Here is a 72,089-nt window from a genome sequence, read left to right on the forward strand (position 1 = left end):
TTTTGTTCCGCTTGTTGTAAATACCATTAGGTACCGGAAATCCATTTTAAGTTCTTCACTTCTACTTCATCAATAACACACAGTTATAATCGTAGTCGTGTCTGTAAACGCTGACGTTAATACCTGAAACTTAAAGTCTTTGCATTATACGTTGGAAATTGTTCATTTTCTAGTTCTCGTTCTAGGAGTAACATATCTGCGACGATGTGTACCGTTTTGCTGCGGTTGGGCGGAGCATCTTGCTGATCAGGGGCGGAGCTTAAGTAGGGTGGGCGGGGACTATGTGTCGGGATCTTCGCAGGTTTTAAGCTCATGTCAGAAACACCCAGCTCAGCGAAGGCTCTCACAAGAATCGCCTGCAGTTTTTTTTCACCTTTTCGGAAAGACGTGCCCTTAGCGCTAGGATTTCACCCGGAACAAGTCCCGCCCATTCACCCCCCCAACCCCTTCCACACCACTCCATAGTGTAAGGCCCTCCCCTAAACAGCCGCCAGTACCCAGTTCCGCAAACTGGAAGCTACAACAAAGTTGTTATTGTCACAGTCCAACACACGTTACACTGTGATGAAATTCAGTAATGATAAGAAATTTAAGTTGTTCTGGATGGTAATATAACATGAATTTGCATTATTAAAGAAATAAAAATATTTATAGAGAATTGATAGCATCGCCAGCAATAGAAAATAAAAAAAAAATAACGTGATGTTATTCAAGGGCAATAAGGACAAATTTTCATTAACTAATTGACTTATTAATAATACGTTTATTTGAGGGTAACAGCAGAGCAAACATACAATGCGAAAACAATGGTATTGAATCTGTTATGTAGATAGTAAAGCCACGGATGCAGTCGACTAACTCTGTTGTCTAAAATCAACGTTATATAGAAATAAGTGAAAGTCGTTTTGTTTATGTAGGCCCTCATAGTAACTCACGAAAATTAAAGAATGTAAGAATGCCATAAAGTAGAAATGCCTGATGAAGGCAGTACGATATTTCCTTATATGACATATTTCGTTGGTATTTGCATGGGTAATGGGTGAATTTTAACTTGTAACTTCTTCCAATGCCATACATGCGCATTATAAACGAGGTTACAAAGAATTTAGCTGTTTCTGTGTGATTAATGCACTATATGCTGTTGCAAACGTCTCAGGGAAATAATCTGTCGTTATTCTTTGTCTTGTCTATTTTTAACCAAAAGATTCATTAATTTTGTAAATTTCATTCAAACCATTTTTAAAAAATAATAATGATGATGTGTATGTTTGTCACACAACAGTTATGGAGGAAATAAATGCTGCAGTGTTTCACGGCTGTAAAACGTCCTTCATGCTGTGCTAGCTCTTCTTCCACCCCTAAAACTTTTCAGCAGAACTATTCAGTGAATAACACGCGAAAACAGCGTGGATCGATCTAGCAGGAACAAAGTAATTTTGATGCCCTCTGGAATTATAGTGAACACTGACGCCTGTTTCGCGTATACTGTCTGAGTTCTGAAACTCAGAGTGTCAAGTATACTGTGGTTCATATTTCTCCGAGAAAATTATTATTTGAGGGTAGGTTTATCCTGTTTTAGCTTTGGGTGCTTTTTCTCACATAGAAGTATGTTTCTTCATAGGCTATTCATCTAAATACTGAGTTCTCGTATTTAAAGAATTCAGTGCTAAATTGTTTTCTCTTATGTTTGCTGTGAAAGTACCTGACACAGCTACGGCCAACTGTGCACGTTTTTTGTAACGTGTCTTTTAACTATCTGGCGAAATTTAAGACCTGGCAAGATATTAATTTAACATTCACTCCGAGCGAGTGCAGCCGAACGCGGTAAACCACGTGGGTCAACTGAAACGATGCCCAGGCGCCGAACAAAGACCGGGAAGACCGGGGGTGAGTGGGCGGGACTTGTTCCGGGTGAAATCCTGGCGCTAACGATTCCTTTCGGAAAGTGTCCCCACTCGCCACACAGGCGCCCAGGAGTCAACAGTTAACAGTTCTTCCAACGCAGAATCTGCAGCACTTTATTGCCGCTGTTTCCAGGAGGCCTTACGATTTTCTAAGCCCTCCTGTTGGACGTTACTTTAAATTGTTCGAGAAGCTTGTACAACATTTTTGTAACAACTGCTCGGAGTTGGTCAGCAGCTTCATGTCTAAAAAGAGTGGGAGGAAATCAGGTTGGCTGAGTCGAGAGCTCAAATAAGTGCACCGAGGTTTGCTAATATTGAGGCAGAAGGTGTCAACGACTCTTTGGTGGGTATCCAGCCTCACCCATTACTGGAGAGTGTATTATTTGTTTGAGACATTGCTGGCAAAGCGTCCAGTAATCACTCACAAACATAGTCTGTGACAGAGCCCATTCTGCAACATGAAGCAGAAAGATTTTGTTTCTCTGCAAGCAGAGGGAGACATCTGTGCTTCTCTGTGGAGCTTTAGGCATTCCGAAGTGCTCACTTAAGACTGCTTTCTTGTGTCAAGCGTATGCTCTTAGCAAGTGTGTAAACAGATTATTTTAATTCGTGAACGGATTATGTACTTGAGTGAATTCGAATGTAGGAGTTTCCGGATGCAACCAGATGTCCTCTGTTTAGTTAAGTTCACACCTGCACATCACACATCGTTTCCACGACGACCACAGCCTTCTGCTCATCGATGTGGCTGACTTACGCTTTACTCGACTGCTAAGATGCTATATGTAACGCGGCTTGATAAATCAGGAACTCTAACTATAAATGTATTCAGTTCCATGAGATTGTTCTCTGAGCTCTCTCTCTTGTCAGCGTCAGTGAGGGTGGAGCATTTTACTAGCAAAGAGGCCATACAATATCAACCTTTTAGATAGACCGGTCGTTCAGTCGTCAAAATGTGGTGCGCAATTTCTGCATAGAAGATAGGTGTTGTGCCAGTCTTAGACTAAGGAGTGGCCTTAATTGAATGTTGTAATTGTGCAGATTCCATTTTGCAGTTTCCTTGAGTTTTTCGTAATAAATATGTTGATAGCGTCCCATTACTCGCATTTAAATATGGTTAGTCTTCACCTCACACACTGAGTTGGTTATTCAAAAACATTAATCAGTTAGTATCAGTTAAATATTTTTTGTGTAACATCGGTGGTGGGTCATCCATAACAGGATCAATCAGATCCCACCATTAAAATAACAAGATCACTAGTTACCCAGTGTTACAATGTCACCAGATTTAGCAATTTAATATACAGGGTTATTACAAATGATTGAAGCGATTTCACAGCTCTACAATAACTTTATTATTTGAGATATTTTCAAAATGCTTTGCACACACATACAAAAACTCAAAGTTTTTTTTAGGCATCCACAAATGTTCGATATGTGCCTCTTTAGTGATTCGGCAGACATCAAGCCGATAATCAAGTTCCTCCCACACTCGGCGCAGCATGTCCCCATCAATGAGTTCGAAAGCATCGTTGATGCGAGCTCGCAGTTCTGGAACGTTTCTTTGTAGAGGAGGTTTAAACACTGAATCTTTCAGATAACCCCACAGAAAGAAATCGCGTGGGGTTAAGTCGGGAGAGCGTGGAGGCCATGACATGAATTGCTAATCATGATCTCCACCACGACCGATCCATCGGTTTTCCAATCTCCTGTTTAAGAAATGCCGAACATCATGATGGAAGTGCGTTGGAGCACCATCCTGTTGAAAGATGAAGTCGGCGCTGTCGGTCTCCAGTTGTGGCATGAGCCAATTTTCCGCGGGCTACGCGTGAAACTTGCCCGCACGCGTTCAACCGTTTCTTCGCTCAGTGCAGGCCGACCCGTTGATTTCCCCTTACAGAGGCATTCAGAAGCTTTAAACTGCGCATACCATCGCCGAATGGAATTAGCAGTTGGTGGATCTTTGTTGAACTTCGTCCTGAAATATCGTTGCACTGTTATGACTGACTGATGTGAGTGCATTTCAAGCACGACACACGCTTTCTCGACTCCTGTCGCCATTTTGTCTCACTGCGCTCTCGAGCGCTCTGACGGCAGAAACCTGAAGTGCGGCTTCAGCCGAACAAAACTTTGAGTTTTTCTACGTATCTGTAGTGTGTCGTGACCATATGTCAATGAATGGAGCTACAGTGAATTTATGAAATCGCTTCAATCATTTGTAATAGCCCTGTAGAGAGGCTACACTGTTCGTGGTGAATGGAAGTGGGTTCTCTACTCTGAGAGACTACAGAGAAATTCGCACATTTACTTTCGTTCCAGCGGGCACCATTGGCATTAAGGACATCGTCATGATCTCTGGCAGCATAACGACACGTAATTGCTTCTGACCAAGAGGAGAGAGGGCCTCGCCCAGAGTTTGAGTTTTTATTCAAGTCTAGCGCTACAAGAATACCAAAAATATTTTAACTCGAGCTTGCTGAAAAGTGTTGCCTCCGAAATTTTTATTGTGTTGTCAATATCGGTTCAGATATTATATGTCACACATATTACTAGGTCGACTTCCCTTCTGCCGTTAGAAGGCTCCAAATTGTAACGTTTTAACATGGCGGTGCGTAACGTAACTACGTCGGTGTGTTAGAAACAACGTGCTGTAATCGAGTCTAGAATTTGAAGATTCTTCCGCACATGGAGCATCCTCTCCCTCAACGAGACAACGCCGGCCCACGCACGAGCGCTGAGAGATCTGCGACAATCCGACGCCTGGGGCTCATTGTCGACAATCACCCTCCATACATTCCGGACCTGGACCCAGTCGATTTTCATCTGTTTCCAAAACTTAAAGAACGCCGTGGAGGGCTTCACTTTGATGAAGCGGTATGAGTGTAGGTGAGGTTATGCTTCCGTCAACGAAGTCAAACATTCTACGGTTACTGTATCAACAAACTGGTCGCTCGTTGGGAGGAACGTATTCATCACAATGGTGACTATATTGAGAATTAATATGAAGAATAAGAACGCAGAGTTTTACTATGTTTGATTTCTAGACCTCTAGGAATTTTAAAATTAAAAATCGGGCTTTTTACGTTTCCTTACGTCTTCGTACTATGATCCTACAGCGGGAAACTTACTCCTTGCATTCCCGGAGACAATACTCAACACTAAGCCTCTGCACAGGACAAGAGATATGGCAGTCAGCAGTGCTTGTTGAAACTATTCCGGATAAAAAAAAAAACACGTGAGGCGCTTAGCAAGACAACATGAAGTCATTGCCAGGGCAGTCTCAAATTAGGAAAAGCAAACTTTTTATTTCGAACTATCTCGACCTCCTAGTCCAGTTACCGAAGCATGCTTGCGTAGTTATGCTCAGCTCAGCTGTACTCTGCTCGAAGAACGTTAAACAGAATGTTCTTCTCGCCATTACGTGGCTGGAAGGGTGAAGAAAAGTAACGGTGTAAATACCTTGACTGCTTTCAGTTAGTGTCCTAAATTAAAATCTGAGCTTACTCATTGCGTGCCATAATCTGGAAACGTATGAGACATGAGACATAAAGAAGGTCTATCGATAGAGTGGGGACGTTGGGTTCTGCAACCCCCTCCCGAGCCACTATTCGCAAGGAGTAGTCTGTGAACCAACATAAAATTCCATCCGTTACCTTATCATGCAGAACACAAACTCGACGCCAGACTGTGCTTGCGCACATGGCGGCCGCTAGAATTGTGCATCTGATGTCATGGAAACACAGACTCCGTGAATGGCCTCCAGTTGAATGTTTCCACAACACAGAAGTGAAATAAGTTCGTAGAGAAAAATTGTTGGCATCAAGCTAAGATAATTACCGAACATTCTCGCTGTACAGTCGTGGACAAAACGAGCGAGACCCATCGCCTTTTCGTTATGCTGATCCGCACGGCTGTAAAGTCTGCTACACAGCATAACAGGCAAGGCGACGAAGTGCTACCAACATACTATGCTCAGGCGTGAAATTGACAAACTATCTGAACTTTTTTAGGCTGTTTTCAATAATTTGTAAGACAATATTAACGCTGATTAGAGTGTTAAATACAACACCTAAATATAAGACAGAACTGAAAGAACAAACGCTAATTGGTATGAACTGTACCAATAAAAATGAATTTCAACTTATCGAGATAACATAACTGTTTTAGTAAGACAAAGAACCCCAGATCGTTACGAATTAGCAAAATATTATCCGCATTCGGCCGCGAAACGGTCTGTGTCAACGTTCAGACCAGTCATACTGGCTTACCGTTGCTGACCTACCATGAAAGTGTGCAAATTTAGAAATGCGTGAAGATTCATAAGGAAATTCAGTTAAAAATCATTCAGGGCCTCACTTAAGTCAATTCCATTATTGACAGAAGCGGAAAAAGTAGGCAGTAACATGTATGAAATTCTACAAGAGTGTCATATTGACATGCACAGGGCGCCAGTACAGAATAAAGGTAGCGATAAAACGTATTGGGGGCGCGAGAATTTCTTAAAATTGCTTTACTGATATTCTACCTGCCTCCATCAAGATTAGAACCGAAAACAAACCAGACCTTCCTTTCACTACGCTAGCAGACAACCCAGGCAAACAGCCCTCTATTATTACCCCAGACATAAATAAGCCGGCAATTTCGCAATGAAAATGGCAAAATGATCTGCATATTCTGTTGCATAGAGCTTTCTGGGCTGAAAAACATGAATGTTCTTTCTTTATGTCACCGCTTATGTGACAATCATTCGGGATGTTTATCGAAATAACAAAATACTGTTATTGGAGGGTAAATTTAGTAGGATAATTCTGCACCACCTCAGGAAATAAACGGCTTCATAACTGCCAAACATATTCTACACTGTTTCGAATTCTCCACTAGACACGCTACAGCCAGAAAACGTTCATTAGCCTAAGTGTTTCTTAAGCTAGCTAGCAATGGGAATGTTCGCACTTCTAAAACGCGGTGGCATTAATACTGGGATGTGAATTACCACGTGTATAGGCAAAGGGATTCTATTTGCATTCCTGTAAACATGATTTGGATCGAAAGCGTAGCTACGATTAATATGCTGATGTATCGACTACAACTAGAACATTTCGAATACAGAGTAGGAGGTGCTATTTTTGCGGCCCTCATCTTCAGTAGCTGTCGTAGCTGCTTTCGTTGTTAGGATTTCGTCACCTAAACCGGTAAAAACGGAACCCTACAAGTCTCACTTTCTTGACCGTCTATCGGTCTACCCAACCTTTAAAACCCGTTTACCTCCTGAACGGGTGGACATAATAAGCGGAAATGTATCGCACTTCTTGCGGTAACCGGTCCCTTGGTGGTGTAAAAAAGTGAGCTTCTATGTCAACGCAATGTAAAGATACGGATGTTTATGTGAAGAAAATTCACGCGAAAGGTCAAAAAATGGCTTCAAGAAATATGCGACCAAACTGCTTATGTCATCAGCCCCTAGACCTAGAACTACTTGAACCTAGCTAGCCTGAGGACATCGCAGACATCTATGCCCGAGGTAGGATTCCAGCCTGCGACTGAAGTAGCCGTGCGGTTCGTGACTGAAGCGCCTGGAACCGCTGGGCGATAGCACCCGGCGGAACCCTATTCACCTGATGTATAATGATAATATATACTGTCTAGTGAGTATAAACTGTATTCGCCAGCAACTCAGATCGTTTGATCACGGAACTTTTACGAAGCCACATTCAAACTTTGTTCGAAGTCGTCTGCATTATCCATTTATAAACACCCTAGGAACGTCGTATGCGTTATCCACTTCTGAAGACGCTGGCAGACCATAACAAGTAGGTAAGAATTTATTGTTATTGGTCCATGCATCACACTTTATTTCAATATCAATTTAACGCGCCTAGGTGTTCGTATATGGCTGAAACTAATGAACAAAAGTAAATAAACAGCAAACAACTTCGATGTTCAACTCAAATGTCGCAATTACAACATAATTTCGTTGTTACATCTACATGACTACATCAACAAGATTTCTTTGCAATCCAGACTTACGTGCTTGGCAGAAGGTTCGGACTATTTGTCTACCATCCCACTCATTAACAGTGTGCGGGAAAAAGGACCACTTAAATCTTTTCTTGCGAGCCTTGAACTACATTATTACTATGGTTTCTTCCTGTGTAAGTTCCCGAGGAAATAATGTTTTGGCATTCAGAACAGATGTTGGTGATTGAAATTTCGTGAAAAGATCTCGCAGCAACGAAAAACGCTTTTGTTTTCATGAATGTTACCCCAACTCGATTATCAAACCTGGGACCCTCTCTCCCCTATTTCGTGGCATTACAAATCGTGCTACCGTTCCTTGGACGTTTTTGCGTGCACAGTCAATCACGTCTGTCATGGATATTATAGCAGTGGATGGACAAACGTAGTGTAGGCAGTGTTTTCAGTTGGCCTGTTGCGTATTCTTAGTGTGCGGCCAATAAAACGCAGTCATTCGTTTGTCTTCCCCACAAAAGTATGTTTTCGATCGTTCCAGTTTGAGTTTTACTGGGTACTGAGATGAACTGACAGTGCTTCGAGTTGTGTTTTGTCATGTAACCGAAAGTTAATTATTGTTATTGGACGCAGCTTTCGTGTTTAATGTATTCCTCATTCAGCAGAGTACACTCCTTCTACACCACATATAACTGTTTCAAAGCATCAAATTGTTACTGATGTTACGAAGTTGCAGTGGTCACCTTAACTTGCCGTTTTGAAACAAAGGAAAATATTATAGCGAAATGTAGCAACTAAGAAGCGGAGTATGCAAATAAACAAACATTTCCGGTTTAAGTAGTTGCAGTAGGTCTACTACATAGTAACGTAAATTAGGAGCAAAGTCCATTAGTAGAGCGTTATCAGGAAAATCAACCCTCATAATGCAAAGTGCCACTACAAGAAAGAAAGTTTCCAAACATGTCAATGAGTAGTCGAGGAAAGTGGACGCATTCCGTCTACTGAATCCCAACGCCCGCTACTTACGACGGGACACGCCAAGTGTCATACCCCGATCTTGCTGAAACTTCGCTCAGTGAAAGAGGGGACAAAATAAGCGAACACGTGTCTCGGCTTATCTGCTTACACTCTACCGCTTCTGAGAAAACGACGGTCAAAGTTTTCAATGCGCTGTTCCTATAGTGTAGATACCTCTAAGCGGATAAGGATTCAAGTGAAGCGGTGGCTCTGCGGCTACCATAGCGACTTCGGAACTTTGCGCTGCGAGTTCGAAACCCGGCTCTTCCTCCCCCCGCCCCCCCCCTCACTCTCTGAATTATCGACGAATGTTTATTCCAATTTATGTTGAAACACTGTTGTCGTTATTCGTCAGTTAATTTACTGTGTAAAGAAATAAGTTAAAAAGGGTACACATAGTGCGTAGTGGGGCGATCACTCTGTTGTAGAAATAATTCAGAAGCCAAGATCGCTTAAATCCCGTTTTACTGGATAACCGGTTTCAACACACTAAAGGTGCCATCATCGGATCTGAATGTAGATTAACATTTATAAACCATTTGGATATAACGATACATGAGGCAGACCAGATGATTTTAGATCAGCTTGTCTCATTCGTTTATTATTTTTTAATTCATTAATTACACATAAAGTTAATTGGCGAATAATGACAACATTATTTCAACATAAATTAGAAAAAAAAACATTCGTAGATAATTCTGATAGAGAGGCAGGAAAAAAAAATAAAAAAACCCAATATGGTCTCGAACACGAGGATCAAAGTTAAGAAGGAACGACGGTAGCCACTGAGCCACCGCTTCAATTGCGTTCTCGGCTGCAGAAGGTATCTACACTATAGCAAGAGCGCGTTGATAACTTTGACCGTCGTTTTCTCGGAAACGGTCGAGTGTCTGCACATAAGTCCAAACACATGTTCGCTTATTTTGTCCTCTCCTTCACTGAGCAAAGTTTCCGGACAATCAGCCTATGACACCTGGCGACTTCGCCTCGTTAGTCGAGTCGCTTCTTACGCCTGGCGAGAATTATGTATGCCTCAGAGTAAACTGCGCCACTTGGAAACACGGCGAGCGAGGATAAACACTTTTCATTCTTATAAGGCAACCTTCTACAGCTAAAATTCACGAAGTGTTCTTAAGGTTGCCTCATATATTTCAGAAATGTTTCTTGCTTTAGGGCTGCCGCATATTCAAAACGTAAACATTTCATTTCATGTAATATTTATCAGGATAAGACATGGCAAGAGTGGACCAGTCCCTTTTGAGAAAAATTACAGACTCTAATTTGCTCCACTATGTAATGACAAGGGTACGGGCTTGCGACCTCTCGTTTATGCCATCGATTTCCGTGTTACACATACTTGGCCACTGCGTTGTGGCTGCCGTCGTGGAGGAGGCAGTCTGTTTCCTACTAGCGCTGTTTCCGCAGCAGATATTAACCGCGACGAATCATTCAGTCAATACTAAATGCCCCATCTGGCTGAGGAAGACAAGGGCGCTATAATAGCACTCCATGCAGAGGGATCTTCAAATGGCTATATAGCAAGAACTATGGGTCTTCCCAAGTCGACGGTAGCCAGGTGGATCAGACGAAAGGAAGAGAGTGGTAACCTGAATGGGAGGCCTCATGGCCGTCGCCGCAAAACAACAGCAGCTCAGGATCAGCAGATACGCCGTTTCAGTGAGAACCACCCATTTGTCAACGCACGACAAATTCAGCAGATTTTGGGTCTCAATGTTAGCAGTAAGACCGTCACTCGTCGTCTAAGGGAAGGTGGACTGAGAGCAAGAAGCGCTGCTGTGAAAGAGACATTGACTGTTTCCCACAGAGAAGCTCGCCTTGCTTTTGCTGCTGAAAATGTCGACAAACCTCTCCAGTTTTGGAGGCGAGTGATTTTCACGTACGAAGAAGTTTTCTCTACGACATCAACCGGAAAAGTACTTGTTTACCGGCCTAAAGGTGCTAGGTATAATCGAAAATATATTACAGTTGCCGAAGGAGTGGCAGGGAGTCGGTAAAGGCATGGGCATAGATATCGGCCGAAGGGTGTGGGCTCCTGTGGGAAGTGGAAGGAAGATTCGATGCGCGCAATTACATATCAATTCTGGAGAACGTTATGTTGCCTTTTGTGACAGCAAGATTTGGCGATGATCAGATCATGTTCCAACAAGATCGCTCGCCTATTCATATGGCACGTGTGGTTAAGAGGTGGTTCGACGACCATAGTAATATTACTGTAATGGAATGGCCACCTAAAGGAGCTGACATGAATCCCATTGAGAATATTTGCGCAGAAATGGTCAGAGTAATATGAAAAAAGGGGCAGTCACCGTCGACTCGCCGACAGCTTTCTGATGTGATTCATGACGCTTGGAATGAGTTACTTGAATCTCCTAGTTATGTGGTTCGAATTGTGGGCTCAATGCCCAACAGACTTCGAGCTGTTGTGGAAGCCGAAGGAGGCTATACGCGATACTAAGCAGCATCAGCAGAGGTGGTTTTTTTTTCAGCCCTTCACCAATCAGCTGCAACAGCTGTTTCAAGTTTTTTCTTTATTTACAGACGTATATTTTATATAATTTCAAGGAAACACAGTAAGTGGAATGGGGACAAACAAATTAATTCACAGCAAGATATGTAATATTTAATTTGACAAGAGAAGAAATACACACCTTATATATTCATGCAGTCTCTAAAAAATACATGACACACGTGTATATGCAAGAAGGGTACAAAACAATTCAGCACAAATGAAAAATATTGAGGAGAAGCTCGCCGATGAAGGCGTAAATGGAGACCAAACGTTGGGCTAGAAGGAGAGGTAAGGAGGCCCGAAAAAGCAGAGAAAAATCAAATACCCAATAGACTTCGAGTCGTTGTCGCAGCAGAGGGCGGTTGGTATATGCGATTCGGAGCAACAGCAGAAGAATAGTTTTATTTACTGATTTTTGAGGCTTTATTTTGTGACGGCTAAACAGTGCTGCATCATGAGACACACTATTTGTCCACATGTGGCTAAACATCAGAGGTGTAAAAAATTTTGAGAGATGCCGAAGTTCTCTGGAAGAGTAACGTGTTTTAGACAAGAAGATGATTTTTAGTTCATTTCATTTTAACCATTCACACTATGCTTTGACATTCTAATCTTTGATTTCATTTTATTATCATGTATCTTTTCTTCACTGAAAGTCAACGGTAGTAAGTTTCAAGATATGAAGAATAACTGTAAGTTTTTAATTTGTGGAATAGCGTATTTAACAGTAAATATTTTCAACAAATCTGTAGTTATAGGACATATTAAGAAACAAGTCAAAAATGGCATTGTGGAAAGATCAGGTTGGTCTGTAAAGGGTAACGACGGTAAAATAGCAAATACGAAACTATGGGTAACAACTATTGTTGATGGTGAGGAGCCATAATCGATATGCCACTATTCTGTAATTGTTTGTCTGAAGTTTATCGTCAATCCTAGGACTGAAACCGATACTCTGTTTTACGTAAAGAATATAACCTTCAAAATTTATTTAGCAGCGCAGAATATTAAATCATAGTTTGTAGATCAGGAACCTAATCCAACTGCCTTTAATTTTATTCTCACGGATGACATTGAGACAGTAAATAACAAGAGAAATAACAAAACTCTCAGAATCAATATAGAGAATTCAAGTGTTCAGTGGATTCAAAAGTTTGCTATAATAGCGAATAATTGCTTTTACTGACTCCTTCATGCCTACGTTTTCTGTCAGACAATGTTTGAAACTAGGACTAGCAAGGTAAACAATTTTTCCACAAATTGTCAAATTGGAAGTCGGAGAGCCAGTTACATAAATTACGATGACAACAAACGTTTTTCAAGTAAACTGATCACAGGAGGCATCCAACACATTTATTGTGTGTTACATGCACAGTATGTAAACTAGCAACGCCACCAACACACAATACCACTAACAAGGGAACATCCCCATCGCACCGCCCTCAGATTTAGTTATAAGTTGGCAAAGTGGATAGGCCTTGAAAAACTGAACACAGATCAATCGAGAAAACAGGAAGAAGTTGTGTGAAACTATGAAAAAAATAAGCACAATATACAAACTGAGTAGTCCATGCGCAAGATACGCAACAACAAGGACAGATGGAGCTCAGGAGCGCCGTGATCCCGTGGTTAGCGTGAGCAGCTGCGGAACGAGAGGTCCTTGGTTCAAGTCATCCCTCGAGTGAAAACTTGAATTTATTCTTTTCAGACAATTATTGTCTGTCCGTCCGTCCGTCCGATGCGAGGTAACTGCGCCGTAGTATGATGACGCTAAACCGAAACAAACATCGAAACACATGACGTCAGTCGACTACAGCGCACGGAAGAGAGAGTATTCCTGATAACGAGGCTCCATGGTTGGCAGTTGACTGTTCGCTACTTTGGAAGAAAGTGCATTAAATACGTGAGATGCATTCCGTGGGCAATATGAATCTAGCATATAGAGCTCGCGACTTCAATAACAATGTCAATGAATATTTTCCGAACTGTAAGGCATCGGAAAGTTCCTTAAGGAATCGAATGATTGTCGAACATTTGTATGATTATTTCCTACATTTGTTGATAAACAGTACGTGTGGTGATGATTGTCTGAAAATAAAAAATAAAACTACTCACTCGAGGGAAGACTTGAACCAGGGACCTTTCACTCCACAGCTGCTCACGCTGACCACGCGACCACGGTGCTCCCGAACTCACACTTTCCCTGCGCATGGACTACTCAGTTTGTATATTTTGCTTACTTTTTTCATAGTTCCACACAACTTCTTCCTGTTTTCTCGATTGATCTGTGTTCAGTTTTTCAAGGCCTATCCACTGCGCCAACTTATAAGTAAATCTGAGGAGGGTGCGATGGGGAGGTTCCCTTGTTAGCTATGAAACAACTGTAGCAAAACGGAGCATCCTCGTTATCCATGTGATGGATAAGACGACTAATTCGCAACATAAATGTCAATGTAAGCATCAATTTATGTTGGAACGTGCTTCCTGGACCAAATAACATACATTTCCTACGTCTTCAATACGAATCTTGAAGCAAATGTATTTTAAAGGACATAAAAATATCGAGTGATTTTACTAACATAATTATGAACCACCCACGAGCATAAATCGATGATCTCATAGTTCTCAAAAGTATTCTACGGTATTGCCATTGTCCATTAGACTAGCAACAGGAAGAAAACGTTCGCTCAGCTGTGCTGAGATATCTTGCACTGACGAAGCTCGCGCTTCGAAGACGCCACAGCATCGTCAGCCACCATTTCATGGGAAACGAAATATCTCAAGTGTACAGTCTTAGACATAAAAACGGACCGCCGGCCGTCCGCCACAGAGTCTATTCACTTAACGTAGCCAATAAAACTGACCGGCCGTCTGCACAATCTGGCAACACTGTAAGATGCAGAAGTGTTAGGAGGAAGCGTTGTCTACTTCCGAGATGTTCTCGGATTGTGTGAGCCCGTGATCTAGTGCTAGCCGGCACGGTAGCTCAGCGTGTTCGGTCAGAGAGCCGGTTGGCCTCTGTAATAAAAAAACTGAGTGGAAGGATCAACCACCGAACTTGAACAGGATGTCCTGCGACGTCCGCAACGACCAAACACAACGATCAATGATGAACACAAAAACAAAGTGGTAATCGTCATGCGTTCTAAGCTTGTGGTCGCCTGTTCGCGTCCAACTATTTTTTTTTACCACATTTCGGTCTAAAGTTATGAGCCTGATTGAGCATCGAAGATAATTCGCTTAATATTCTACCCACCAGCAATAACAAGTATTCCAGAAACAACTCCCCACGACAGCTCGTGGCTGCGCCGCGATCAGAACAGCTTACGCTCGAGCGTTTCCTCGCGCTGCAGCGGCTATCGGCCACCGGCCAGACGCCACCCGCCGCCTGAAATCCGGCGCCGCCCATGTGAACGCGGCGCCACGCTGTCAGTGTATGTATCAACTGTGTTTGGAGCGAGTGCTTTTGGTAAAAATACGCCAGAAAAAGACATTCGTGTTTCAACAAAGATCGTTCTTACATGAATGATTTTCCACATTACGGAAGTCTCGACTACTGATGTATGTGATAGATTACCATTTAACCATCATGCGACATTTGCATTCAACAGGCAAAGTTCAGACGTCTGGTGTAGGAGTAGTGCATGCTCTAATTCGAAACAACAAAAATCAACGGAGTGACTATTATTGAATGTCATCAGGTCACTCATCGAGCATTCCTATACAGTACTGTTACTGGTGACGTGTTATGATGCCTTTATCGTTAACTTCCTAAGAAGAAATGAAAGGCTGAGCCCCACCAAAAGCGTAAACTCGAGGAGAGAGTAGTGTGAACATAATATTTTACATCTGATAGATCCAAAAGTGTGTTTTGGGCTACGAATTCTGCCCCCCAGTGTGTGTGCAACACAGATGGAATTTGTTGCCAACAACTCAGACACCTTTCGGTCGCAGTGAAAGAAAATCGAGCAACAAAACTACATCACCTGTGCTACCGCATGATAACGCACTATGTTGATTTGAGAAACAAAACTATCCAGGAGATTGATAGGAAAGTCGTCTCTCAGGCACTTGTATTGATAGGGAAGTCCTCTCTCAAGCACTTGTCCCTCTCGTCATATATTTGTAAAATTTTACCTTTCCCGCTCTTGATCGAGCAACCGTCAAGGCAACTCATTTCTAGACGAAAATACTCTTTAAACTACTCTGGTTTAATGACATGGTTAGAACCAGTAGGTTTCTACAGGCGTAGAAATTGTAAACAACTTTAGCATTGTCAGATCGTTTTAGATATCGTGAAAGGAAGTTCTGCTGCTGATTAATTTCTCTTTGATAATTACTGTTGCGTTTAGTAAACTAATGGAAAATGCAATTAAAATATTCACTGTACTAATACAAATTAAATTCAGCTTACTACAGAAACATCACGACGGCAGTCTATCTTAATAAAGCATTAAGTGTCTGTGAGACGATTGAGCCTACTTTAACACGAATTAGTAGGATATTACCGACTTTTGAGTTCGAAAAGATCTGTATTTATTTCATTTCCTCTACCATTCGTAAGTATTATGAAAATGTGACATTTCATAGATAAAATTATGTATTCACAACAATATGTCGGCAGAGGACAAAAGTGGCATTATGAATTTGGCAGTACCGTAAGGTTTTCGCTCTGACACTAAGAGTTACTGAAAGTAGCGAGACGAATTTTGCTCGAGCGTTGTCTTACGATTCCCTTATTGAGTTTTTATCAGCCTGCTTGTAGCTGTGCTACAAAAGAATTAAAAAATCTGGCTTTCAGCGAGTCTCGAAAGGCGAACGAAAGCAGCTTGCGCCTGTTAGCTAAGCATGTTACCTGGGAACTGGTTTTTTCCTAAAGTGGGAAGACATCCTTTTGTGGTTGAATTGTTGGCAAATGTCAGTCAGACGTGCGCCGTTGGTCTAAGTGTTTCGGTGAGTTGAATTTGTAACAAAGATTTTTCTACAGGTTTTTTCTGCCCCAAATAGAGAGTTGAAGTCTCCCATTAGTATTTTCACGTCATCCTGGTGAATTTTGCTCATAGTATTTTCGAGTGTGTTCCAGAATTTTTCGACATTTTCGGTGTTTTTCTAATTTTCGATGTTGGTGGGGACACGTGCATTGATGAGTGTATATTTTTTACTGGGGCTCTGAATGAGCATAGTCATAAGTCGCTTGTTGATGGGCCGGCCGCGGTGGCCGACTTGTTCTAGGCGCTTCAGTTCGGAACCGCGCGACTGCTACGGTCGAAATTCGAATCTAGCCTCTGGCATGGATGTGTGTGATGTCCTTAGGTTAGTTACGTTTAAGTAGTTCTAAGTTCTAGTTGACTGATGACCTCCGCTGTTAAGTCCCATAGTGCTCGGAGCCATTTGAACCTTTTGATTGTTGATGGGTGTGATTTCTTTCAAAAAAATGGTTCAAATGGATCTGAGCACTATGGGACTTAACATCTATGGTCATCAGTCCCCTAGAACTTAGAACTACTTAAACCTATCTAACCTAAGGACAGCACACAACACCCAGCCATCACGAGGCAGAGAAAATCCCTGACACCGCCTGGAATCGAACCCGGGAACCCGGGCGTGGGAAGCGAAAACGCTACCGCACGACCACAATATGCGGGCGGTGTGATTTCTTTGACAGAGTTGATGATAGAGCTGTGTTCGAGAAATGCAGTGCCGAAGATTGGTACGCCTTTCGCTACCTTTTGTTGTATTTTGCTCATGACGATGCAATGGTTTCCCTAATGCAATGGTTTCATTGTTAGTCAGTCGTGGTTCTTGAGGAGCAAGGATGAGAATTTTTTGTCGGTGGATTTCTTTTGTGAGATTATTAAGTTTTCGTGTTTGGATCAATGTATCGATGTTTACTTTTAAATGCAAGTTTCTTGCTTGTAGAGAAATTTACCAGAGATCTTCGATATTCTCTGCCGTGCTAACCTGGACTCTCCACAATCCGAAAATCCAACTGCCGCCTGTCAACAGCCGGGTTGTGTACCACCTGGGGTAAAGTTGACTTTGCTTGCATAGGTCATGTTTGCTTGTGTTTCATTGGTTTGGCTTTGGTGATACCAGGACCGGACAGGACCAGAGGGTGCTGAAGCCTTTGAAAGCAAATATTTTCAGCCGAGCTCATTGAGCTAACAGACGGTGACCAGAGTATCGGTGATTTTCCGTCAGACGTGTCTGGATTTTGGGTTCAACGGATTTAGTAGCCGTTCGGGATTGTGTTAGTATTTGGTTCACACCTAGTATTTGATTTCCTTGGTACCACCCATATGGGGGAGGGTTTCCCCTATCCGCCACACGCGATTATTATTATTATTATTATTATTATTATTGTCATTATGTCATCAGCAAATCCGATATGGTGTATCTTCCCACCACTGATATACACTCCTGGAAATTGAAATAAGAACACCGTGAATTCATTGTCCCAGAAAGGGGAAACTTTATTGACACATTCCTGGGGTCAGATACATCACATGATCACACTGACAGAACCACAGGCACATAGACACAGGCAACAGAGCATGCACAATGTCGGCACTAGTACAGTGTATATCCACCTTTCGCAGCAATGCAGGCTGCTATTCTCCCATGGAGACGATCGTAGAGATGCTGGATGTAGTCCTGTGGAACGGCTTGCCATGCCATTTCCACCTTGCGCCTCAGTTGGACCAGCGTTCGTGCTGGACGTGCAGACCGCGTGAGACGACGCTTCATCCAGACCCAAACATGCTCAATGGGGGACAGATCCGGAGATCTTGCTGGCCAGGGTAGTTGACTTACACCTTCTAGAGCACGTTGGGTGGCACGGGATACATGCGGACGTGCATTGTCCTGTTGGAACAGCAAGTTCCCTTGCCGGTCTAGGAATGGTAGAACGATGGGTTCGATGACGGTTTGGATGTACCGTGCACTATTCAGTGTCCCCTTGACGATCACCAGTGGTGTACGGCCAGTGTAGGAGATCGCTCCCCACACCATGATGCCGGGTGTTGGCCCTGTGTGCCTCGGTCGTATGCAGTCCTGATTGTGGCTCTCACCTGCACGGCGCCAAACACGCATACGACCATCATTGGCACCAAGGCAGAAGCGACTCTCATCGCTGAAGACGACACGTCTCCATTCGTCCCTCCATTCACGCCTGTCGCGACACCACTGGAGGCGAGCTGCACGATGTTGGGGCATGAGCGGAAGACGGCCTAACGGTGTGCGGGACCGTAGCCCAGCTTCATGGAGACGGTTGCGAATGGTCCTCGCCGATACCCCAGGAGCAACAGTGTCCCTAATTTGCTGGGAAGTGGCGGTGCGGTCCCCTACGGCACTGCGTAGGATCCTACGGTCTTGGCGTGCATCCGTGCGTCGCTGCGGTCCGGTCCCAGGTCGACGGGCACGTGCACCTTCCGCCGACCACTGGCGACAACATCGATGTACTGTGGAGACCTCACGCCCCACGTGTTGCGCAATTCGGCGGTACGTCCACCCGGCCTCCCGCATGCCCACTATACGCCCTCGCTCAAAGTCCGTCAACTGCACATACGGTTCACGTCCACGCTGTCGCGGCATGCTACCAGTGTTAAAGACTGCGATGGAGCTCCGTATGCCACGGCAAACTGGCTGACACTGACGGCGGCGGTGCACAAATGCTGCGCAGCTAGCGCCATTCGACGGCCAACACCGCGGTTCCTGGTGTGTCCGCTGTGCCGTGCGTGTGATCATTGCTTTTGCAGCCCTCTCGCAGTGTCCGGAGCAAGTATGGTGGGTCTGACTCACCGGTGTCAATGTGTTTTTTTTCCATTTCCAGGAGTGTAGATGTGTATTGTTCGATTCAGTATTTCCATCACATAAATGTAGGTTATAATTACGTTACATTCCTGCTAGTAGACATATTTCTCACATTTTCGTAGACAGTTGCTACCTGTTACTCCATCATAGGAATTTATGTGCGCAGCATTGTTGCAATACAGACGTTCAAATTATCCGATTTCTGTAATTTCGTTTCGATACCAGATAGTTCTAATCGGATTCAGCCTGGCAGTCTTAATGTGGATATCCGACTACGACTCTCATCATGTAATAGACTGGGTAAATCACATTCTTAATAGGACTGTTAAATATAGATCACTTATCTATGACAGGGCCAGAATTCTTAAACACTGTGGAAAATAATAATCCAATGTGCTTATTAGAAATACGTAATTTAAATATAAATATATGAACTAACGAGTTAGCAGTTTATTTACAGGAGCAGAGCGCCATCCATCATAGCAGAGCAGTGCGAGATTGGTTTCAGGGCCAAGAGAGGATAAAGTTGTTGCCGTTTGTTCCACGATCACCAAACATCAACCAGATAGAGAATATGTGGGCAGAGGTAACAAGGCCATTGCCACGTGGATCTACAAAAGCAAGCGACCTTTGGACAAATATAGAAAACATATGTTGGGAAGTAAACCATCACGCTAAACTGTCGACGACTTAATGAAATCAATTCCCCTTCGCCTTCGAGAAATCTTACGTAATGATCGTCGATGGGTTGGTTACTAAAAGTAATGTTTGTTATTTATTTTTCCGTCACCCTGTTCACTGTTATAAGTTATGTTCCACAAGGAACGCACGCCATTGGAGGCGACAATCTGTAATTTATTTTACCTTAATTACTACTTCAGTTTTGTTCAACAATTTAAAGGAATATATGAGTGCAAACATGGAATACATGTGAATAATGCAGCTGCTCAGTGACAAGAATGGGGGAGGCATTGTGGCCAGGCCTCGGATTTTCGACCCCTGCCCTCTTTGCCTCCGCCTACCTAGTGCTGAAAGTCTTCTCAAACTTTTAAAAAAAAATAATAGTGCAGTGGTCAGCACGTCTGTCTTGTAAGCAGCGGGTCTAGGTTCGACGCTCAGTCGGTCACAAATTTTCATCTGCCGTCGTTGCTGTATTTCAACGCGCTGTGACAGTGTGGACGTCGGTCCTTCGATATTCAAGATGCAATTGTTTTTTGAGGCAATAGAGGTGATTTGCGAACATTTGTCTTGCCATCAAAATAACGGGACTCCAACGGCATCCAATCCTTAGTCATACCTTCGTGCCGGAGCTAACCCATGCCATATACATGCGAATTAGATTGTAGTTCATATTTAGGCAAATAACGAAAGGTCAGTATACAAGTATGCCGGCCAGGGTAGCCGAGCGTTTCTAGGCGCTACAGTCTGGAACCGCGCGAGAGCTACGGTCTCAGGTTCGTCTCCAGTCTCGGACATGGATGTGTCTGATGTCCTTAGGTTAGTTAGGTTTAAGTAGTTCAAAGTTCTAGCGGCCTGACCACCTCAGACGTTAAGTCGCATAGCGCTCAGAGCCATTTGAACGATTTTTGAAGTATACAAGTATTTACAAACAGTAGAAGCAGGATTGCAGCGAACTGATCACTTAACCAAGTGCAACATAGAGTACCTGTGTAATGAGTCATTACAGCTGCATAGCTGAGGGTAATATTTTTTAAGCAATTCATTGCAGAATTAATGTAATTCCCGCACGATGATCTCCGTAGTCATACTGTATCATTAGCAGCCCACGAAAGTAGTACTATGTTCGTTAAAAAGGATTACTCATGCTGAGGCAAAATGAAGACAAGCGACGACGCCACAACACTATCTTTACTCAAGTAGGTAGACAGCTAAATTATGTGTGCCACCATTAACGTTGCTGTAAGCAGTTTGACAGCATAACACCACCACAACTACTGACAACCTGAACCATTATCATCACGCAGTTGTAACTCGCGGAAAGCGCCTTTGAAGTTCCATTTCCATTACGCCTAGGATGGAGAGAATCCTAAATGTCAGTAATAGGTCACCTAGCGAAGAGAAGAGTCCACGTATTGTATCAAGTTCTTGGAGTTTGATGTTAATGCAGTTCCAGATGGTTTCGCACTAACGGGTTCTTTTGGCTATCGGAATACTCATATGGGAATTATAGAAGTGTAATTGCTAGAACGTTCAACTACCTTAATAACAAAAAATGGTTCAAATGGCTCTGAGCACTATGGGACTCAACATCTTAGGTCATAAGTCCCCTAGAACTTAGAACTACTTAAACCTAACTAACCTAAGGACATCACACACACCCATGCCCGAAGCAGGATTCGAACCTGCGACCGTAGCAGTCCCGCGGTTCCGGACTGCAGCGCCAGAACCGCACGGCCACCGCGGCCGGCCCTTAATAACACCTCATTCTGGACTGAATACGACTTTGACCTTTCCATCCACCTACTGACGTCTTACTGAATGAAGTCTGAAGTGCACGCACAGTTGTGTTGCCTGCCGCAAGGATTCTGTTAAGTGTTGTGGCAGCTTGCGGTCATTGCTGAATACAGACATGTGCTCCAGGGGAACTCGTCTTTGTTGCATTTTTTCCATGCCGTAATTAGCACAATAACATAAGCCTTGTTCTGCTGAAGAACTTGATGCCCACAATTCCTTAAATAAGAATCTCCTAGCGTGAGTAATGCATGAAAGGAAACAGACTTTTGGACAAAAGAATGGACAGATCCCTGCTTTTTGCGTTTCCAATAGCGCCTACGATAAGAATCTGGTGTCATATTATGTTTCAGAACCCTAAACTGTTTTTTTTTACCTCATACTAAAACAAAAGTTATGATATGAGAAGAGGAAATGACTTATATGCTTCTCAGGAACTTTAGTTTTTCGTGTTTATTCTCCCACATCATACTAAAAAAAGTACGTTAATATGAGAAGTGGAAATGAAATATACGCTTCCAAGACACAATATTTCCTTGTGTGCTACTACTGCATACATGAAAGCCCTGCAGTTAAATTTTGTATGTTGGATAAATTTTGATATCACCTCACATTCCTTTGTGAGAAGGTTCCTATTTTCTTGGAATTAAAATAGAGTGGACATTTCATCATTGGTTAATATTCTGATGACTAATGACATGATACCCGTTGCAATTGCTCCATGGCACCTGTGAGTAGAGTCTCACGTTGGTTACTGTAAGAACACGCAGGCAGTGATATCCGCTCACTTCGGTCAGAGTCAAGGTGATTTCTTTCTGTTTATGGCGAAGCGTCTGCTGCAGTGTCCACGCTCAGCCAACATAAACAAATCGCGGCGGCATTGGGCACTGCTGATCGCTGCGCTTGTCGCGAGCCTCGACAACAAGAGCGCACTGTCTCTGCTAACGATACGATGGAGTTAATCCATCTTACTTAACCTAATATGCAGGACGTGGGTTGGGTAAAAATTCAGTTTCTAACTTCCCATCGCATTAAAATACTTTACAGTCATATTTTATGATTTATTTATTGTTGGTTGTCTCTCTAATGTTAATAGTATTGATTCAGATTGTCCATGAAGACGAAAACACACACACACACACACACACACAGTCATTGATTCCAGTGAGGGTGAGAACTACTGTGTGTTGAACAACACATGCCCCGGTCAGTTCCGCAGTTGGCGTAGAGTGGATGAGTTTTTTCAATAACCTTGCATTGCAAGAATTGTAAGAAGGAGCCTGAAAGTAAATGGACTTGTATGCTAAAGAGCTGCGACAAAGCAAAGGTTGACCGATTATCAGATAATTGTCCACATGGGTCTTGTGGACGAGTATACTTTTAGTAGCCGCGCGGGATTAGCCGAGCGGTCTGGGGCGCTGCAGTCATGGGCTGCGTGGCTGATCCCGGTGGAGGTTCGAGTCCTCCCTCGGGCATGAGTGTATGTGTTCGTCCTAAGGATAATTTAGGTTAAGTAGTATGTAAGCTTAGGTACTGATGACATTAGCAGTTGAGTCCCATAAGATTTCACACACATTTGAACATTTTTTATACTTTTAGTAACCAACCCATCGACGATCATTACGTAAGATTTCTCGAAGGCGTAGGGGAATTGATTTCATTAAGTCGTCGACAGTTTAGCGTGATGGTTTACTTCCCAACATATGTTTTCTATATTTGTCCAAAGGTCGCTTGCTTTTGTAGATCCACGTGGCAATGGCCTTGTTACCTCTGCCCACATATTCTCTATCTGGTTGATGTTTGGTGATCGTGGAACAAACGGCAACAACTTTATCCTCTCTTGGCCCTGAAACCAATCTCGCACTGCTCTGCTATGATGGATGGCGCTCTGCTCCTGTAAATAAACTGCTAACTCGTTAGTTCATATATTTATATTTAAATTACGTATTTCTAATAAGCACATTGGATTATTATTTTCCACAGTGTTTAAGAATTCTGGCCCTGTCATAGATAAGTGATCTATATTTAACAGTCCTATTAAGAATGTGATTTACCTAGTCTATCACATGATGAAAGTCGTAGTCGGATATCCACATTAAGACTGCCAGGCTGAATCCGGTTAGAACTATCTGGTATCGAAACGAAATTACAGAAATCGGATAATTTGAACGTCTGTATTGCAACAATGCTGCGCACAAAAATTCCTATGATGGAGTAACAGGTAGCAACTGTCTACGAAAATGTGAGAAATATGTCTACTAGCAGCAATGTAACGTAATTATAACCCACATTTATGTGATGGAAATACTGAATCGAACAATACACATCTATATCAGTGGTGGGAAGATACACCATATCAGATTTGCTGATGACATAATGACAATAATAATAATAATAATAATAATCGCGTGTGGCGGATAGGGGAAACCCTCCCCAATATGCGTGGTACCGAGGAAATCAAATACTAGGGGTGAACCAAATACTAACACAATCCCGAACGGCTACTAAATCCGTTGAACCCAAAATCCAGACACGTCTGACGGAAAATCACCGATACTCTGGTCACCGTCTGTTAGCTCAATGAGCTCGGCTGAAAATATTTGCTTTCAAAGGCTTCAGCACCCTCTGGTCCTGTCCGGTCCTGGTATCACCCAAGCCAAACCAATGAAACACAAGCTGACATGACCTATGCAAGCAAAGTCAACTTTACCCCAGGTGGTACACAACCCGGCTGTTGACAGGCGGCAGTTGGATTTTCGGATTCTGGAGAGTCCAGGTTAGCACGGCAGAGAATATCAAAGATCTCTGGTAAATTTCTCTACAAGCAAGAAACTTGCATTTAAAAGTAAACATCGATACATTGATCCAAACACGAAAACTAAATCATCTCACAAAAGAAATCCACCGACAAAAATCTCTCATCCTTGCTCCTCAAGAACCACGACTAACTGACAATGAAACCTTTGCATTAGGGAAACCATTGCATCTTCAAGAGCAAAATACAACAAAAGGTAGCGAAAGGCGTACCAATCTTCGGCATTGCATTTCTCGAACACAGATCTATCATCAACTCTGTCAAAGAAATCACACCTCCCGCATCTTGTGGTCGTGCGGTAGCGTTCTCGCTTCTCACGCCCGGGTTCCCGGGTTCGATTCCAGGCGGGGTCAGGGGTTTTCTCTGCCTCGTGATGGCTGGGTGTTGTGTGCTGTCCTTAGGTTAGATAGGTTTAAGTAGTTCTAAGTTCTAGGGGACTGATGACCATAGATGTTAAGTCCCATTGTGCTCAGATCCATTTGAACCATTTTTTTGAAAGAAATCACACCCATCAACAATCAAAAGGTTCAAATGGCTCCGAGCACTATGGGACTTAACAGTGGAGGTCATCAGTCAACTAGAACTTAGAACTACTTAAACGTAACTAACCTAAGGACATCACACACATCCATGCCAGAGGCTGGATTCGAATTTCGACCGTAGCAGTCGCGCGGTTCCGAACTGAAGCGCCTAGAACAAGTCGGCCACCGCGGCCGGCCCATCAACAAGCGACTTATGACTATGCTCATTCAGAGCCCCAGTAAAAAATATACACTCATCAATGCACGTGTCCCCACCAACATCGAAAATTAGAAAAACACCGAAAATGTCGAAAAATTCTGGAACACACTCGAAAATACTATGAGCAAAATTCACCAGGATGACGTGAAAATACTAATGGGAGACTTCAATTCTCTATTTGGGGCAGAAAAAACCTGTAGAAAAATCTTTGTTACAAATTCAACTCACCGAAACGCTTAGACCAACGGCGCACGTCTGGCTGACATTTGCCAACAATTCAACCACAAAAGGATGTCTTCCCACTTTAGGAAAAAACCAGTTCCCAGGTAACATGCTTAGCTAACAGGCGCAAGCTGCTTTCGTTCGCCTTTCGAGACTCGCTGAAAGCCAGATTTTTTAATTCTTTTGTAGCACAGCTACAAGCAGGCTGATAAAAACTCAATAAGGGAATCGTAAGACAACGCTCGAGCAAAATTCGTCTCGCTACTTTCAGTAACTCTTAGTGTCAGAGCGAAAACCTTACGGTACTGCCAAATTCATAATGCCACTTTTGTCCTCTGCCGACATATTGTTGTGAATACATAATTTTATCTATGAAATGTCACATTTTCATAATACTTACGAATGGTAGAGGAAATGAAATAAATACAGATCTTTTCGAACTCAAAAGTCGGTAATATCCTACTAATTCGTGTTAAAGTAGGCTCAATCGTCTCACAGACACTTAATGCTTTATTAAGATAGACTGCCGTCGTGATGTTTCTGTAGTAAGCTGAATTTAATTTGTATTAGTACAGTGAATATTTTAATTGCATTTTCCATTAGTTTGCTAAACGCAACAGTAATTATCAAAGAGAAATTAATCAGCAGCAGAACCTCCTTTCACGATATCTAAAACGATCTGACAATGCTAAAGTTGTTTACAAATTCTACGCCTGTAGAAACCTACTGGTTCTAACCATGTCATTAAACCAGAGTAGTTTAAAGAGTATTTTCGTCTAGAAATGAGTTGCCTTGACGGTTGATCGATCAAGAGCGGGAAAGGTAAAATTTTACAAATATATGACGAGAGGGACAAGTGCTTGAGAGAGGACTTCCCTATCAATACAAGTGCCTGAGAGACGACTTTCCTATCAATCTCCTGGATAGTTTTGTTTCTCAAATCAACATAGTGCGTTATCATGCGGTAGCACAGGTGATGTAGTTTTGTTGCTCGATTTTCTTTCACTGCGACCGAAAGGTGTCTGAGTTGTTGGCAACAAATTCCATCTGTGTTGCACACACACTGGGGGGCAGAATTCGTAGCCCAAAACACACTTTTGGATCTATCAGATGTAAAATATTATGTTCACACTACTCTCTCCTCGAGTTTACGCTTTTGGTGGGGCTCAGCCTTTCATTTCTTCTTAGGAAGTTAACGATAAAGGCATCATAACACGTCACCAGTAACAGTACTGTATAGGAATGCTCGATGAGTGACCTGATGACATTCAATAATAGTCACTCCGTTGATTTTTGTTGTTTCGAATTAGAGCATGCACTACTCCTACACCAGACGTCTGAACTTTACCTGTTGAATGCAAATGTCGCATGATGGTTAAATGGTAATCTATCACATACATCAGTAGTCGAGACTTCCGTAATGTGGAAAATCATTCATGTAAGAACGATCTTTGTTGAAACACGAATGTCTTTTTCTGGCGTATTTTTACCAAAAGCACTCGCTCCAAACACAGTTGATACATACACTGACAGCGTGGCGCCGCGTTCACATGGGCGGCGCCGGATTTCAGGCGGCGGGTGGCGTCTGGCCGGTGGCCGATAGCCGCTGCAGCGCGAGAAAACGCTCGAGCGTAAGCTGTTCTGATCGCGGCGCAGCCACGAGCTGTCGTGGGGAGTTGTTTCTGGAATACTTGTTATTGCTGGTGGGTAGAATATTAAGCGAATTATCTTCGATGCTCAATCAGGCTCATAACTTTAGACCGAAATGTGGTAAAAAAAATAGTTGGACGCGAACAGGCGACCATAAGCTTAGAATGCATGACAATTACCACTTTTTCCTCAGCTCGTGGTCGTGCGGTAGCGGTCTCGCTTCCCGCGCCCGGGTTCCCGGGTTCGATTCCCGGAGGGGTCAGGGATTTTCTCTGCCTCGTGATAACTGGGTGTTGTCTGATGTCCTTATGTTAGTTAGGTTTAAGTAGTTCTATGTTCTAGGGGACTGATGACCATAGATGTTAAGTCCCATAGAACTCAGAGCCATTTGAACCATTATATAACCACTTTTTTTTGTGTTCATCATTGATCGTTGCGATTGGTCGTTGCGGACGTCGCAAGACATTCTGTTCAGGTTCGGTGGTTGATCCTTCCACTCAGTTTTTTTTTTTATTACAGAGGCCAACCAGCTCTCTGGCCGAACACGCTGAGCTACCGTGCCGGCTAACACTAGACCACGGGCTCACACAATCCGAGAACATCTCGGAAGTAGACAACGCTTCCTCCTAACACTTCCGCATCTCACAGTGTTGCCAGATTGTGCAGATGGCCTGTCAGTTTTATTGCCCACGTTAAGTGAATAGACTCGTATTTTGTCTCTGTGGCGGCCGGCCGGCGGTCAGTTTTTATGTCTAAAACTGTACGCCAATGTGTTTCAATCACATTTCTGTGTGGCGCTAAAGTGTGGTTATGGTTAATACGTATGCTCAGATTGCGAATCTAACATCATAGGTAAAGACAGGGAAATGAATTAGGCGTCCTCCGTCTTCCGTAACATCAAATTAATTTTCGTTATTCTATCTTAAATGAACTGCGCAGAAAATCAGTCACCAGAAGTAAATAACTTGTTAGCATCATCAGATGATATTAACAGCTTCCCGGCGCGGGTTAGCCGTGGTTTCATATCGCGGATCGCACGGCTGCTTGCGCCGTCAGTTCGAATCCTTCCCCGGGCATGGATGTGTGTTAGGTTAGGTTGGTTTAAGTAGTTCTAGGTCTAGGGGCTGATGACATAAGCAGTTTGGTCGCATAGTTCTTGGAGCCATTTTTTGACCTTTCACGTAAATTTTCTTTACATAAACGGCCGCATCTTTAGATTGTGTTGAGATAGAAGCTCACTTTTTTACACAACCAAGAGTCCGGTTACCGCAAGAAGTGCGATACATTTCCGCTTATTATGTCTACCCATTCTGGAAGTAAACGGGTTTGAAGGATTCGATAGACCGATAGACGGTCAAGAAAGTGAGACTAGTAGGGTCCCGTTTTTTACCGGTTTACATGACGAAATCCTAACAACGAAAACAGCTACGACAGCTACTGAAGATGAGGGCCGGATAAATAACACCTCCTACTCTTTATTCGAAATGTTCTAGTTGCAGTCGATACATCAGCATATTAATCGTAGCTACGATTTCGATCCAAATCACGTTTACAGGAATGTAAATAGAATCCATTTGTCTATACACGTGGTAATTCACCTCCCAGTATTAATGCTACCGCGGTTTAGAAGTGCGAACATTCCCATTGCTAGCTAGCTTAAGAAACACTTAGGCTAATGAACGTTTTCCGGCTGTGGCGAGTCTAGTGGAGAATTGGAAACAGTGTAGAATACGTTTGGCAGCAGTGTAGCCGTTTATTTCCTGGGGTGGTGCAGAAAAATCCTACTAAATTTACTCTCTAATAGCAGCATTTTGCTATTTCGATAAACATCCCGAATGATTGTCACATAAGCGGAGACATAAAGGAAGAAAATTCATGTTTTTGAGTCCAGAAAGCTCTATGCAACAGAAACTGCAACGCATTTTGCCATTTTCGTTGCGAAATTGCCGGCCTATTCATGTCTGGGGTAATAATAGAGGGCTGCCTGGGTTGTCTGCTAGCGTAGTGAAAGGAATGTCTGGTTTGTTTTCGGTTCTAATCTTGATGGAGGCAGGTAGAATATCAGTAAAGCAATTTTAAGAAATTCTCGCGCCCCCAATACTTTTTATCGCTACCTTTATTCTGTACTGGCGCCCTGTGCATGTCAATATGACACTCTTGTAGAATTTCATACATGTTACTGCCTACTTTTTCCGCTTCTGTCAATAATGGAACTGACTTAAGTGTCTCACTGAATGATTTTTAAATGAATTTCGTTATGAATCTTCCCGCATTGCTAAATTTGCACACTTTCATGGTAGGTCAGTATGACTGGTCTGAACGTTGACACAGACCGTTTCGCGGCCGAATGCGGATAATATTTTGCTAGTTCGTAACGATCCGGGGTTCTTTGTCTTACTAAAACAGTTATGTTATCTCGATAAGTTGAAATTCATTTTTATTGGTACAGTTCATACCAATTAGCGTTTGTTCTTTCAGTTCTGTCTTATATTTACGTGTTGTATTTAACACACTTATCAGCAATAACATAGTCATACAGATTATTTAAAACAGCCTAAAAAAGTACAGATAGTTTGTCAATTTCACGCCTGAGCATAGAATGTTGGTAGCACTTAGTCACCTTGCCTGGTATGCTGTGTAGCAGACATTAAAGCCGTGCGGATCAGCATAACGAAAAGGCGAGGGTTCTCGCTCGTTTTGTCCACGACTGTACCACAATTTCCCAAATATTAGTCCCAGGCATTATCTTCAGTTTTCACTCTGTTTTTTATTTTTTATTTTTTTTAAAAAGAAAGCAGTTAGGTCACAGAAAAAAAATCAAGTTTACGTCAGGTTTCTGTCGTTTGCTTACAGATTCAGGCACCATAATACTTTCAGTGGAAACCTGCTGTGAGTGAAGGTACAGGGTTACTGACGATCGATCTTAGAGTGCAAAACTGGATGACATCGTCATCATACACTTTTGTTCGATAAGACAATATACCGCCTGAGACGAAGCAGTCGTTAATGAACTGGACTGTCATTTTCGGCGGTGGGCGGTTAAGGATCGGGGGAAAGGTGGGGGGGGCGACGTTCAAACCAACGTCCGGCCACTCTGTTTCAGTTTCCTTAATTCAGTTGTAGCGAATGCTGGGGTGGTTCCTAAGACCAGGCCACGGTCGTATAAATTTCCCATCCGTTTCCAACCCTAACTAGTGTTCTGTCCTAACAAATGACCTTGTCGTCGACAAGACGTCGAAGTGCAGTCTCACGAATGCATCACAAATGTTCCGATAGTAAAAGAAAACGCCCTTACTGGCTTATAGCTGTATTTACTAAATCTCATTAAAATAGTCCCGGCGGAGGTTCGAGTCTTCCCTCAGGCATGGGTCTGTGTGTGTTTGTCCTTAGGATAATTTAGGTTAAGTAGTGTGTAAGCTTAGGGACTGATGATCTTAGCAGTTAAGTCCCATAAGATTTCACACACATTTTCTTTCATTGAAATACACAGACATATTACACATTTTACTCTTGTAATGAGCCGCATAGTGGGCATATAAAGCTACCAATAAACTCCAATAAAGTTCTCGATCCTACCAGAACAGAGCCCGCGGTCAATGCTGTAACAGGAAACAAACAAGCCAAGTGTTGTTTTACTATGAAACTCCTCCGTTTCTGAAAGGCCTCTCTGTAGCTGTGAGGTAAGGAATTTACTTATGCTGTCTACAACCTAACATCATCCATCAGTCTTCTAAACATTTTTGCACTAGGATGCTAGTCTGCTACCATCTGCTGTCTAGTTACTGGAACTCGTGGCTGCAGTCGAAGAGAGCTTGAAAACATCTCGGAATATCTAAAGCGTATACATATTCATTCATATCGAGTAGCTTTCAGGAGAGTACTCTTCGCGACGTATGTGCACACTAGTAGCCCACAGAGCAATAAATGAAAGCTCGTGCGTAATAAGATCTGCAGAGAAAATGTCTCTTATTAGTTGACATTACGTAATTAGTAGGACATTAAAGAGTCATTTAATACGTTGACATCAAAATGATGGGATTTCTGTTAAGGGGGGTAGGGCGTCAAACGGACCGACTTGGAGCAGGAAAGGCACCACAGGACATTTTAATTTCCACTGTCTATAATTTTACAAATAAATTCATAAAACTTTGTCAGCATGACAAAGAAGGATTCACAATTCACACTCATAGCAGTGGAAGTTCGAAAACATAACAAAGTAATTTTTTTTTTTTTACATGTGAAATTTCATCATTTTTTTCACTTACTGATGGCAGCATTTGTTGCTATAGGTACACTTTTCTTCATAAGTAAGAGAGATGGTTCGATGTATTTTGCACAGCATACAGACCATACTTAAAGGTGTATGAAACTCTAGAATTTTTCAAATCTTATAAAAACTGTGGTAAAAATTGAGGTAATTAGCTACAAAATATGTGTTTTTTTCTAAACATGCAGTTTAAAATACAACAGATCATTCGTTTTTTCATAAATTAAATAAATTCTAGAGTTTCATACACCTGTAAGTATGGTATGTATGCTGTGCAAAATCTCTCTAACTTATGAAGAAAAGTGTACCTATAACAACAAATGCAGAAATTAGTAAGTGAAAAAATGAAGAAATTTCACACGTAAAAAAAATAGTTTTGTTATGTTTTCGGACTTCCACTGTTATGAGTGTGAATCCTGAATCCTTCCTGATGATGCTGACATTTTTATGAATTTGTAAAAGTGTAGACACTGGAAATTAAAATGTCCTGTGATGCCTCTCCTGCTCCAAGTTGGCCCGTTTGACGTCCAACCCTCCCCTGCCCCCCCCCCCCCTAAGAAACCAGGAAATGACAAATAGGGAATGTACTTGACGAAAATTTTAGGGAGACACAGACACTGATATGCGTAGAAAATATTAAATGTAGAAGTTGGACACAGGACAGGATATTGTTGAGGGGCCCACCAAATCAGTCAGAAGACCGATCACTCCACAAGACAGGAAAGTGTGTTTCTGCGTAGGTTTTGAGAAAGACACCACTCCCCGTCTATCAGCTGTTTACAGTTGCTCACTAGATCAATCAACCGCTCCAAACGATTGGAAAATGGAGGTCACTGCTACTTTCAAGAAGTGTTGATGAAAAGATGCGTTTAATTGTTGGCCTGCAACCATATTTTGAATCTGTGGCTGATTAATGGAATTTATTTATGCCTGCGTACCTTGTCTGTTACAGGAAACTGAATATCTCCTCTGTAGATAGATACACAGATTCCACGAACAGCCATCTTGTGTAAATCCGTTCGATGAGTTCACTCTTGAAATTAAAAAATCAGTAAGCCTAGATAATGGCACCTAACTTATGAGGAAGCCATTATCATGCATACAGTTCTTCAATGTCATCCAGGGAAACAACCCACGAACTTACGAAGTGTATCGCCAACTCCGAATTCAGGACTGCTTCGCATATACAACTAATGCCGTCGTTCTGAATCCATCGGATGTAAATAGGGCCCTCACTACTTGTTATACAGGTTGGTCAGGAACTGTCTGAAAAACTTTTACGTGTATGCTAAAAGGATCATCATCATCATCATCATCATCATTTAAGACTGATTATGCCTTTCAGCGTTCAGTCTGGAGCATAGCCCCCCTTATACAGTTCCTCCATGATCCCCTATTCAGTGCTAACTTTGGTGCCTCTTCTGATGTTAAACCTATTACTTCAAAATCATTCTTAACCGATCCAGGTACCTTCTCCTCGGTCTGCCCCGACTCCTCCTACCCTCTACTGCTGAATCCATGAGTCTCTTGGGCAACCTTGCTTCTCCCATGCGTGTAACATGACCCCACCATCTAAGCCTATTCGCCCTGACTGCTACATCTATAGAGTTCATTCCCAGTTTTTCTTTGATTTCCTCATTGTGGACACCCTCCTGCCATTGTTCCCATCTACTAGTACCTGCAATCATCCTAGCTACTTTCATATCTTAAGAAAAAAATTTGAAACCTTTCTCCGCTTCCGATTTAATTAGCGTTGATGTTATCCAATCATGTCGTTGCGTGCGCAAATTCGAACAGCCTGCCGGAGACAGGAGTTACAACAACAGGTAACTTACGGATGCACAGGATCTGTGAACTGCCGCATTTTAACGCGTGAAACTGCTTGCATTCGAGCGCGCGGGACCTGGTTGGTTGACGTCAACACTATTTAAATCGGAAACGGCGCAGCGTATAGAATTTGTTACTCAACATTCGTTTGTTAGCCCATCCTACCCTGCAACGCCTTTACAAGCTTTTCAGTCTGTTTCTGACCGCCCTGTATATACGTTGGATGCTCCGGGAAGCTGCACAGTGTTGATGCTGTTGTACACCGTACGGAGGAGAGTGTTTCTACTGGAACAGTTTCCATACTTTCTCCCCTTGCCGTCCTGTAATTTAAGCACTCTAAAGTTATTTGTGAAAAGGTTGCCAGTGTTTACATCACTACGTTGAGAATAATTTCTCTTTTTTCCTTTCAGAAACTATACTTCTGAATAGTCATGAAACGAACCGACTAGACCCAGTCTGAGACGCGAGCTCGATTTCGTTTAAATATTGGCGTGTATTACATTATTTCGAGTATCACATATCATTCATTGTTAATGGTAAGTTAAAGCTTATTATCAGCAGTCTGCACAAAAGTTACTTATTTACATATTTATTCATTTATTTGAAACAACAGCATTTATTTTGTGGGTGGTGGTATCTTTTTTTGATATTACAAAACTTATTCCTGGACAAGTAGGACTTATCCAAATATGAAAAACTGTTCCAATGTACAAAATGGCCATGTACCTAGGGGCAAATATTCTGTTTGAATTGAAAAGTGTTGCAATCGAGAAAAACTTGTCAGTGCTATATTTAACAGCCTCCGTGTTACGTCATTACTCAGCTACACATCAATATATCAATGAGTGAAATAAGATTAAGAAGAAGTCTTATCAAACAACCGTTTCATCTTAAAAACGTTTTGAAACAGAAATTATTGCCAACTAACACAAATTTCCGTCTTCAAGACACAGAAAATCGTTAAGACATTGCATAAAATCAGTTCATTTGCAAGCACCACGTGTTGTATGAGAGAAGCCCGTCCATTTCAAGGGTAAGACATTGCAGGACTGATGAAATACGGCTTAACTGTCCTTAGCAAAAATCTCTGTGACTGAAGAATTAAGTGTCATCCACATACCTGTAAGATATTGCACAGCATTTAAATATGTAGACGTCGTAATATTTACAAGCGCTGAATAAATAATTCGCAACTTAATGTGCCATAACAACTAACGCAGTAGAAAATGTCAGAAACTACTTGTGGCTATCCCTAGCGTGCTTCCTTCATGTTATTTTAAAATCGGTCTCTAGATATCATGCGTTCGTAGGTACGCACAACAAACACTCTTTCCCCAGTGGGAAGATTGCTATGCTAGAACATTACAGCGATGCACAGGAAAATCTGTTGAAGACGGAAGACATAAGAACTAGCAGCTGATATTATTCAGAAATAAAATTTATACTTGCACGTAAACAGGCGAAAGTATCCTATACTTTTTCATTACGCAATTGGCGAAGAACAGTAAAATATCTAGTAGTGTATGTCTGGAAGAACCTGAAGTGGGGTGACCACTTGAAACTAGGAGTACGAAAAGCTGCCGCCTGAGTGAGAGTCACTGGAAGAATCCTAAGGATATTTGTTTTTACCCCTGCAAAGTAGTAGACCGCAAAAACCTCTTGCCACAAATTCTTGACCTGTGATCTTCAGTGAGGAATTCTCACAGAACAGAGATAATACAGAAACGAATGGAAATCAATAGAAGAGCATAAGATTTCATCGCGGCTTCGATTAGACTTTGCTATCACGTAACGCGTTGTGTATTTGAGACGGATTTACTATAAATTTCTGTGAGTGCACGTTCCAAGAATAGCTAGGTAACATATAGTATATCTTCCTTCCACATATATTTCACAAAATGTTTTTCGTCTTATTCCCTTTCAACCCTTTGACTGAAGGCGGCAAGACGCCAAACTTCCCTGAATTAATCGTTTCAGCCGCGAATATGGGCGTCTTCTGACGTCAGACTTCTGCCCTTGCACTACCTCGTCCTGGACTTTCTACTGCTTTCCCTTCTCTTGCAGAAATGCACCAGCGTGAGTATCATAATAAATGTCTCTCTTTAGTTATTATCAATAAGTTGGTTCCTCTTCTCCATTACTCAAATACTTCTTCATTCGTTTTCCTATCTGGTGACATTATCGGGATGGACAAATCAGACATACTAGAGCTTCTTCGGAGGCTTGTAGAATGTTACTCCCAGGCGGATGGAGTAAGAAAAATGGACACGAGAGTGTTATAGAAAGAACCCTCCGCCACACAGCGTCAAATGCCCTGGCAAATGTGGAGGTGCACATAGGATATATTCGCCTTGCCCAGTACAGATGAAGGATCCACTGTAAAGCCATAAAAAAACCCGTGTTTGCCTTGGGGGTCGTATTTGTGTTTTCCACAAGGTTCGTACCTGCATCACCAAGGAAAAGGACGAACTGCCACCCTGTTCTACCAGCGAGACGATTCTCAAGATCACAAGAGTATTTATGACCATACTGAAGGCGCATCATGATCAAGAATGTACATTCTTATTCATGCACGAGACTTCCCACTGCCTACAAAAATGGATCATTTCTCTCATTACTTTCAGTGCTGTTGTGTACAAGGCACGTGAGCAACAGTGTAAAGGACACTAGATTTGACATACGTACGTTAAAACAAAAAATAAACAAAAAAAATACAGGACACAGACGTGCGTTCGACTAATTGTACAGTGTGCACATTTATCAGTAAGCGCAGACTGTGGCAGTTTCCAGTACCAGATAATTATTCGAAAATGTTATTGATAAGCTACGATAAATTTTGGAGGCATTTATCATCAGTAATAATTACTGTCGCTAGAACAAGCTTAACATTTTCATTTTAGCGTATTTACGTTAGTTTAGAACTTTAGAATCAATAACGTAAACTTGTAAATGGATGGGAAGTATAAAAATTCGCAAAATATGTATCTCGCACTTCGAAAATGGAGACCAGCTTTACTGAAGGAACTGCTGACCCTGTAGAGTATAGATGCAAACTCAGTTTAAAACTACAGTGAGTCTTTTTCTCTTCTACGTAATACCAAATAATACACTAATGGGTGCTTGTAATTTATGCAAACACATTGTGGCAAGTCAGTCCCATTTCACACCACAATGTTTAATTCTCTAAAGCCGATACACATATACTAAACATCAGGCAAACAAGTAACACGATTCAACGAATTGAGGTTCTCACTTACCGTGGATTCTGGTTGCAGCATGGTGTCTTCTCGTGAATTTTCGTCAGAGACAGCACACACATAACCTGAAAATCGTAACAGAATTATTAGTTACCTAACAACACTCATCAATGGATTTGCAGAATGCATGTACAGATATTATTCAAGACAAATCAAACATCGCCGTTTCTTAAAGAAGACGATTGACCAGTTTGTTCCGTTCATACTAAGTACTGTGTGGTAGCTGTAGCTTTCAAAACAGGTGGAAAACGTAGGATAGTATACGAGATTTGGGGAAAGCTTATTAGCAGTAACAACACTGTGCACTGTACACGATGTAGCACTTGGTCATTCCTACAGACAGTACACGCCTGCTCTCTGTGGCAGAACCACATTTTTGTACCCCGTACTGCTATATAACATACATTTACCACCGCGCTTAAGGTTTGTAATAACCATTTACACTGGAGGTTCCCCAAAAAATGTATCCCTGTGGCACTGCTGGAAAATTTCATGTGAAAACTGTTGCCGAACTGAGTACACACTCTTGTGTGTCCGTGCTGGTGGGAGTACATAGTTTATGCAACTGTACTCTTGTTGTTAATGTGTCTGTTTTAAGAGTAAGAATGGATTTGCTTTTGCAATGATTTCGGAGTCTTTTTTTTCCCTTTATTGTAATTTTCATCACCTGATATAGGCGGGCTGGCAGCAGCATAGTACGCTGCTCTTCAGCCTTAAGTGGAACAATAACAAGACATATAGGTGATACAGACACTACAGTAAAAACGGCGGGCAAAAAAAGGAGATATAAAAAACAATAAACATGAAGCCGTTCACGCTGGACTCGAAAAAACAGTAAACACTTGGTGACACGGCACACAGAACACGGATGACGGCGACGGCACACGTGAACAGTTGAGGCGTGACGGTGGCAGAACACTAAACACAAATCGAGGCACACACAGGACACACAGATGGCGATGATCTCCGGCACGAAAGTCCACTGAGCGTGTACAAGTCCGGGTACCTGCCAAGAGTGGTGGAGGAGGAGGAGGATGAGGAGGGGAATGGGAGAGGGGAGAGAAGAGAGGCCATGGGCAGAGGGGGTGGGAGGAAGGGGGAGGGGAAGCCCGGGGGAAGAGGAGAGAGGAGGAGGGAGGAAGGGGGAGGGGAAGCCCGGGGAAGAGGGGAGGAGGAAGGGGGGGAGAGGAAAGAGAAGGGAAGGGAAGGGAGGGAGGGAGGGTGCCGAAAGGATAGGACACAGGAGGTGGGGGGCGAAGGTCAAAGTTGATAGGAGGGGTAGATGGAGGGGAGGAGGACATCATCAGGAAGGGGGAGCTGGCGGAAGCCACCTTGGGAGAGGGTAAGGAGGGTGGAGAGATGGAGACCGGGTGGGACGTGGGAATACAGGCGCGGCAGTGGGTGGGGGTGGGAGAGGATCGGGGATACGAGCGGGTGAGGAGGATCAAGTTTGCGGGAGGTGTACAGGATCCGTATCCTTTCAAGGAAAAGGAGGAGGTGGGGGAAGGGGATGAGATCATACAGGATCCGCGTGGGGGAGGGGAGACGGATGCGATATGCAAGGCGGAGAGCATGGCGTTCAAGGATTTGGAGGGATTTATAAAAGGTAGGGGGGCGGAGATCCAGGCTGGATGGGCGTAACAAAGGATAGGGCGGATGAGGGATTTATAGGTGTGGAGGATTGTGGAGGGGTCCAGACCCCACGTACGGCCGGAAAGGAGCTTGAGGAGACGGAGTCGGTAACGTGCCTTGGCTTGGATTTTCTGGATATGGGGAGTCCAGGAGAGGCGACGGTCGAGGGTGACGCCAAGGTACTTAAGGGTGGGAGTGAGGGCGATAGGACGGCCATAGATGGTGATGTAGAAATCAAGGAGGCGGAAGGAAGGGGTGGTTTTGCCTACAATGATCGCCTGGGTTTTGGAGGGATTGACCTTGAAAACCACTGGTTGCACCGATTTCGGAGTCGCTATAATGTAATTTTTGACACCTCCAGGTAGACGGTTATGTAACAAGCATTTACCACGATAAAGCTTATTCATAACTGTTATTGCGTACGCAAACACAAACACGATAGTATGTGAGTCTGAGCGCTAAATTCAGACTCGTGAAGAGTGGGAATCTATAACGCTTTATTTCCGAAATTCATTTCAAACAAATAACGAGATCGTGCCTAATAATTGACCACTGCTGTTTACTTTCTCCACCCTTTTCTCCGCTGCTGAAATTCTACTCCAACTCTAATTACTTCACTAATTTTCAAGATCCTTCAATGGCATAGCTCCACATGTTGTCAGAGCACCTGAGCTTGTATGTGTGATAGATTATTATAACGGTGGTAACATTGACAGTTCACTATATATTTAACAATATATTACGATGTAATAAGTGTCGTGGTCATCGGATCTTGTGGGAATCTCACAGTCAAAAGGCTGCATTTTGACGACGACATGGAGAGTATTGTATTCTGACAATGTAACTTTTTCAGTGTTACTTGAAAATGGTCATAAGGCCGAAATTGCATTCGTAATAATAAATATACAGGGCTATTACAAATGATTGAAGCGATTTCATAAATTCACTGTAGCTCCATTCATTGTCATATGGTCACGACACACTACAGATACATAGAAAAGCTCATAAAGTTTTGTTCGGCTGAAGCCGCACTTCAGGTTTCTGTCGTCAGAGCGCTCGAGAGCGCAGTGAGACAAAATGGCGACAGGAGCCGAGAAAGCGTATGTCGTGCTTGAAATGCACTCACATCAGTCAGTCGTAACAGTGCAACGACACTTCAGGACGAAGTTCAGCAAAGATCCACCAACTGCTAACTCCATTCGGCGATGGTATGCGCAGTTTAAAGCTTCTGGATGCCTCTGTAAGGGGAAATCAACGGGTCGGCCTGCAGTGAGCGAAGAAACGGTTGAACGCGTGCGGGCAAGTTTCACGCGTAGCCCGCGGAAAATTAGCTAATGCCAGAACTGGAGACCGACAGCGCCGACTTCATCTTTCAACAGGATGGTGCTCCACCGCACTTCCATCATGATGTTCGGCATTTCTTAAACAGGAGATTGGAAAACCGATGGATCGGTCGTGGTGGAGATCATGATCAGCAATTCATGTCATGGCCTCCACGCTCTCCCGACTTAACCCCATGCGATTTCTTTCTGTGGGGTTATGTGAAAGATTCAGTGTTTAAACCTCCTCTACCAAGAAACATGCCAGAACTGCGAGCTCGCATCAACGATGCTTTCGAACTCATTGATGGGGACATGCTGCGCCGAGTGAGGGAGGAACTTGATTATCGGCTTGATGTCTGCCAAATCACTAAAGGGGCACATATCGAACATTTGTGAATGCCTAAAAAAACTTTTTGAGTTTTTGTATGTGTGTGCAAAGCATTGTGAAAATATCTCAAATAATAAAGTTATTGTAGAGCTGTGAAATCGCTTCAATCATTTGTAATAACCCTGTATTATACAGCCAACGGCGACTATGATGTCTTTCAAGAAATATTATATGACTGTGAATACCAACCATGAGAAGTTAATCTAAAGATCAATAAAATTAAAACATTCCCGAAAGTCTTCGAAGTTCCCCGACTGGTATCTTGCTGGTATCGTCGTTCGATTCCCGGGATGGATGAACTATCGACATACATAATTGAGTTTGTATGAAATCGTCACAGCACTAGTCCTACTCGCAGTTTGCCATTTTTTTTTATTGGTCCAATGTTTAAGTGGAACGAAAATAAGGCTCGCTAGAATTTGCATAATGGATTTTTGTCTGAATTTTCAAAGAGAAATCAAGAGTGGGAAATGGACAATTGGTGTATCAAATTTACTAGCATGAGTTCTAGATCTGCAAACAAAGACTAGCTATGTAAATGATGTGTCGAAAAACATCAAATCACGGCATATTTTTTTCTTCTTTCTTGCTTTGTGTACTCTTAACGATAATGGAAGGCCGATCGATTTTTAGATATACTTAATTGCATGATTGCCGAACAAAACTTGGAACAAAATAATACCAAACTGTTTTGTGAAATGATTTTTCTAATCATAAGACGTGTCTTAGAATGATGTAAGATATCATGTACATCAAATGAGGTGCCAACTGAAAATCGGTTAATGTCGATGTTTAAATTAGAATATTAGAATTTATAGAGTACTCACTCATTAACGTATCATTATCTCAACTGCTGTTTTTATCAAATGGTTCCAATGCCTCTGAGCACCATGGGACTTAACTTCTGAGGTCATCAGTCCCCTAGAACTTAGAACTACTTAAACCTAACTCACCTAAGGACATGACACACATCCATGCCCGAGGCAGGATTCGAACCTGCGACCGTAGCGGTGCTGTTTTTATCATAAAATATTTGACCGGTTCGGTTTTTTTTTAAATAAAAAAACAGCAGATTTTACAAGAACTTAATTTCTAAAGGCTTAGGTGCCGAAACGCACGTCTTCAACGAAACAAACCTCGCCCCCCCCCCCCCCCCCCCCAACCATGTCATAAAAAGCCAAAAGTTTCGATTTTGGATCTATAATGAACAGTCGCAAACAAAAGGTGTTATTTACCCATCACAACTTCGGAACGGAGCTCATATTATTTCAGTTATACTAGAGTTCTCTGAGGTTGCTTGCAGGCGTAACCAAAAGACAGCCGACACGAAGGACACCGATATGTACAGGCAAATTATAAGTACTTTGCGATGCAATACAAGCGTACTATCTTATACATCCACTGCCGACTTGTTGCAGAGAATTAAAAAAAAAATCACTAGATCGTACCAAGCAAACTTGAGAGCAGTAAAAGTACTGCCTGGAAGTGCAATTACATTACGTGTCCCCTCCACCTTTTCTGTTCCCTTCCAGCACCATTGCATCTCACTCAAGTCCGCTGCCTACAGTGAAGTAACATACTTGTTTGAACAACTATCCACCGACCTTTGAAATTCTACAGTACCGCAGTGAAGTTAACAACAGGAGCTGAGCTGCTGAATATGAGCCAGCTGTGTAGAGGGCAGATTTGTGAATCAGGCGCTATGTTCTGAAATAAATCACGTGAGCAGTAGGCGTGTGTTCGATAGTGTTTGTCGACTCTTTATTATGCTTCTTGTATGTAATGAGGGTGTGGCGAGACAGCATGTTTACGGTTGTCAGCCGAGAGAAAAGAAGACAGGAACATGAGCTGTAGGAGAACTCAAGCACCTCGCCGGGTTAGCACTTGAAATGTCTTTCTTTATTGTCGTCTTTCCTCTCTACAGGTGCCTTTTCCAGGGTCCTATATCGCCACCACCTCCGTACGGATGATGATGTTGATCATACTGATGTTTGGTTTGTGGGGCGCACAATTGCGCGGTTATCAGCGCCCGTACAATTGCCCAAACTTTGCTCGGTCCAGTCTCGCCTCTTCCATGAATGATGATGAAATGCTGAGGACAACACAAACACTCAGTCATCTCGATGCAGGTGAGACCTCCGTAAGCACCTGCGTTGGACGTAGATACAGTACAGCACTCAGAGTGCCTATTTTAAACAACCATTTTTGTCCCATTTAAATAGCAAACTTTGACTTTGATACGATTAAGGCGTAACCATTTCGTTGTAAATAACACCATTCTTTATTTAAATAAGTTATGGAATGGTCAGTGGTAACGTTATCAGAGACCGTCAGCAATCTCCCCATAAGAACACTAACAGATTTTTACCAACAAAAAAAGTGTTGCAGCGGCCCCGTTGTTAAGATGGACTACCAGTGGGACGAGGCTGCAAGTTATCAGTTCCAGTTATCACCACATCATTACGGTAATACAACTTTATCTAATTAACTTTTCTGTCCCGTCCTTACACTTAACAACAGGCGACGCATTGCGAGACTAACTTGTAGATGTACGTAATGTTATGATGAGTCAGTCATAAAATGGTTCTGAAACCAAGACACAATCTGAACGTCAAAATAATCTTTTTACAAGTCTCGGAATAGTGAAAAAGAAAAACTTATGCAGTACACCATAAATGAACGCGTGAAGCAAACAGAGCATTTGTGCACGTGTTCGTAAATACTGGTAACGTACACACGTTAAAATGTTCTCATTATCAGATTCCCCCTATCAGCAAGACACAGACTAACTACTCAAGGGTCAGAGTACAAATAGTAATGACCGCAATGCAAAAAGTGTACCATAATCCAAAAATAGACAGGAACCGTAACAATGATGGGGTCCGTTTCGCAGCGAGAATTTAGCAAAATTAATGTAAATGCGAATTAAGCCTTCATGACTTTTATGACCAGCCTTTGAAAAACATTACCTAAAAAACAATAGAGAAAGAGAAATTTTTCGAAAAGCACTCTAAAGTTATTTGTGAAAAGGCTGCCAATGCTTACATCGCTAAGTTAGAAATAATTTCTCCTTTTCCCTTTCGGAATCTATACTTCTGAATAGTCATGAAACGAACCGACTAGGCGCAGTCTGAGAAGCGGGCTCGCTTTCGTTAAAACATTGGCATGTATTACATTATTCCGAGTATTACATATCATTCCTAATGGTATGTTAAAGCATATTATCAGCGGTCTGCACAAAAGTAATGAAAGAGAAGAAGGGAAAAATGTTTATATTACACACACAGACAGTGTCGTTTCGTAGGGACCACAAAATACAGGAGAACACTTAAAGGATTCATTCTCGTATCGTTAATACGTTCCGGGACGTCAAGCATTTCATTACAAAGAAACTGCGTTCTATGTAAATGAGTTCTGATATGGTGAACGGTAATGCCAGTAAAGGACGCCTAGAACGTGCTAAACAGTGTACCTGCCGGTTTGAACAAACGCTAAATATTGTTCCAGACTAAACAGATGAGGCAACTCACAAATGGTTCTGTTTAAAATGTGTTCCACGTGTCAGAAATAGACAGAAATCTTAACAATTACGCAGTCCATTTTGCAGCCTGGGGCAGCAAAAGTACTGTAAATGTGAATAAATTTATTACGTTACTTGTAGAGATACTGTAAATACTATTACGAAGAAAAACGTAAGGACAAAAGGAAATGGTAGGAGAGGCGACGTCAAATTAATTGCGAGATTGTTGCTAACATCTAAATCACCATATTGAGAATAATAAACTAATTTTTGTTACTGGCGTAACGAACTGAATGCGAAATCTACATGCTACATATCTCATTAGGCACCAAAATATAACGAATACGGGGCAGCGCGCTGCTCACTTACTTCGAAAACCATGACGTTGGAGCTCGGAGCAGGTGCCGCCTGCCCTTCTGTCGACGAACCCTCCTTCGAGCGCTCCACCTCTGATTCTCCGTGCGAAGTAGACAGGGGATTCATCTCCAACGTGGCTTTCACAGCAGGAGGAACAATACTAAGTGACGCTCCGTCAACCAAACACTGGTTCACTCCGTATCACTCCAGTAACTGGACCACTGTCTACAGGCTCAGCCGCTGTAGCTGTGACTCGTAATGGTACCGGAAGGGGAGGGGTTGGTGGCAGCGGTGGAGGCGATGCAGCGCGGTAGATAACGACGAATTGTTTCTCAACCCTGCGGCTCGCGCCACCACATCGTCATGTGAGCCGCCTCCCCACCCTCCAGGTAGCTGGACTCCAAGAATGACCGAAGATCAGGGACTTTACGTCGCCGACGACAAGGACAATACAGACGCAACACATGCGCGGATACTCTTGGGGCAGGTAATCTTTTCCATGCGTGTGCAGTATTTAGATTCGGGAAAAGTTCAGAAAATCTAGATGTAGATGACCGGAGGGGTACTTTTAGTGATGCTCTTTCGTACTTAAGCCGATGCCACGTTGCTCGGTAGTGTCTCCAGCCGATCACCAATGCATGCCCTTCCTTGAAAGTAGCACAGGAAGTAGATGTGTGCGAAGGAGAAGTTCCACGGCACAACTAGTATTTTTTCAGAGCATTATTTCCTCATTTTAAATGAACAAAAAGCATCTGTAATTCAGCAAGTAGTGTACTTGAACATTTTTTAAACTTATCTTAATGTGCAGTTACAAAACCTTTAGGCCAACATTAATCGTAAGATGAAATGTATTACAATATTGTTTACAGTGGATTTTACTTATTAGGATTGTATTCAAAATGAGCATCTTTAAAGATATTCTAAAATACAGTGTATAAGTTACTTCTACAACTACAAATGATTTTTCTCATTGGAAATAAATCTACAATTCTTCCGTATAGATCTGCATAATAAACATATTTAGTAACTACATAATGCAATTTCTTTTCCGTACTAATTAAGATCGCAGCAATGTGTGCACCATATTCCACCATTGAGTGGAAAACGTCAAGTCTACTAAACGTTAGGTGTAAGATATGTGCTCCTATACGCATTATCATTAAAATGATGGGATCGTCATTCCGTTTTTGAACACTAAATATTTAATCTGCCAATTTATATGTTGATGAAGTTAGAAGTTTTTCGTTGAGCTTGGGTTTTATATTCTTGTTACATAATACTTTTGCCTCCTGGGGCACTATTCGTCTGGGACGAAGGCAAGGAAAGCGAAAAGATGTAAAGTCCTCATAACTCACGCTCCCATGAGAAATTTTACTGTTTTCTTTACGTATGCATTCACTGCTTTCCTAAACAAGTCTTGGTGAATATTGGGATTCATAATACGTACATTGCATACCAATGTCGGAGAGTACATAATTTTCCTGTAACAGGTAGAATGGCCAACAGAGGGGACATTAATGTTGTCCGTGTGTGGTGTTGTTTCCAGGCCTGGTAAGGTACAGATGAGGCGCGAACAGCATCAGATGTTGAGTGATCACTGTGCAGCAGACGGAGAGGCCCCATTCTAGTATGAGGTGGCGTTGTTGGCGCCTCACGTAGTTTGAAAGGAGCCTCATTGTGGCGGCTGGCCGAATCGTGCAGCATCCAGATATTTCGCCAGTTCGGTTGTGATAATAGCACGACTTTGGACTACATGGGAATCTGAAGATAGGCGTGATCGTCCTCGAACTTCAGATTGACCAAGTCGGACCACCACAAGTGAAGATCGCCAAACACATCGCAACCCATTCGCATCTCCATCTGCCATCCCAGATGAAGTCACAGTTACTCTGCCACCATCTGTGTCATCGCACACAAGTGGTCAGAGACTAGCAGGAGCCTGACTAGGGAATTAGCGTCGCAGGCGTAGGTCGCTGTTAACAACAGAAACAGCCGTGTTTGGAGTACTGCCGTGACGCCGAGAAGCGTCGCACGGTGTTCAGCGATGAATAGCTGTACGGCACTGCACTGAGTGACCACCGTCAGCGAGCATGACGGCGGTCATGGGAGAAGTCCCGTTCTTCCTGTGTTTCGTAGAGGCATAGCCATGTTGCTGGTGGTGTCGTGGTGGGGGGAGCATTTGGGTGTGGCTTCAGATCACAGCAAGTGTTGCCTCTCATGCGACAGTATAGTAGTGCTACTTTTCCACTGGACAATGCTCCCCAACACATGGAACCAGTTCCTGTGACCTGCCTGCTTGTTGTTGGGGTACTCCTGTCGCCAATAAGATCTGTTGGCGATAAAAAATGTGCGGGGCCAGCTCGGACGTCAACTCCTTCCCATCACCTGTATCCCAGGTGTCAAGGATCACTTGCAACGGTCGTGTCCGATCATTCCTCAGGAGACTGCCTTAGAAGAGGATACAACGGCTTTATGACATCCTTCCCAACTGAATCAGTACGTGAATCCAGATCAGAGGCGGTGCAACGATATACTGGTAAGTGGTCTCATTCTACCAACTTCATTGTAAAGTTCGATTTTCTAATCACTGAAATAACATCAGATTCCCTGTCAAACCGTGAAGTGATTTATTTTTCTAGTCAGACAGAGTCAATTGTGCATACATTAATCGTCAGTAAGGTGGAAAGCTGCTGTTAACCCCATCGACTGCTGAACATACGAATGAATGTCGTAGACACAAATTACCACTAGTGGGGCTCCTCACTTTTATTTAACGATTCGTAAAGTAAGGCCTCTTCGATCTCTGACTTCACAGTTACGTTTGACAGACAGGTTTGTACGGAATGCTATTGTATTGTCATTCGAGCAACTGTCTACATTCATCAGTCAGTAAGTCTTCCGTCATGTCTTCGAAAACGTGTCTTGTCCATATGTTAAATATCGTTACTTTATTCATCAATGAGGCTACATTAAATACCGCTTACAACAACGCTTCAATTGGTAGATGGCGTTACGTGGGTCATAGTATTAGTAAGCATTGATTAGGCGAAATGCTGGTTTAGTTTCGGGCTGGAGAAGCCCTGTGTATAACGAAATTCACCACCTGATGTCATCAGAGCCGGAACTGCGACTATAAGAGGAGACACGGAGTATTGTGTTGGTAGTGCAGAGGCAGTAACAACAGATGGATCGTTTGGGAGAGGCCAGTGACTTCGAACGTGGAATGGTAGCTGACTGTCACCTGACTAACAAGTCCACAAAGAACATCTCAAATCTTGTAAAACTGCCCAAGTCGATTGTTGGCGATGTGACTGTGTAGTGGTAACAAAAGGAACAATCACAGTAAAACCAAGAGCAGCAAGACCTCGTAAACTGACGGCCAGGGACCATCGACCACTGCGGTGGGTGGTTGTACAAATTAAAGAATCATTCCTGCCGTTCAAAATGCTACCAGCAGTCCACCTGCCACATCGACTGTGTGTGGGGAATGAACTAGAACAGGCTACAGTGGTCGAGCAGCTCCTCATAAACACACATTTGTGTAGTCAGTGCTACACGACACTTGAGATGACGATGTCACTGGTCAGTGAGCGACTAGAAACTAGCGAATTGGAGTTGAGAATCATGCTTTGTCCTATTGCAATCCGATGGGAGAATTTGGGTTTTGCGAACACTTAGAGAATGTCCTCTGCCATCATCTTTGGTGCCAAAAAGTAAAGAGCCGGTCTTGTTACGGAATAGGGACGTTTTTCATGATTTTTTTTATTGATCTTAAGAAAACACTGAATCTGGGAACAAACGAACACATTTTATGGCATGCGGTACTGCCAACAGTAGCGTAAGAGTTTTGACACTATTGTTGTTTGTATTTGCATGAGAATGGACCCTGCCACCACAGCAGTTTGTGTACAGCATTCCTGAAATGAAGTGGTCTGCTCAGTCCCAACCTGAATACTGTATAATGGAACTCTTTTGGCATGAGTCAGAACGCTGACTTCCCTCCACATCATTGCATACTCTGCTTTCGGCTGTCGAGGAAGAATGGGCTGCCATTCCTCCACAGACATTCACACACCTCACTGCAGTGTGCGCAGCAGAGTTCTGACAGTCATAGAAGCGAAGAGTGGACACACCTCATTTTAAAGTTCACTAATAATTGTCTGGAATCTGTTGGTTTAGGAACTTATTTTGATTATAACTCAATAGATCCTTCTTCTAAGTGTCTCTAAGCAATGTAGAAAATTATCCATTATCCTCACCTTACGTATCTTGGAATGGTCTGGTGGTAGCTAGAGATGGGGGATCCGCTCTTGAACTAATTCATAGAGTTGAATCTTTCAAAGTAGTGAACAATCAGTGATTCAGAAAAAAAGAACGGTAGCTCCAAACGTTTTCCATGGCAGAGAGAGAGAGAGAGAGAGAGAGAGAGAGAGAGAGAGAGACGGAGCATATCAGCAGCGCCTCTGCTGGTCAGAGCACAGTGCACGCCATACAACACAGCCAGCGCCGGCCTTTGCCCTGCTTCTACCTTGGCTGCCTGCATTGTGCAGCGCCCCATTGGATTTTGTGTTTCACATATGCCGTGCCATCTCTGTGCGTCGTCTGCCGCGTGCAGGGCCTTGGCACAGCTTAACTTCGCATCGCACTCTGTCGGCGATCGTTTCAGTCGCACGTCCTGCCCTCTGGGCAGTTGATGCGAGCAACAGGACAGAGAGCCACCTAGTGGATAACATAGGAACTACTTGCAACAACCTGCTCGCAAGGGAACGGACGATTTGTCTCGGAGCGGGTGAGTTCACCGCTGCCCCCACCCTCGGAACTCGCCCGCTCAACGCTCACCCCACCGTCTCGACTCTAGCCAGAGCGTTGAGCAAAGTGACTCAGGTGTCACTCTGGTCTCTGCGGTCTCAGCTCATGCAGTAATACAGCTCGCGGCTCGACCTGCTCGACTCAGCGCCTCTGCATCGGAGTAGTGTCAGTATCGTCGTAACTGCCGCCTGCTTCACGTCTGCTGTGCAGCGAGCTACCTTAATTTAAGTATTAACTGTATTTTTCTTACTTGTCACTTCTTCTTCTTCCGTGTGTATTTGCTTTTAGGAAGCTTTATTTTTCGAGTGCTCTTAATAGTGTTCCATAGATTTCGTGTTTGTTTTGAATACAGTAAGAGAGAGTCCCTGTAGTCAACCATAGTGCCAGTAGTGCTAGAGTTTGTTTTCAATACAGTCCAGAGACAGGTAGTGCTATTTTCATTGTTTTCTACAAGAAGTGGCTAGCAACCACAGTTTAGTGAATAAGCAGCCGTCTTTAGTGAATTAGCAGTCTAGTTAAAGGTTGATTAACTCTCTTCAGTAAATTGTTTCCTTAGGATGGATAGGATGTGTGACTGCTGTGTACGGACGCAGGAGGAGCTGGCCAATGTTCGCGAACAGCTGAGCGTGTTGATGGCCGCGGTCAGCCGTCTTCAGGCTGCTGCCTCGGAGTGTAGCGGCAGTGGGGAGTCTGGTGCGTCGCAAGGTACACCCCAGGTGTTACATGCTTCACCCACTGTCCCTGCTGTTGAGACATCTTCGCGGGTACCGGGCGCGGTTGGGCCACCCTCTCCCCAAGGGGAGTGGCGGGTTCAGCGGCGTTCGCGGCGCACGAGGCGGAAGGTCCATGTGGAGGCTGGCCGTGTGGCATCGCCCGCTCTGCCTGTGAGGGGACATGTGGCTGCTCCTTCAGCAAGGTCCGAGCAGGCACACGGGGGGAGGGGTTTATTAGTTATTGGGAGCTCCAACGTTAGGCGGGTGATGGAGCCCCTTAGGGAAATAGCGAGAAGGTCGGGGAAGAAGGCCAGTGTTCACTCTGTCTGCTTGCCGGGGGGTCTCATCCGAGATGTGGAGGAGGCCCTACCGGCGGCGATAGAGAGCACTGGGTGCACCCGACTGCAAATTGTTGCTCATGTCGGCACCAATGACTCCTGCCGTCTGGGTTCAGAGGTCATCCTCAGTTCGTACAGGCGGTTGGCGGAATTGGTGAAGGCGGAAAGCCTCGCTCGTGGGGTGGAATCAGAGCTAACTATTTGTAGTATCGTTCCCAGAACCGATCGCGGTCCTCTGGTTTGGAGCCGAGTGGAAGGCTTAAACCAGAGGCTCAGACGATTCTGCGGAGATCTGGGGTGCAAATTTCTCGACCTCCGCTATCGGGTGGAGAAATGTAGGGTCCCCCTGAATAGGTCAGGCGTGCACTACACGCCGGAAGCGGCTACAAGGGTAGCGGAGTACGTGTGGAGTGCACATGGGGGTTTTTTAGGTTAGAGAATCCCCTCCCTAGGCCCGACAAGACGCCTCCTGAGACGCGGCAAGATAGGAGTAGGCAAAATGCAACAGGGAATAACAATATTAATGTGCTAATAGTAAACTGCAGGAGCGTCTATAGAAAGGTCCCAGAACTGCTCTCATTAATAAACGATCACAACGCCCATTTAGTACTAGGGACAGAAAGTTGGCTGAAACCAGACGTAAACAGTAACGAAATCCTAAACTCAGATTGGAATGTATACCGCAGAGACAGGCTGAACAGTGAAGGGGGAGGCGTGTTTATAGCGGTAAGAAGTGCAATAGTATCGAAGGAAATTGACGGAGATCCGAAATGTGAAATGATTTGGGTGAAGGTCGCGGTTAAAGCAGGCTCAGACATGGTAATTGGATGTCTCTATAGGCCCCCTGGCTCAGCAGCTGTTGTGGCTGAGCACCTGAAGGATAATTTGGAAAATATTTCGAGTAGATTTCCCCACCATGTTATAGTTCTGGGTGGAGATTTTAATTTGCCGGATATAGACTGGGAGACTCAGACGTTCATAACGGGTGGCAGGGACAAAGAATCCAGTGAAATTTTTTTAAGTGCTTTATCTGAAAACTACCTTGAGCAGTTAAACAGAGAACCGACTCGTGGCGATAACATATTAGACCTTCTGGTGACAAACAGACCCGAACTATTTGAAAAAGTTAACGCAGAACAGGGAATCAGTGATCATAAAGCGGTTACGGCATCGATGATTTCAGCCGTAAATAGGAATATTAAAAAGGGTAGGAAGATTTTTCTGTTTAGAAAAAGTGACAAAAAGCAGATTTCAGAGTACCTGTTGGCTCAACACAAAAGTTTTGTCTCAAGTACTGATAGTGTTGAGGATCAGTGGACAAAGTTCAAAACCATCGTACAATATGCGTTAGATGAGTATGTGCCAAGCAAGATCGTAAGAGATGGAAAAGAGCCACCGTGGTTCAACAACCGAGTTAGAAAACTGCTGCGGAAGCAAAGGGAACTTCACAGCAAACATAAACATAGCCAAAGCCTTGCAGACAAACAAAAATTACGCGAAGCGAAATGTAGTGTGAAGAGAGCTATGCGAGAGGCGTTCAAAGAGTTCGAAAGTAAAGTTCTATGTACTGACTTGGCAGAAAATCCTAAGAAATTTTGGTCTTATGTCAAAGCGGTAGGTGGATCAAAACAAAATGTCCAGACACTCTGTGACCAAAATGGTACTGAAACAGAGGATGACAGACTAAAGGCCGAAATACTAAATGTCTTTTTCCAAAGTTGTTTCACAGAGGAAGATTGCACTGTAGTTCCTTCTCTAGATTGTCGCACAGATGACAAAATGGTAGATATCGAAATAGACGACAGAGGGATAGAGAAACAATTAAAATCGCTCAAAAGAGGAAAGGCCTCTGGACCTGATGGGATACCAGTTAAATTTTACACAGAGTACGCGAAGGAACTTGTCCCCCTTCTTGCAGCGGTGTACCGTAGGTCTCTAGAAGAGCGTAGCGTTCCAAAGGATTGGAAAAGGGCACAGGTCATCCCCGTTTTCAAGAAGGGACGTCGAACAGATGTGCAGAACTATAGACCTATATCTCTAACGTCGATCAGTTGTAGAATTTTGGAACACGTATTGTGTTCGAGTATAATGACTTTTCTGGAGACTAGAAATCTACTCTGTAGGAATTAGCATGGGTTTCGAAAAAGACGGTCATGTGAAACCCAGCTCGCGCTATTCGTCCACGAGACTCAGAGGGCCATAGACACGGGTTCACAGGTAGATGCCGTGTTTCTTGACTTCCGCAAGGCGTTCGATACAGTTCCCCACAGTCGTTTATTGAACAAAGTAAGAGCATATGGACTATCAGACCAATTGTGTGATTGGATTGAGGAGTTCCTAGATAACAGGACGCAGCATGTTATTCTCAATGGAGAGAAGTCTTCTGAAGTAAGAGTGATTTCAGGTGTGCCGCAGGGGAGTGTCATAGGACCGTTGCTATTCACAATATACATAAATGACCTGGTGGATGACATCGGAAGTTCACTGAGGCTTTTTGCAGATGATGCTGTGGTGTATCGAGAGGTTGTAACAGTGGAAAATTGTACTGAAATGCAGGAGGATCTGCAGCGAATTGACGCATGGTGCAGGGAATGGCAACTGAATCTCAATGTAGACAAGTGTAATGTGCTGCGAATACACAGAAAGATAGATCCTTTATCATTTAGCTACAAAATAGCAGGTCAGCAACTGGAAGCAGTTAATACCATAAATTATCTGGGAGTACGCATTAGGAGTGATTTAAAATGGAATGATCATATAATGTTGATTGTCGGTAAAGCAGATGCCAGACTGAGATTCATTGGAAGAATCCTAAGGAAATGCAATCCGAAAACAAAGGAAGTAGGTTACAGTACGCTTGTTCGCCCACTGCTTGAATACTGCTCAGCAGTGTGGGATCCATACCAGATAGGGTTGATACAAGACATAGAGAAGATCCAACGGAGAGCAGCGCGCTTCGTTACAGGATCATCTAGTAATCGCGAAAGCGTTACGGAGATGATAGATAAACTCCAGTGGAAGACTCTGCAGGAGAGATGCTCAGTAGCTCGGTACGGGCTTTTGTCAAAGTTTCGAGAACATACCTTCACCGAAGAGTCAAGCAGTATATTGCTCCCTCCTACGTATATCTCGCGAAGAGACCATGAGTATAAAATCAGAGAGATTAGAGCCCACACAGAGGCATACCGACAATCCTTCTTTCCACGAACAATACGAGACTGGAATAGAAGGGAGAACCGATAGAGGTACTGAAGGTACCCTCCGCCACACACCGTCAGGTGGCTTGCGGAGTATGGATGTAGATGTAGATGTAGATACTGGATATTGTTCTTCGTAGTAATACTGCTATGTATATTACATTATTATGTTATGTATACATCAATTGTTTTTATTTTATTTTTATTTGTTTAAGCTGATTAGATTAGGTTCCTGATGACTCCTCTTACTATAGGATTTTTATTATGGACACTCGAATTTACGCTTTAATTACGAGCGAACTGATAAACGTATCGCAAAATGTGATACACCAATATTTTCCTTGTTTTATTCTGCGTAAGGCTATATGCAGCACTTTCGTTTTACAGTCAAATTTATATATTTTTTTCTTATTCTGGTACGGATTTTGAGATTTTAGGCGTCTTCGGAAGGAAACGTTCACTTTAAAAATATATGGCTTGCGATGTATTTGTATGAGGTTAATGAAATTTTAATACATTATAGCCAAATATATTGTTAATGTAAATCTCAAGTTACAACATTTTCCGATCACCCAAAAAACCACGATAGTGCAAAATAAATCAATAATCAAAAACTTTGTCATATCGTGGAAATTTCAATAAACAATACAAATTTCTTACTCATTATTTGTGTTACTTCAAAATAGGATCAAATAAGATCAAAATACAGGTATAGTACTGGAATAAACCAAGTTTAAAAGGCAATGTGCCTTCCATTTATTTTCTATTGTAAATGAGTGGTGAGTCATGAAAAAGAGCTAATTCATTTCAGGGAGTGAACAGTTCTGATCCAATCTCTGAAAAGAACAGTTTTGCTCATCTCTAGTGGTAGCTATATGATTGAGAGCAAAACGTAAGCACAAGCTTCTCTCTGCTAAATTCTTTAGTTTTCTTTGCATGGAAAAGTAGTGCAAGACACTTGGAGCGTGCCGGCAGACAAAGTAGTAGAGGTGTCATGCGTGAGCAAGCCACCCCCGCCCACCTCACCGCCACACCCCCTGAAGGAGCCTCGCTGTTTCTTTGGAAGCTGTGGCCGTCGAGCATTGGAACTTGCAGGAACCAAAGCGAGGCAATGGTACGTCTAGCATCTCTCTTATGTTTACACAGTGTCTGCCGCATATCGTTTATTTTTCAGTATGTGTGTTCCGCAGACACGCGGCCAGAATTTACCGCGCTTCCCTTTAGCAAATTGTGACGCTGCTTTCGTTCACATCTACATTCAGATCTCATCCCATCATTAGGCGAACGTTACGTAATGTCGTGCTTTGTTTTGACGCTTGGCAGCTGCAGGCGTGTTTGCGACAAACGGTCCTGAATGCAGAGCCCTTGTCTCTTGTCCTGATCCGGTTACCTGTGCTGATCACTACGCGGCGGCACATTCCTGGAACTGCTAATCGCACCGGCTGGTCTCCACTTTGCCCATTATTGCTGCGGTGCTGTAGCTTTCAGTCAGTGCGTAGGAGACAACGAGGCAAAATACACTCCTGGAAATTGAAATAAGAACACCGTGAATTCATTGTCCCAGGAAGGGGAAACTTTATTGACACATTCCTGGGGTCAGATACATCACATGATCACACTGACAGAACCACAGGCACATAGACACAGGCAACAGAGCATGCACAATGTCGGCACTAGTACAGTGTATATCCACCTTTCGCAGCAATGCAGGCTGCTATTCTCCCATGGAGACAATCGTAGAGATGCTGGATGTAGTCCTGTGGAACGGCTTGCCATGCCATTTCCACCTGGCGCCTCAGTTGGACCAGCGTTCGTGCTGGACGTGCAGACCACGTGAGACGACGCTTCATCCAGTCCCAAACATGCTCAATGGGGGACAGATCCGGAGATCTTGCTGGCCAGGGTAGTTGACTTACACCTTCTAGAGCACGTTGGGTGGCACGGGATACATGCGGACGTGCATTGTCCTGTTGGAACAGCAAGTTCCCTTGCCGGTCTAGGAATGGTAAAACGATGGGTTCGATGACGGTTTGGATGTACCGTGCACTATTCAGTGTCCCCTCGACGATCACCAGTGGTGTACGGCCAGTGTAGGAGATCGCTCCCCACACCATGATGCCGGGTGTTGGCCCTGTGTGCCTCGGTCGTATGCAGTCCTGATTGTGGCGCTCACCTGCACGGCGCCAAACACGCATACGACTATCATTGGCACCAAGGCAGAAGCGACTCTCATCGCTGAAGACGACACGTCTCCATTCGTCCCTCCATTCACGCATGTCGCGACACCACTGGAGGCGGGCTGCACGATGTTGAGGCGTGAGCGGAAGACGGCCTAACGGTGTGCGGGACCGTAGCCCAGCTTCATGGAGACGGTTGCGAATGGTCCTCGCCGATATCCCAGGAGCAACAGTGTCCCTAATTTGCTGGGAAGTGGCGGTGCGGTCCCCTACGGCACTGCGTAGGATCCTACGGTCTTGGCGTGCATCCGTGCGTCGCTGCGGTCCGGTCCCAGGTCGACGGGCACGTGCACCTTCCGCCGACCACTGGCGACAACATCGATGTACTGTGGAGACCTCACGCCCCACGTGTTGAGCAATTCGGCGGTACGTCCACCCGGCCTTCCGCATGCCCACTATACGCCCTCGCTCAAAGTCCGTCAACTGCACATACGGTTCACGTCCACGCTGTCGCGGCATGCTACCAGTGTCAAAGACTGCGATGGAGCTCCGTATGCCACGGCAAACTGGCTGACACTGACGGCGGCGGTGCACAAATGCTGCGCAGCTAGCGCCATTCGACGGCCAACACCGCGGTTCCTGGTGTGTCCGCTGTGCCGTGCGTGTGATCATTGCTTGTACAGCCCTCTCGCAGTGTCCGGAGCAAGTATGGTGGGTCTGACACACCGGTGTCAATGTGTTCTTTTTTCCATTTCCAGGAGTGTAAATAACGCAGATGCAAAAATTTTCCAGGCTGTTGATTTCTGACTTTGAAACTATTCCGGACGCAGTTTGCTGTGTTGTTACATTGACAGAGATCTTATTATTGTTTTCACGATAGGTGATTATTTCGTTTTAGATAATTTTCGATATGACTTTAGTAACCCAAGACGAATCTGGTGGGTGCCTTGTTTTCACCTCCGTAGTTTGCTACTACTTTATTAGAGTGTTGCTGTGACACACGGAACACTCACCTGTTTTAACCTAGACATGAATAATGCTGTTACCTTTAAATAGAGTGATCCATGCGGTAGTGACAGAGAGCAGGTTGTATTGTTTCATGATATGTGAAGGATGCGGTCATAAATAGGAAGTAAGAAAGATTAAAAGCCACGTTGATCGCTACGCCATCATAGACAGAGAAGCAGAACTGCCGTTATCACGCAAAATCCGCATTACGCTGGACCTGTGTTCTTCCCGCGACGAGGATCCGTGACAGTCTCCTCTATTTCGCGCCTTTAGAATTAGAACGCCTATCAAAACTTTATTGCCTGTAAACTTTTAGGCACCTATAAGGTGAATCCTTGGCTTTTTTGTCGTCCACGGGGGTTCTTTTAGCTTCAGCTGGCTCTTCAGCTGTTAACATCACCACACTCAAAAGTATTTGTGCCTCTACACCTACAGCCATACTCTGTAAGCCACCTTAAGGTCTGTGGCAGAGGGTACTTATTGTACTATTGCCACTCACTCCCTCCTCACCCTTTTTCCTGTTCCAGTCGCGAATGGGTTGAGGGAAAAGCGACTGTTGGTAAGTCCGCATGTAAGCTCTGATCTCTCCAGATCTCCACGAACTTAGTTTTAGGCAATCCAATGCCTTTTTTTTACCTCCATGGTGATCTGGATGTTACTATTAATGGTTTGACACATAGCATGAACTTGTAAAGCTTATCACGTCTGTGAGGACAAATGACAAATGTATCGAACTAAACATCTAGGGTTTAATGACACCCTGTGTAATTCAAAACCCTCGAAATTCCCCTAGAAACGTTTGCAACAGCTGGGACTAATGGTCTTTCTATTGCAACGCCATCCGTCTGATTGCGATACTGGCCGTTATACATAAATGAAGAAGACACAGGAATGTGCATAAATAACTCGACCACGTCACTCACATAGAAGACTAATTTATTCAAAAATGGTTCAGAGCACAATGGGACTCAACTTCTGAGGACATCAGTCCCCTAGAACTTAGAACTACTTAAACCTAACTAACCTGAGGACATCACACACATCCATGCCCGAGGCAGATTCGAACCTGCGACCGTAGCGGTTCCGCGGTTCCAGACTGTAGCGCCTAGAACCGGTCGGCCACTCCGGCCGGCCTAATTTATTCAGTTCGTTAGTCTTCCTACTGCGCTGCTCTGACGAGAAGTCTGTTGTACGATTGGGTAAGGTATCCCATCACAAGGAACGCCCTCACTTACAGGAAGACATTTCGTCGTGCCAGAAAGGGTACTCGACACTGGGTGACATTTGGATGCAGGTGGACATGCTCCTATGGCCTTGCATCAGCAACTATCACGGACGCTTTCAGCATTTCAGTGGGATTGGGTCGACGGGTCTATGGTTTCCCATCAAAATTAATCACAGAAAGAAACTACAGAGAAACGGGAAGGAAAGTACAGACGCCTTTCCATCGACAACGTGGTGTGGACAACAGATCTTCAGAACAGAAGGTCGTTAATCTGACGGGTGCAATGTCGACTCTTATCTTCGTACCTTCGCCGTGGGACACTCCTATCTTTGAAATAATAAGTGATGTCGAAAGTTTTCACAAGCTTCAAAGTCAAACAGTGAATGAAATATGGCGTGACAAGAGCCGTATTCTCAGGCAAGTAAAGCTCCCAGCACCCATCGTGATCAGGGCTGACCTCAATTGCTTGCGTACACTACGCAGTGAGTAAGCATTGAGGTGCTTCCTGCTGACAGGTGCAATGTAGCCGTAATTATGGAATATGCGGCCTACGATACGAAGATTTGCACGCTACTGGTCGAAGGTACTTACTGTGAGCTGCCATGCGACCCAAAATCGACAATAATAAGAAAGACATCTGATTTTCTCAAGTGCTTTTCGGTGAAAGACAGTCTGGTCAATCATCTTCTCTCTTAGGCCCCTAGACAACCGATAGCTTACGCTTTACCGAAGATTCAAAAGGATGTAACGCCACCCCTGTCTCACTGAATCCACACTGGCTCACCAATATACAGTCTGGCGAAGTACGAGGGCAGTTCAATAAGTAATGCAACACATTTTTTTTCTGAAACAGGGGTTGTTTCATTCAGCATTGAAATACACCAGTTTATTCCCCAATCTTTTAGCTACACAACACGATTTATCAACGTAATCTACATTCAATGCTACGGCCTTACGCCACCTCCAAATGAGGGCCTGTATGCCTGCACGGTACCATTCCACTGGCCGATGTCGGAGCAGACGTCGTACTGCATCAATAACTTCTTCATCATCCGCGTAGTGCCTCCCACGGATTGCGTCCTTCATTGGGCCAAACATATGGAAATCCGACGGTGCGAGATCGGGGCTGTTGGGTGCATGAGGAAGAACAGTCCACTGAAGTTTTGTGAGCTCCTCTCGGGTGCGAAGACTTGTGTGAGGTCTTGCGTTGTCATGAAGAAGGAGAAGTTCGTTCAGATTTTTGTGAACAATTGTGACAGCACTACCAACAGAGATGTCAAGTTGAGCACTGAGTTGTTTGATGGTGATCCGTCGATCATCTCGAACGAGTGTGTTCGCACGCTCCGCCATTGTAGGAGTCACAGCTGTGCACGGCCGGCCCGCACGCGGGAGATCAGACAGTCTTGCTTGACCTTGCGGCGATGATGACACACGCTTTGCCCAACGACTCACCGTGCTTTTGTCCACTGCCAGATCACCGTAGACATTCTGCAAGCGCCTATGAATATCTGAGATGCCCTGGTTTTCCGCCAAAAGAAACTCGATCACTGCCCATTGTTTGCAACGCACATCCGTTACAGACGCCATTTTAACAGCTCCGTACAGCGCTGCCACCTGTCGGAAGTCAATGAAACTATACGAGACGAAGCGGGAATGTTTGAAAATATTCCACAAGAAATTTCCGGTTTTTTCAACCAAAATTGGCCGAGAAAAAAAATGTGTTGCATTACTTATTGAACTGCCCTCGTACTTGGCTACTCTCCTCGCTCAACATATGGGACACGGTGAACCTTGTATTAAAAACTCCGCCGCGTTAACCGTCTTCGATTTAGTGAGTGTGACGTTATGGTCAGTTTTGACGCGGTAGTGCTGCTTACGCATGTGCCTATCAGAGACACTTTAGACATAGTATCCTAGTTCTTTGTAAATGACGTGGTAGAGCTATTTTCTGTACAACGACCAGTAGTACGATCAGGAGGACGGCGTCGCGATGTAAAGCCCGTCTGCTCCAGTTGTTGGAAAGCTCTTCCTGGAGAATTTCGAGGATATTGCCCCAAACGCCGCTCCATTAAAGCCTAGTTCTTTCCTTCGATACGTTGACGACATGCTCGTCGTTTGGCTCCACGGACGATGAGCTCTTGGAACATTAGAACAGCGCTGACAGTAACATCCAGTTCATCGTGGAGGAGGAGAAAAGCACCCTCTCCCGATGGAAACGAAATTTTCTCCTTGGCTCCGTCGTCTGTACGAAAACTACCACACAGATCTGTACTTGCACGTCATCAGCCATCAACACCCAGCACAAGAGTGTACTGTATCATAAACTTGGCGTATCGTACAAGGGTGATATCAGATACTGACAACATGCCCCATGTCTTTAACTGTATTTGGCCCTCTGCTATGTGAGCTAGTAAATAAAATCTGTGGTGTCACTGCCAGACACCACACTTGCTAGGTGGTAGCCTTTAAATCGGCCGCGGTCCGTTAGTATACGTCGGACCCGCGTGTCGCCACTGTCAGTGATTGCAGACCGAGCGCCGCCACACGGCAGGTCTAGAGAGACTTCCTAGCACTCGCCCCAGTGGTACAACCGGCTTTGCTAGCGATGGTTCACTGACAAAATACGCTCTCATTTGCCGAGACGATAGTTAGCATAGCGTTCAGCTACGTCATTTGCTACGACCTAGCAAGGCGCCATTACCAGTTACTATTGAGTGTGGTGTCACCGCCAGACACCACACTTGCTAGGTGGTAGCCTTTAAATCGGCCGCGGTCCGTTAGTATACGACGGACCCGCGTGTCGCCACTGTCAGTGATTGCAGACCGAGCGCCGCCACACGGCAGGTCTAGAGAGACTTCCTAGCACTCGCCCGAGTGGTACAGCCGACTTTGCTAGCGATGGTTCACTGACAAAATACGCTCTCATTTGCCGAGACGGTAGTTAGCATAGCCTTCAGCTACGTCATTTGCTACGACCTAGCAAGGCGCCATTACCCGTTTATATTGAGATTCAAATTACGTATCATCAAGAGCGATGTTCTACAATTATGGATTAAAGTTAAGTATTCCATCAACTACGTACTTGATTTGCTACGATACATTCCCTTAACTGTTCCAGACCTGACGCCAGTCTGCGTGAGCTTTACGCGTGCATTTCGGCCTCCTCTAGCTACACGGTGTTGGCTCTTCTGCCAACACATTATTGACATTATGAATAATGTACCGTCAAGAGCGATGTTCACCATTTATGGATTAAAGTTAAGTATTCCAGCAGCTACGTACGTTTTTTGCTAAAGTCTAATTTCCTTGACCTGTTCCAGACCTCACGCCAGCCTGCGTGAGCTAAAACGCGTGCCTTTCGGCTTCCTCTAATACCGGTGTTGGCTCTCCTGCCAACCCACAACAAAATCCAACATTCATCGACAGCTACTGACTAATTGACCTCACCAATATGCCCTGCAAACTGCTTGACACGGTGGTCAATTATGCTTGGTTCTCGAATCTCGGTATCTTTTGACCTCTGTCAGTGTGGTTTTGTGGTTTCCGTAGCTGACCCTCTATATAGGGTGGACGCGGCAATCCTGTAAGCTGTTTCTAAACACCAACGTCTCCTTGTATTCTTTTTTGACCTACATCAGGCATAAAACATCTCTTGGATCCATCATGTTTTAGTTAGAGAAAGGTGAGTAAAGTGGTATTAAGTCACGAGGACAGAAAAGCGCGCAGCACACGTTTCGAATGGGTGATGGCTGTTTACGAAAAACTACAGGTTCCCTATACGAACTTCGATCATTTTTCTTGACAAGCTATTTTCATTCAGTGCCATAAGAGATGACACGTATATCATTGTTTTTGGAAAAAGTAACATTTTATCTTGGAGATAGTGACTGATTTTTTTTTTTATTGTACAATTAGTATGTTATGTAGGTCTCCAGGCTTTCGTGAAGATTATATCTTGGACGTTGTCACGCGGCGTCATATTTCTTCTACACATTCCTCCCCCCCCCCCCCCCCCCCATCTGCTGGCATCTTCTTCAGGTTCTTGTGGCGTCCGCGGTTCACTAAACACTGTGATAGACCAATCTCGCAATCTCTTGCAAAAAGGAGTTTTTCCGCTCTTCTACTGGGGAAGTGGCGTTATTGGATAAAATTCCTGTGTGTTTGGAGAAAACTGTTCTCAGAGTTGTTGGTTGGGTTGCTTGGGGGAAGAGACCAAACTGCGAGGTCATCGGTCTCATCGGATTAGGGAAGGACGGGGAAGGAAGCCGGCCGCGCCCTTTCAAAGGAAAAGGAACCATCCTGACATTTGCCTGGAGCGATTTAGGGAAATCACGAAAACCTAAATCAGGATGGCCGGACGCGGGATTGAACCGTCGTCCTCCCGAATGTGTGTGCTAACTACTGCGCCACCTCGCTCGGTTCAGAGTTGTATTTCACGACATTATAGAGCCTGTATCTACGCGAGATTTTGCCCCAGAAGAATTCGGTTTACCTCCGAATTGTGTGGATGTGGAGAATGTGATTCAACCTAGTCACTAAATTATGTAAATCACTCACAGTTTTGTCCCTAAGCCTGTAAACACTACAAGATTACACTAAACATCCGTTCACTTATCCCTGTAATCATCAACAACCAAGTTATTGCTCATGAAAGTATGGTAACAGGACTCTAAATACGAAGTAAACACAACCTGCCTGGTTTAACGGCTGTCATATTCAATTTGCCTTCGCCGCGATTCTTACACCAATAGCGAAATAATCAGCTATAATTGTGTTGGTCGTTGGCGAGAAACTAATGGCAGACATTGTGATCTATGTGTGACCTTATCAACCACTGAAGTATTCCAACTCACTATGAAAATGACTGCACACTCGTTTATAAGACATCCCCTAGAAAGGAATACAAAAACATGCAACAGCAGCAGTATTAAAATAAAAGTAACAGTAGTTTAAGTAAAAGAAAAACACTTATGAATAATAGTGGCTCAACAATGCTCAGCTGGAAGTTAATAGGTCACTTCAAGAAATTTTATTTGCGTAGCGAAAGTCAAGAAAGAAAATAGTTTTATACTGAAACAAACAATTTATAGTCTGAGCTGCGAAATTCTGTTAAGTCTTTCAACTAGGGAGAGAGCACGGCGATGCAGCTTATCTGTTCTCTTCTGGAGAGGCGTGGCAGAGTGTTGAGATGACGGCGCAGGCTTGTGATGCAGTCGAAGCTATTACATCAACTCCTGTTGTCGTATTTCTATGCCAAAATATGTGGGTGAAGTCCCTTCTTCATTAGGCATCGAAGTCATCCGCAGCAGTATATAACAGGTTTAACATGTACACGTTCATTACTCGTTGTACACACTTAGTTCCTGTTTCAGTGCCGGCTGGTGTGGCCGAGCGGTTCTAGGCGCTTCAGTCTGGAACCGCGCGACCGCTACGGTCGCAGGTTCGAATCCTGCCTCGGGCATGGATGTGTGTGATATCCTTAGGTTAGTTAGGGCACTGATGACCTCAGATGTTAAGTCCCATAGTGCTCAGAGCCAACCTGTTTCAGTATTTTATGCATTGTACGTGACAATTACCGACCGCGATGTAACTGTTTGTCGAGTGTGCATAGAACTACAGCGACCGCCAACTCAGTCAGTGAAACCGTTTTTACACCGACCCACAGATGTAATTTTGTTCATTGAGACAGTTAGGGCTTCAAACGCTCTGCTTTTCGTTAAGAAGACAAACAGAGCCTCGGCTCTCGCGATGCGGTTAAATGTAAAAGCAGTTCCACACACTCGGTAGCAGTAACAACAGTATAATGTTCGCTCGCATTAGCATTGTCAGTACCGACAGAGACACAGTCCATTTAGTAAAACTCAAACCGTGAGATCTTTCTCTACATACTAATCACTTCAGCTTTCGTTACGCACTGATACGGTAAGCCCAATCATCAGTCCTAAAGTTCGACAATTCACTGTCATCGGAAGTTTCCGCATCTCAAACCAACAGCGCGCGTCCGCCATGTTACCGCCCACACAGTCAGTCACTAACTATCTGTCTCTGTACATTGTTGCTCAACTGTGCTTTCGATATCGCTATCTGTGCTTTTGTATCTACGATTTCCATAGCAGTTCTTCACAGTGCAAGTAATATGATAAATACAGATAAAATAAACAAAATAATTTAAGGTTTTCCCATTCGAGTAATAATGAGAAAAAATATTTATTCTTTTGAGAAAAAAGAAATAAATTGTAGTTACGTTTTAATATTATTATGAAACACAGCTCTGTTACCCCATCGAAGATATGAATACTAAGTCTATGAAACTGAAAGAAATGACAGAAAAAACAGAAAAAGTACCTATCACTAATGGCTATATCTTCACGTGTGGCTACGATTAGGGTGATCATCGTCATTGGATAGATTTATAAGAGAACGTGACACAGGCCTTTGACAGTCAAGATGACGTTGGTTAACAATAGAGAAAATTTTACCTACAATTAATATTTCCTTTGAGACAACCACAGAAAATGTTTTATATCGATTATCACCAGAACACAGGAAACCTGCATGACATGAACCCCAAGTAATGTTTTATCTATTTAATTGTGTTGTTACTGTTGTAAGTCACAAATTGTTTTGAGAAAAACGAACGTTGTTCGTTTTCCTCATCCAGTCAAATTGAGTTTGATTTGCCATTTCTTAAATTATTCCAGGCGCATATCGGCAGCATTGCTACTAATAGTCAATGTCCAACATATTGCCCCTCCATTGGTCTTTACTAAGACTTCTAAATCAGCAACGTGGTCTCATCCCCTACGGTGAATTTAACAGCACGATCGTATTCGTGTCCAACGCATATAACTATTGAAAATATTACAACTCTGACTGACTCAAAAGATGTGTGTCATAGCCATTAGCGTCAGCAAGGTTGAGAAGCAGCTGAAATCGCTAAATGTGAGGAAAGCCCCGTGGTCCAATGGAGTGTTTGTATGATTATATAAATAATTTTGTAAGAGTCTACAGATTGCGCGCAGCTGTATGGTATGTAACACGCGCTTGCCAGCCGACCTGTCTGGAATGCTGACAATTTAAGGTACGTTGTCCAAGACGCGACGCACACTAGCGACTGCGACGGGTCGCTACGTGACGTCAGAAGTTGCTTGCTGGCGCATGCGCAGTTCGAGTTTTGGATGCGACGCGCGACTGCTGCGGCAGCTGCCGCAGCACTGCACCAGTGAGCAGTGTTGCGACGGGAGTCGCACGACACGAAGACGTACGGCTGCCAGAAAGATGTCGAGCCAGTCAAGGAAAACTGAAATGAGCCACTCACAGGATGTGATGCTCTGTGAGCTGGTCTCGCGACATCCTTGCCTTTACGATTTGAAGAACCCTAAATATAGAGACACTATGTTCAGATACAGAATTTGCGAAGAAACTGGTGCACAGTTGAAACTGGAAGATGAGTGAAATATATAATATTTTCCCATTAATGCAAATTTTTCAGGTCTGTTATGAATATTAGTATAATCCATGCAGATGCAGAATTAGAACGATGAAAATGAACTTGAAGGTCAATTTTCGCATTACTCTTTTTTGTGACGATACAAATTGAAAACGTCAAGTACATTATAAAATGAACAATCTAAAGTACAGCGAGAAAGTTACATTTTACAATACCTTCACTTTGAAAGTAAACGGTAGATTGGTGTCTTGATGATACCTTCTAGTTGTGAAAATCCATCACTAGATTATTGTACAGCTTTCTGTAATCTATAGATGCTCGTTTTTGAGGAAGGCGTTTCTCAACAGATTGCGCAAACAGTATGCTGCAATAAGTAATTTGTCACATTCGCTTCAATTCATTGGTAGAAGATGGTGCTCAAAAAACTTGTGCCAAAAGTGCACTACTGTTTTACAAGGCCCTTCTGGTCTGACACAGTTCACAATTGAAATTCGTCTTTTGTAAATCCTGGAGTCATCTTTTGAGTGCTGCTTGGCAAGATTAAATGTTCATGTCATCCATAACGATGTATGCTGTCAGAATATAAGAATATGGAAGTTCATTTGGATGGTAATAAAGACTCAGTCGGCTATGAAAGTTGCCTTAGCTTGTTCCAAAAGTTTCTGCATGGGAGAAACTGACAAGTATAATTTGGGGAAATTTTGTGAACAAGCACGGACATTATTTCTTCCACATTTCTGCCAGTGTATACCATAGACGTTCAGAATGAAAATTCTAGAGATGTTTAAGGTGTAACCCTATCTTGTTGTCAAGAACTTGAAACAATGCAATGACGCAAGCGTGCGCTTATTGTTAATAAACTTATCTTTCATTGGAATTTTAGGTGAAATGTGCAAAAACAGATGGAGGAATATTCGGGACTCGTATCAGAGAAATAAACGAGAAAGAAAGCTTGGAACAGGTTCAGATGCCTCAGCAAAACCACGAAAATGGGTTCTGCTTGATCACCTGGGTTTAAGAAACCTACATTTCGTGGCATTTTAAATGAAATTGTCAAGAGCATATGGAGAAATATTAGTAACTCATACCGGAGAAATATGACATAAAATGGTTTCATTAGGTCCAAATGTGTCAGCGAAACAAAACAAATGTATTCTCTATCGTGTGATGACCACACGATTCTCGTTGCGCGTCGACAGAACCGGCGGCTAGTCGCGACGCTCCCGGAGATATATGAGCCCATATCATTCTGATCTCAACTTTAAAAATAATTTCAATATGTTAGCTTCTTTTCATCGGCAACGATGTATGACCTAACGTAAACCATACGTAAAGTACCCAACGACCACATTTTTCACTGTACACAATTCAAATTTTATGCAGTAGGTTACTTGTAAATTAAGTATCGGGATAACTGTGACGAATATCGTAAAAATAGACACCTCATTATCAAGCTGTGATGTGAAACTGTAAGATACGCAAACATCAATTTTTTGTGCCTTTTACTTTCCTCACAATTGATAGAGAAGTAATATAAAGCGAAAAAAACACGCAAAACCGGAAGAGATACTTTTCAATTGTTTAAAGTAAAAGGAGAATCTGTATCGAAAAACTAACTCTGGGAGCCGATGTAACTTTGTTGCATTAACATACAGTATTTTTTACAGCAAGAAAATCGGAATTCTTATTTTTCTTATGTATTTGAATCCGCCGCCGCCGACCGCAGCTTGGGAAACGGCGACGACTCCAGTCGTCTTGCGGCCGTGTCGCCGTCTGCCAGGGTGGGAAAAGAGGAGGGGGCAGCGTCGCAGTCGCAGCCAACTGTCGCGTCTTGCACAACGTAACTTTACTTGGTCAGCAGACGTGCGTCCAGCCGCACTGCGACACGAAGTACATCACTGGCCACCGTCCGCAGCGCGCCGTATTAACTAGCGCAAGCTTGGGCGCGAATATGTCTCTTTTCATAGCCCACCAAGGAGCATTTCGATACAACAGTAATTAGCCACTGTTAGGGTGTCAGACACAGTGATGATGGGTACGCGTAGCATGCATGTTTTATAATCTGCCTTTGTTAATAAAACTGATTAAACTTACCTCTCGGTGTTCACGTGTTGCCTTACATCAAGGAACAACCGGTTACAAATCCTGACGAAATATTCATGTGATCATCATCCGGGGCAACAACACAAACAACCCCCTTATAGAAGTGGTGTCAGAAGTGGGATAATAATGGAAAATCTTCACTCCTGAAGAGGAGCAGCACAACGTGAGCTTTGAGCAGCAGCAGCAGCAGCAGCAGCAGCATGTACAACTTCCGACTAGGTGGGGACATCCAACGCTCAAATTCAGGTTGGTCTACTCCAGTTTGGCTAGAATACGAAAGGCAATGATGGATTTTTATTTTACTTTTCAGTGATGCTCTGGCATTAAATTAGGCAAAACGTCGCAATCCAGTCACAGTAATGTTGTCGATCTACAAACTGTTATTAATGAACTGCAAGAAGAGTTTCGGCAGTTAAATGCAGAAAGAAGCGAGTGTAACATTCCGAAAGACTTGGCAAATAATAGCTCATGCAGTACAAGTACAACTACAATAAGTAATTTTTCATTATTACCATCAGTACCAGAGTTTAGCGGGAAATCTGAGGATGATGTGAAGGTGTTTTTTCGTCAACTTCAAGGTGCAACCCTGTTAGGATCATGGACAGATTCCAGTAAGCTAGTGGTTACCAAATTGAGAATTCAGAGAGCACCACCAGATTTCATTAGCGGAGCCTACTTGCGTGAAAACAGAAGATTACAGTGACTGTAGAACGATTGTTGTTCAAAGATTTAAACGTAAAAACTCGATCAGATTTTACAGAGAGCAGCTTTACAGTTTGCGAATGCGACGAGACTAATCTATCGAGCAGTTTACCGACAGAATTCGAAACATCAACGCTCAAACATATGAGTTAGTAGAAGATGAAAATGGAAATCGTATTCAGTTTTTCGAAGCCGATCAGAGAGCCTTGGACACATTCATTCATGGGTTGCACGGAGAGGATGTAAGCAAAGCTGTTAGACTGGCACGGTGTAAAACGTTTCAGGATGCTATAGAATCAGATGTTAGTTTCGTTGAAGCGCTAAGACGACCGAATGAGATGCAGAAACAAGAACGCAGAGTTTTCAACACAACAGTACAATGCTACAGATGCAATAAGCTGGGTCACAAGCATAAGCATTGTAAAGGGAATCGAATCTGCTATCATTGCGGGATGCAGTGTCATGTTTCGAGGGATTGTTCCAAAAAGAAGAAAGGTAATGCGAACAATAGACTATCTGCCAGATGTTTAAACGAATACGGGGACGTACAGACCACCATTCCGTCCGCCCCTTGCCAGAAACAGCGATTCCTGTTAGTTCCACCGAAAATGACTTCGTCACAGATGCTGTATATCGTGGGAGAAACATCAAACTACACTCCTGGAAATTGAAATAAGAACACCGTGAATTCATTGTCCCAGGAAGGGGAAACTTTATTGACACATTCCTGGGGTCAGATACATCACATGATCACACTGACAGAACCACAGGCACATAGACACAGGCAACAGAGCATGCACAATGTCGGCACTAGTACAGTGTATATCCACCTTTCGCAGCAATGCAGGCTGCTATTCTCCCATGGAGACGATCGTAGAGATGCTGGATGTAGTCCTGTGGAACGGCTTGCCATGCCATTTCCACCTGGCGCCTCAGTTGGACCAGCGTTCGTGCTGGACGTGCAGACCGCGTGAGACGACGCTTCATCCAGTCCCAAACATGCTCAATGGGGGACAGGGTAGTTGACTTACACCTTCTAGAGCACGTTGGGTGGCACGGGATACATGCGGACGTGCATTGTCCTGTTGGAACAGCAAGTTCCCTTGCCGGTCTAGGAATGGTAGAACGATGGGTTCGATGACGGTTTGGATGTACCGTGCACTATTCAGTGTCCCCTCGACGATCACCAGTGGTGTACGGCCAGTGTAGGAGATCACTCCCCACACCATGATGCCGGGTGTTGGGCCTGTGTGCCTCGGTCGTATGCAGTCCTGATTGTGGCGCTCACCTGCACGGCGCCAAACACGCATACGACCATCATTGGCACCAAGGCAGAAGCGACTCGCATCGCTGAAGACGACACGTCTCCATTCGTCCCTCCATTCACGCCTGTCGCGACACCACTGGAGGCGGGCTGCACGATGTTGGGGCGTGAGCGGAAGACGGCGTAACGGTGTGCGGGACCGTAGCCCAGCTTCATGGAGACGGTTGCGAATGGTCCTCGCCGATACCCCAGGAGCAACAGTGTCCCTAATTTGCTGGGAAGTGGCGGTGCGGTCCCCTACGGCACTGCGTAGGATCCTACGGTCTTGGCGTGCATCCGTGCGTCGCTGCGGTCCGGTCCCAGGTCGACGGGCACGTGCACCTTCCGCCGACCACTGGCGACAACATCGATGTACTGTGGAGACCTCACGCCGCACGTGTTGAGCAATTCGGCGGTACGTCCACCCGGCCTCCCGCATGCCCACTATACGCCCTCGCTCAAAGTCCGTCAACTGCACATACGGTTCACGTCCACGCTGTCGCGGCATGCTACCAGTGTTAAAGACTGCGATGGAGCTCCGTATGCCACGGCAAACTGGCTGACACTGACGGCGGCGGTGCACAAATGCTGCGCAGCTAGCGCCATTCGACGGCCAACACCGCGGTTCCTGGTGAGTCCGCTGTGCCATGCGTGTGATCATTACTTGCACAGCCCTCTCGCAGTGTCCGGAGCAAGTATGGTGGGTCTGACACACCGGTGTCAATGTGTTCTTTTTTCCATTTCCAGGAGTGTACTAATTGACACAGGAGGACAGACCTCATTAATGTGGTGTGGCATAGATAAACGGGATAAGTTGAAACCGCCGCTATTAAAGTGCGGGGATTAAACGGAGGAATGCTGCGTATCTATGGAGAAGCTGACGTAGAATTAATTCTTGGCCAAGGCCAAGATGAAGGTGAAAATAAAGATAAAGACAAAAACACACCAAAGGTGCAAGTAGTTTCAAGTAACGAAACGCGTTACGACGGTGTACTTGGATTTGATTTCTTGTCCGATAACGAGGCAGAGATAATTGTCACAGAAAGAAAGATCAGGCTAGGCCGCAGCAATTGTAACCTAGGAAATCGTTCTTGAGATCGTACTCAAAGGAGCAGCACTACTGACGTGGGAATGGACCGCCCAAACGATGCATCTATTCAAACCATCTGAGTCGAAGTTCATATTGATCAGCGTCAGAAAATTCCCAAGGGAGCAGGAAAGACAATCTACGTTGAAGTTAAGTCACCCCGATGCAAGGAAGGAACTTTGTTATTAATTGAGCAATCCGAGATGCATTGTTATGTAGCTGGACGTGTAGGTGTCGTTATAACGGTGAGACAGAATGTCGCAAAAGTCCCGGTTACAATAACGATTATGAGCAATGAGGATGTTGTTTTGCCACGAGGAACTAAAGTTGCTGAAGTCTCCAACGTAAGTAAAAGTGATGTAATACAGATTCCAGATGAGGTATCAAATGCTGCAGTTATTCACAGATTTCTGTATCAGTACCGCAAAATTGCAACGAGGAGACGAAGTTAATAATGAACTGAAGTGCAAGATTTGGAAGAATAGAACATTTAGCAGCTGATGAACAGAAGATTTTAGCGCCTGTTTTGTTGGAGTATGCAGCTTTATTCCGAGAACGTGAAAATTTACCAGTCACTTATTTAGTTCAGCATCGTATTCATACAGGGAATGCAGCCCCAATCACACAGAAACCTTACTGAATACCACTCAGTCAAAGAGAGTTGGTAGAAGATATGGTTTAAGAACAATTAGAAGCCGGAATTATAAAACCAAGAGATCCTTCAGACCCACCATGGTGTTCGCCTGTTGTAATTGTCAAGAATAACTCAATTTCTGGGGAACCACAGTTCCATGTTTGTGTTGATTACCAATCTTTGAATGCTGTGACCACACCCGACATTTACCCTTTACGAAATTTAGTGGAATCCTTGTATTACTTGGGCAGATGTCGAATTTTTTTTCAGTATGTAATTTAACAAGTGGTTACTACCAGTTAACAGTGGAACCAGATGATCAAGCAAAAACTTTATTTGTAACTGCGACAGGAGTACACCAGTATCTTCGTATGCCATTTGGACTTCTTAATGCTCCAGCTACATTTCAACGCCTAATGGATTCAGTTTTACGATGGCTCACCCCAGCACAAACACTTGTTTACCTTGATGATGCAATAATTTTTGGTGAACACATGAAGCAGCATATTGAGAGACTACAAGCTGTTTTTGAGGGTATAAGAAGCGCAAACCTGTTTTTATCAATAGACAAATATCATTTTGCACAAAGTAAAGTTAACTTTCTTGGCCATGTTATAACCAGTGAAAGTGTTCGACCTGATCCAAAATTAATTGAAGATGTAAATAATTTTCCTTAACCACAGATTTTGAAATAATTACCATCATTCTTGTGATTGTCAAATTTCTACAGACGATTTATAGCCGGTTATGCGAATATAGCACGTCCAGTGACACAGTTACTGAAGAAAAGAGCCACATTTAATTGGTCAATAGAATGCAAAAAGGCAATGGAAGAACTTAAAACTGCTGTAGCCATAGCCCCAGTGTTAACCTATCCGGATTTCAGTAAACCTTTTATTCTTTCAACAGACGCATCCAATTTTGCCTTAGGTTCAATCTTGTCTCAAGAAACTGATGGTCATGAACATCCAATCTCATTTTCTTCCAGACAATTAAACAAAGCAGACTGTAATTATACTACTACTGAGAAGGACCTTTGTGCTCTGGTTTTTAGTATAACACACAACAGATGTTTCTTAATGGGAAGAGAATTTACAGTTATTACAGATCGTGCCGGACTTAAATGGTTCTTGAACTTAACGGATCCAAGTCCCAGATTAACAAGATGGACGTTAAGACTGAGTGAATACCAATTTAATGTTATTCACCGACCTGGTAAACAACATGTGAATGCTGATACAATGAGTCGCAAAGTCATTGTTTTTGTTACAATAAGTAGACAAGACGAGTTAAAGGTAACTCAAGAATAAGATCCACAATGCAAATTATGGAAAAAGGATCAATGTTTTGTCCAAACAGGTGGATTATTGTACATAATCACTAGTGAAGGAAACCACCTAGTTATTCCAGAAAGCGTGAAAGTGCAAATCATGGAGAGCAACACGATTCTTTATTATCAGAACATTGTGGTAAAAAGCAACAAACATAAAAGTGGCTCAAATATTTTGTTGGCAGGGCCACAAAGCTGACGTTTTCGAGTCTGTTTCATATTGTGATTCCTGTAACAGACGGAATAACGTAGGGAAAAGTAGAGCACCATTGCAAGAACTACCAGAGACAAGTGAACCATTTGAATGAGT

The sequence above is a fragment of the Schistocerca cancellata genome, chromosome 1 (assembly GCF_023864275.1).
Source record: "Schistocerca cancellata isolate TAMUIC-IGC-003103 chromosome 1, iqSchCanc2.1, whole genome shotgun sequence".
NCBI lineage: Eukaryota > Metazoa > Arthropoda > Insecta > Orthoptera > Acrididae > Schistocerca > Schistocerca cancellata.